Consider the following 72,089-nt stretch of genomic DNA (forward strand, 5'->3'; position numbering starts at 1 on the left):
AACTGATAATGTGCACTTCCATTTGCATGTTCCATGTCACCATATAACTTCTGGCCCGCTCAAGGAAGACATTTCTCGCGGTGCATACTGTAGTGTGATGATTCTGAGCTTGGTATGATGATGCTATCACATAGCATGTGCAATCGTGAAAATGGTGTACACTTGCATCAGGTAAAAAGGAGGATCACAGTCACAGATAGAACAACCTTTTCACAATAGACATTTTGTTATTCCTACATGTACGGTAGAGCTTATCTTATCCTTTTCTAATGTGAATTCTATTTCCATTGTGTTGAGCTACGTGCTTTTATGGAAGTTTATTTGTAAACTTATGCAAATGATTATTAAAATATAAAAATATATTTAAAAAAAAGTCTTTATCTAAATAAATACTTTTATTATTTCAAATATACTTGTGTCAGTGGTTTTAATACAGTCAAGACTCAAAACGACAAACAAGGGATATGGAGATGGTTGGAGAGGCATAGCTTACCTTTTGCTGAATTAGAAGGCAATACATGTAGGTAGACCGATAGATCATGGTTGTCTCAACAATAAACAACAATATAATAAGAACAAACAATAAAATAAACTATTATGTACATAACAAATTACAACTTTCAACTGTACATATTTAATAAACAAACAGTAACAAACAATAGAGAATATATTTTTTTTTTGGAAGAACATCGCAGGAATATATAAGTTCAAATATGTTCATCCTGCCAAAGCACAGATCCAGCTGAAGAAATGAAATATTCTGCAAATTGATCGCGCATGCGACTCACAGCAACTGTTGATCTTGGGCCAGTTTCTATGTGATCTCCTGGTGGATTTAATGACAGTGGCTCCGTAGGCAAAGGCTCTTTGGTCAGTACATAATTGTGCAACACAACACATGCTTTTATGACATCATCCACAGTATCTGTTTTCAATTGTATGGCACGAGTGAATATTCGCCATTTTGCAGTCAATATGCCAAAAGCACACTCGACCATTCTTCTTGCGCGAGTCAGTCTGTAATTGAACACTCTTTTGCGATAGTCTAGACCACGGCTGGCATATGGCTTCAGTAAATTTCCACACATTTGGAAAGCTTCATCTCCGACTAGAACAAATGGAAGAGCAGGGTTTGTAGTACCTGGTAAAGGCCGGGGCTCTGGTATACCAAAGCTTCCGGAGTACAGCCTTCTTCCCATATTAGAATTTTTAAAAACACGTGAGTCATTTGTTCGTCCAAAAGCTCCAATATCAACAGCCACAAATTTGTAATTTGCATCTACAATTGCCATTAAGATCACAGAAAAATACTTTTTATAGTTAAAAAAGGAGGATCCACTACGTGGGGGCTTCAAGACCCTCACATGCTTCCCATCCACTGCACCAATACAATTGGGAAACTGTGTCACCTCATAAAACTTGTCGGCTATGCTGATCCACTGTTGGCAAGTAGGATGGGGAAGAAATTCTTCACGCAGAAGATTCCAAATTGTCCGGCAGGTATCTTTAACAATGTAAGATATTGTAGATTTTCCTAGTCGAAACTGAAAATGAAGACTGAAAAAACTTTCACCACTAGCCAGAAAACTACAAAAAAATAAAAAAAAATTTAACATAATTGTTACACAAATACTATTCGCAAGAAAAAAACTGCAGCAAAACAACTTTTCGGATTGTCCCACAAGCATTAATTCAAGATCCTTCACAGCAAACAGATCAACATTACCTAACGGAAAATGGTATAAAATTTGGATGCATTTACCTATTTTAGGTAACTACTATATATAAAAAGTTGTCTCTTGAGATTAATCATATACTCACAATAATAATCAAAACAAAAAGGCCTCTGAAACACAGTAGAAGCAATAATGGAAAGTTGTACCATACATACCGCAGAGTGACCATGAGTCGTTCTTCTGGAGTTACACTTCGACGAAATTTCGTATCCTTCCGTCTCAATTGGCGACGTAAACGTTGGGAAAGGTCATCAAAGCTTGCGACACTTACACGGAGATATTCTGCAAATTTTACAGGGTGTTTTCTGAGTTCTTGATAAAGGGTCGAATAAACACCTCGTGTCATTCGGCATGATGTAATGGGATGCACCCAATATCGCCGTCTCCTTTTCATGGATGACATTCACATCTTTCGAAGTTTCCATATCATATAGTCCACAGAAAAAAGGACATGAGCGGGCAGCATTGTTCCTCTTCCAGCAATTGGATGTCACAATATAGCACCATTTTTATATAGCATGCAGATAGGGGAGGGACAACTGGAAAAAAAAAAACGGATCCGTTACCTGAGTAACTAAACGGATTGAACGGACATTTAACTGACATTTTTAATCTGTTTATTAACGTATCCGTTAGATGGTATCCGTTTAAAAACATAGCAAAATATGTCCGTTACGTTCCGTTATAAATGAATCCGTTTCAATTTTGAAACCGACGCAAGTCATAACGGAAAGCCGAACGGAGGACTGAACGCTGATGTGAACAAGCCCTAAGGTGACAAAAAAATGTTTTTTTTTTACACCATTTTTATTTTATTTATTTTTTACGGTGTTCACCTAAGGGGTTAGGTCATGTGATATTTTAATAGACCTGGTTGTTACAGACACAAAGATACCTAATATGTCTACTTTTTTATTTTTTCACTTTTAACACAATAAAAGCATTTTTGAAACAAAAAAATCATGTTTTAGTGTTTCCATATTCTGAGAGCCATAGTTTTTTTTTATTTTTTGCCCGATTGTTTTATGTAGGGGCTCATTTTTTGCGGGATGAGATGACGGTATAATTGGTCATATTTTTGGGGGCATATGCCTTTTTTTTAGCACAGTTTTTATTTTATTTTTTCTACGGCATTCAAGTGAGGGGGGTAAGTCATGCGATATTTTTAGAGCGAGTCAATACGAACGTGACAATACCCAATATGTCTGGTTTTCTTTTCTTTCAATTCTTTTTTTTACAATTTTATGTGTTTTGGGAAATTTTATTTTATTTTTTTACTTGAAACTTAATTTTTTTATGAAAAACACTTTTTCTTTTTTACTTTTTTATATGTTTTATTTTTGTCCCACTCTGGGACTTCAGCTTCTGGGGTCTGATCCCCTCTGCAATGCATCACAATAAATCATGTATTGTAATGCATTGACTGTGAGATTTTATGCTGACAGCCTGCCTGTGAGACCCAGCCTAAAGAGCTGTATCTCACAGGCTTCCGTAGAAGGCATCGGGCTACCTTCTCTGCTATCAGGTCCCCGTCACTGCAGCGCGGGGACCCGATGGAGATGAGGAGGGCACCTGTACCCTCCACAAACCCTCTGCATGCCATGATCAGCTTTGACAGTGGCATACAAGGGGTTAATACGCCGGTACATGTAGGGCGCTGGTCCTTAAGTCACATCCACCAGCGCCGTACATGTACGGCGAGGGTCCTCTTCAGGTTAAGGACCCGAGAGAGTACTTGAGTCAGGTTCTTTGGCACCAACTTGCCTTTCCCATCTGGGGAAGTGTGTTGATTTTTAAAAAATCTTTTCATGTCTTATTGAATTTTTGGTTGTCTAAGCGTAGCTGACTGTTCTTTGACTTTGTATTTAGCTGTTTTGAGGATTCTTGCTCTAGTCCATGCCTGAGAAACTTCAGGAGCTTTAGAGAATATGCGGCCATCTCACAGCATTGCAGGCTATATTCCTGACACCATGTAGTTTAACAGTTGTTCATTCTCTAATCTGATCAGTGGAGTATTCACGTGCCTGGTGTATAGGGTTGACAACTACCCATTTTATGGAGATATTATTAAGAATTTTGTACATGTATAGTAATTATAATGGGACACATTTTTTGAAGGTGGCACTAAAACCAGTTCTATCTTTACATCTCTACACCCCCACCCCCAATTTAATAATTGTCCCAAGGTGCTTTGGAATGCCCTTTGTGACATTATAAGTGTCTTCAATTCAGTTGTTTTTGGTTCTTTTAGCCATGAGTCACTTTTTTAATGGCTTTTAGAAAGTCATCATTCCTCAAAGAATATACCAGAGGATTAAACAATGGAACCAAAGTAACAAATATCACTGATAAAATAGTGTCTTGGGAATTTGCTTCAGAATATTGCATGTACAAGGCCATGGCTGGACCATAATACAGCACTACAATTGTTATATGTGATGTACAGCTTGAGAAAGTCTTCCATCGTCCAGTTGGGGATTGAATTTTTAGGATGGTCCTAATGATGCAGGCATAGGAAGTAAAAATGAGTAGAACGGGGATAGATCCAATGAACATTCCATCGACTACAATCAATTTCCTAAATAATGTGATGTCACTTGATGATACAATAAAAATGGCTTTAAGTTCACAGAAGAAGTTTTGAATTTCAACAAAATCAAAAAAATTCAAGCTACATACAAAATAAGTAAGAATGAAAGAATTCAAGGAGCCCATAAGCCATGTAGAGAATACCAATAATATACAAGCTTTTTTACTCATAATGAGAGAGTAATGTAGAGGAAAGCAAATTGCCACATACCGGTCAATGGCCATGGACACCAATAGGAAGCTCTCTGTATCGCCAAAAAACACATAGAGATATAACTGGGCAATACAAGCTATATAAGAAACAAAATGGTCGCCAGTGTAAGATATGTACAGTAGTTTGGGGAGTGTTGTAGAGACATATAAGATGTCCACTACTGACAGATTGGAAAGGAAAAAGTACATAGACCTATGAAGATGAGGGTTAAGGCATACCAATGAAATAATGAAAAGATTACCAGCCAGAATCAGCAAATAACCCAACAGAATTAAAATTATGAGTATGTTTATCCCATTTTCTGTCACAGAGAATGAAGATATATAGAATTTAGCTGATGTGTAATTTTTTAACTCTCCAAACATGTTATGGCCTGATGGAGGCAAGAAACCAATGCAGAATGGTTAAAATATTGTGTAACATACTAATTAGAGATAAGCGAATTTCGAAAAAGTTTGATTAGCCGGTTCGCCAATTTTTTGGGGGAAAATTTGGTTTGATCAGAATTTAATCACAGCGAATTCTGTTAAAAAACAGCTATTTCCTGCCTGCAGAGAGCCTTTATAGTGGTGTAGAACACTGTGCCTTGCAGTAACACGCATAGGGAGTCTGCAGTGGTAGTGAAACAATACTGTGAGTCAGTATGACATGCAGATGACAGGCGTCGCTCTTAGAATCACTGCACACCTTACTTATTTGGGCAGTCACGGGGCCAAAACTGACCAAATAACTCAAGTATGAATTCAGCCTTACAGGTTGATGTTAGCGCCAAGAAGAAGCACGTCACTCCTTTTACACCATCGTCAGCTGATTCCACATAGATGTCTACAGAACCTGTTCTATTAAACACTTATACAAGTAGAGCGACCCCCGACAGAGTGGAGAGGATGTCAGCAGTAAGGTTGGGTGTCAGCAGTAAGTTTGTGTTGACGTCACTGATTATTTTCCTCTGATCCGTCAGAACATAAAACCCACAAAAAACGTCTGTTGAGCATCTGCCTTCACTCGGTCAGCATTTGGTCAGTAATCCATCAGTATCTCTAATGCCCAAAAAAAAAACAGGAGTGGATCCAAAACAGAGATGATACGTGAACGTAATATTTGCATGTTTTCTGTGTTTTGTACCCACTCCTGCTTTTGGCTACCAAGGCAATTCTTTTTCTTTTCTTTTTTTATTGGGGAGAAAAAACAAGGTTTATTTAACAAATAGGACATTAATTTAAAACACCTAAAATACCACACAGAAGGGGCAAAACCACAAGATTTTGAGAAACGAGAGAAAAGAGAAATTGGGAAAAAAAGTGTCAGGGTGACCACGATGGTAATACATATTGATCACATATTGATCATGAAATATATGGGGTTATGGCTGAGAACTGGAGGACAGTCCAGCAAACGCGCCGACTCCAGGTAATTCCAACAGTGCAGGCTACGCAATCACAGCTGAAAGGTAACTGGTTGGTACAGGCAACACGCAAAAATCTTCAGAAATAAGCCTTAGTAAGTGCAGGTCTCACAGCCTCTGTAACAGAACGGTAATCCGCAGTATAACATGTATTAAGCACTGCAGGGATCATGTCTAAGACATGTAAGAGTCGTCCATGTGTTCAATATTGGATGTTATTGATGGCCAGCTCCGTGATGAATCCCAGCACTCAGATTAGGTAGTTCTTACTGAGGAACTTCACTTTTCCTTCACAAAAGCCGCTGATGCCACAGATGCCGTCATCTTGACGAACTGGGTTGCTGATAAGTGGATTCAAAAGTGTCTGAAGAACTGCTAGTAAAGACATTGGAATAAATTGTCCACTTCCTCCAATGTGAACTCGTCCTTTGATTTATATATATCATTCCATAAAGTCTTGAAGTCCTCTGTGTTGATGGCATAAGAAATGTCCATGCGAGGTTCAATGGGCACAGAGAAAACAAGCTCTGTGGCAGATAATGATCCAGACACGTCATACCCGGTCCACATCGCTGCTAGTCATGTAAGGTCCTGAGAAGTGATCACCAGCTACCGAAACAACAGTCAAAGTTTCTTTGGAACCACGTCCCTACGATAGCCGTGAGCGCCTCAGAGCTGTTATACAGGAAGAGTGGGAGGCAAGTAAATGTCTTTGGTAACACCTCCAATAGATCGTCCTCTGTGTACATCCCGCAGAACCAACCTGTCCACACAATCCAGTCCTCTGTGCTTGCCTTGGTGAGTGGAGGCTTCGATGAAATCTGTATGAGCCAGTGGATCCCTGTCCTTTCCTTTGAGTCCAGGTAAACAGGAAAATTTTGCTTATAGGTTAAGCTCTGAGACCACTTCAATGGCAAGACTTTTCTGCTTCTCGGCAGCTATGTGGGCAAACAGGTCCTTGGAATACTCTTTCATTCTGGTGTATAAGAAATTATACATCGGTGTCATGCTGTGCAGAGTCCATTGTTTTTGAAGGAGCAAAGCAGCCTGTGCCGGATCAAGAGTTTCCTACAAGGGGGTGCACTGCGGGATTTTTCTTTTAGACAAGCTTCGCAGTGCAGACCATCGACGTGCAGAGGTTTAAGCTTCCAGGAGGATACCTCGAGCTGTGAAAATGACTGCTCCCATCGGTTGTTGTTTGCATATCCTTGCGATAATGATGTTCCCGTTCACTGACTGTAAACAGAGATCTTCACAGACAAATGTATCAAACTCTGCAGCCATCCTTCTAGGTGCCACGTCCCCAGTCCGCTGACCAGCCAGATTTACCAGCATCTGTTCCAGGACATGAAGCAGTGGAATGATATTGTTCATCCCGTAGTCCCAGCGACTGACAAATAACTTGGCCTCCTCAAAGGGCCTGAGCAAACGGCAGGTGTCACGCATGAGCTGCCACTGGCTGACATCAAAGTTACACAGGGGAGTACTCCTGTCTGCTTGGATCATCAAGAAATCGTTTATGGACTTTCTCTGTTTGTATAGTCGGTACAACATATGGAGGGTGGAATTAAAACAAGTGGAAACATTGCATATCTCCCTGTGTTGGGGGATGCCGTTCTGCCGCTGCAGGTCAAGGAGGGTGTGTTTTGTGGTGTACGAGTGGCTGAAGTGCATGCACAGTTTCCTGGTCATTGTTAGGATGTCTTGCAGATGGGTCAAAGACTTCAGGAACCGCTTGACGACCAGATTAAACACATGTGCCATGCAGGGTGCTTGGCTCAGCCCTCCTTGATGCAGCACTGACACCATGTTCTTCCCGTTGTCGGTCACCATGGTTCCGATTTTCAGTTGTCGCGGGGATTCGATTTCTTGCTGAAGGACTCAGAGCAGTTCCTTCCCTGTGTGACTCAGTTCGACCAGGCAAACCAGGTACAGAATAGAATAAGAGTGATGAGAAGGGTCGTACATGGCTTGCATACACTACATGCATCCAACATAATTATTGGATCTCTACATGAAAATAATGTATTTGGTGTAAATCACGCGAGGGGCATAGTTGGAGACATTTACTTCACAAGGGATACAAAGCAGTGGAGTTTGCTTTGAAATTAAAAATTTTACCACTGCATAATTCAGCCCAAAACAGCAAAAGGAGGTGTACAGTCACCCATAAATTTTCTCCCAAAAAAGCCAGTTTCAAATAACAAATTTCATCACTACGTAATTTGGTCCATACCGCAAAAGGAGGTGTACAATCACCCATACATTTTCCAAAAAAAAGTCAGTGTCACTGGTGATGAGCGGCAGGGGCAATATTAGAATTTGCGATATTTCAAAAATATTTTGTAGAATATTCGTCATATATTCGTGAATTAGCGAATACGAGATCATATTCTTGATTACAAAAATAGGCAATGTGTTATTCGCGTAACATGCCCGTAATACCAGCGTGGGGTAGGCAACTTTTCTATTGGTTGCTAGGGATGTTGCTAAGCTGTGACAAAGCCTTCTCATTGGCCCACAAGCTAGAAGAAGGGAGTGATGATCACCTGATGTGTATAATGTGTTAAAAAAATAAATAAATAATATTTGTCATTATGAATATATGGCACTATATTCTAAATATTTGCGAATTCTCGAAGTGCCGATATTCACGATAAAAATTCGATTTTCGAATATGCACGCACATAAAAAATTTCACCAATAAGTATTTTGGTCCATACCGCAAAAAGAGGTGTACAATCATCCATACATTTTCCCAAAGAAAGCCTGTATCACATAAAGATTTTCACCACTAAGTAGTTCAGTCCATACCGCAAAAGGAGGTGTACAATCACCCATACATTTTCCCAAAGAAAGCCTGTATCACATAAAGATTTTCACCACTAAGTAGTTTGGTCCATACTGTAAAAAGAGGTGTACAATCACCCATATATTTTCCGAAAGAAAGCCAGTGTCAGATAAACAATTTCACCAATAAGTAATTTGGTCCATACCGAAAAAGGAGTTGTACAATCACCCATACATTTTCCGAAAAAAAGGCAGTCACATAAAAAATTTCACCAATAAGTAATTTGTTCCATACCGCAAAAGGAGTTGTACAATCACCCATAAATTTTCCGAAAAAAAGGCAGTCACATAAAAAATTTCACCAATAAGTAATTTGTTCCATACCGCAAAAGGAGTTGTACAATCACCCATAAATTTTCCGAAAGAAAGCCTGTATCACACAAAGAATTTCACCACTAAGTAGTTCGGTCCATACTGAAAAAGGAGTTGTACAATGACCCATACATTTTTCGAAAAAGAGCCAGAGTAACATAAAAATTTTCACCAATAAGTAATTCGTTCCATACCGCAAAACGAGTTGTACAATCACCCATAAATTTTCCCGAAAAAAGCCTGTGTCACTTAAAAAATTTCACCGCAAAAAGGGCTTTACCACATATAACGGCAAGTAGGCCCTTAATTTTTTCGACTTTTACACTACACAAGGCTTTTCAACATATAAGTGCAAAGCTGAACGACGAATATATTTTTCTTTTGCCTAAGGAGTCCTTTTGTTATAGTTTAGCACAGGGAGCAAGAATATTATGCACAATTCTGATGGAACTCCTGATCTTAAGAAACTGAACTTGGACTCCAAAGTAGAGGCTCTCCTGTTATGTCTTGTGTGCTGTGGAGATCGAATGCTGATGCAGCAGATAAAAAACACATGAATGTTTTCAACTTACTGAAGCTGCTTGATTTAATTGTGAATCGATGGTAAAGGCAAAGTCTGCTGGTGTGTTGTCATCAGCGTCTTCATTATGTTTACTGCTGGACCCACAATGATGTAATTCGGTCCATACAGCAAAAGGAGGTCTACAATCACCCATCAATTTCCTGAAGAAAACATGTTCGAAACAAAATTCACCAATGAAAGGATCATGGAATTTGGCTAATACAGAAGAAAGTCTACAATAACCCATCAATTTTCCCAAAAATAGCCAGTTTCACATAAAAAATTTCACCACTACGTAATTAGGTAAATGAATAAGGATCAACATCACTAAATCTGAAATGCGTAGACATGGACTGTCTTTTTGGTTTTTAATGCACTGAAATAATAAAGTTGCCATGATTGTTTGGAAGCTGGACTTTTCCTCTGCTTTATTTGGATGCTTAACTTCATATCACAGCCAGGTGAGCGTACGGCTCTTGCTTTTTTCTACGTAATTAGGTCCATAACGGAAAAAAGAGCTACACCACATATAAGTGCACCGCTGAACGGCAATTAGGCCCTAATTTCTTTCTATTTTTACACTACACAAAATACTTTTCATCAGATAAGTGCAGCGCTGGATGGCAAATATATTTTTATTTTACCACTAATACATGGCAAACTGGGCTGTAGAATACATCACCGCAGCACTGATCAGCAATTAGGCCCTCATTTTTTTTTCTATTTTTACACTACACAAAAGACTTTTCAACAGATAAGTGAAACGCTGGACGGAGAATATATTTTAATTTCGCCACTAATATATGGCAAACATGGCTATAGAATATATTACTGCACCACTGAACGGCAATTAGGCCCTAATATTTTTCTATCTTTACATACACAAAAGGCTTTTCAACAGATAAGTGCAACGCTGGACGGTAAATATATTTTTATTTTGCCACTATTACACGGCAAACTGGGCTGTAGAATACATCACTGCACCGCTGAACAGCAATAATGCCCTAATTTTTTTCTATTTTTACACTACACAAAAGGCTTTTCAACAAATAAGTGCAACGCTGGCCAGTGAATATATTTTTATCTCACCACTAATACACAGCAAACTTGGCTTTTGATTATATCACTGCACCACACAAGGGCAATTACACCCTAATTTTTTTCTACTTTTACACGACAAAAGTTTTTTAACAGAGAAGTGCAACGCTGGATGGCGAATATAATTTAATTTCGCCACTAATACATGGCAAACTGGGCTTTAGAGTATATCACTGCACCGCACAAATGCAATTAGGCCCAAATTTTTTTTCTACTTTTACACAACGCAAAAGGTTTTTTAACAGATAAGTGCAACGCTGGACGGCGAATATATTTTAATTTCTTCACTAATTCATGGCAAATAGGGCTTAAGAATATATCACTGCACCACTGAATGACAATTAGGCCCTAATTTTTTTTTTCTATTTTATACTACACAAAAGGCTTTTCAACAGATAAGTGCAACGCTGGACTGTGAATATATTTTTATTTTGCCACTAATACATGGCAAACAGGGCTTTAAAATATATCACTGTACTGCTGAACAGCAATTAGGCCCTAATCTTTTTCAATTTTTACACTACACAAAAGGCTTTTCAACAGATAAGTGCAACGCTGGATGGCAAATATATTTTAATTTCGCCACTAATACATGGCAAATTGGGCTTTTGAGTATATCACTGCTCCGCACAAGGGCAATTAGGCCGTATTTATTTCTTCTTTTACACAACACTAAAGGCTTTTCAACAGATAAGCGTAATGCTGGACAGTGAATGTATTTTTATTTCGCCACTAATACATGGCAAACAGGGCTTCAGAATATATCACTGTACCAATGAATGGCAATTAGGACCTAATTTGTTTCTACTTTTCCACTACACAAAAGGCTTTTCGACAGATAAGTGCAACACTGGACTGCAAATATATTTTTATTCTGCCACTAATACACGGCAAAAAGGGCTTAACATATAATTGCACGCACAAGGGCAAATAAGACGTACTGTAGAAATATTTCCTTGTAATAAACCGTGTTAATGGCTGTATCAAACAGCACTTGCACCCCAATAATAAGAACGGTTTGCTGGAATGACATAGCTGTTTAATGGTAATTTGGATCCCCAGTCAGTGCAGCAAGGTGTAATAGGATTGTTCCTATTACCCAGTCAGTATCCTCCCCTACTGAACACTGTTCTACATAAATGCTGTGGAATGATTCCTCTCTATGCTTTCCCTGCATTTTTTTCAAGTTTTATTTTACTTTATTCTTTGTCCCACTTTGGGACTTCAACTTTTGGGGGCCTGATCCTCCGGAGGGCAGCCCCGATGCCTAAGAAAGGCATCGCGCTGCCTTCCCTGGTAGTGGGTCCCCGTCACAGCAGCACGGGGACCCGAAGGCAGCTCCGATCCCCACCCGACATCGTACGCAGCGGCGCATCAAGAGTTAATGCGCTGGCATCAGTGATTTCACCGATGCCGGCGCATGCAGCAGGGGTCCGGCTATCAGTGACTGCCGGACCCATGCCGCTGATCGGGCAGGTGCAGCTCTTGCACTCGCCCGATCACCATGTGAAATACATGTCCGTCACGGGTCTTTAAAGAGGACTTTAACTAGTTTAAAAACGAAAAACTAACTATATCAGTGGGCAGAGCGGCGCCCAGGGGTCCCCCTGCACTTACTAGTATGTCTGGGTGCCGCTCCGTTCGCCCGGTATAGGCTCCGGTGTGTGAAGCTCCCTCTGTTGTACGGGGCGGAGATTTTGTATTAGGGTTGTCCCTTGCTGCAGCGCTGGCCAATCGTAGCGCACAGCTCATAGCCTGGGACAACCACTTATGTTTCAGGATGAGGACATTGGAAGACCACTGCAGCACTTCTCTGATGATGACAAAACACAAGTGCCAACTGCTGCGGCTTTCTGCAGTCTGCAGACCGACAAGAAGTGCAGGGGTAAAGAGTGGGTGGAAGATGATGTGGAGGATGATGAGATACTAGACCCCACATGGAATCAAAGACATGCGAGTGACCTGTCTAGTTCGGTGGAAGAGGCGGTGGTCGCACAGAGGTACCAGCACAGCAGAAGAGGGAGCAGGGTCCAAAAGCGTCTGTTACTTTCTTGGGTGACATTTTACACTCCCCTGTGCTGGGCCTCCTGGTGCTATTTACTTCAGGCTGGCTATTGGCAGAGTCACTTTTACCTCTCCAGCCAATGAAACTCCTTTAAGTGGCGACATTTCCTTCCTGCCTCCTATTCACTAATGAGTGCTTTACTTCACTGCAGAGGATGGCGCTCACTGGTTATTACCACCTCCTGCACCCCCAGATATACTGTAGGTGCCCTGCAATAACCAGTAAGCAATTTCCCTGAAGGCTCATGCACACGGCCATTGTTTTAGTCCGCATATGAGCCACATTTTTATTGTGGCTTGGATGTGGACCCAATCACTTCAACAGGGCCGCAAAAGATGCCGACAGCACTCCATGTGCGGTCTGCATCCGTTACTTCGTTCTGCAAAATTCAGAACACACATGGCTGGTGTCCTGCGGACCAAAAAAAATGGCACGGTCATGTGTATGAGGCCTTAATAGCCAGGAAAGCACTTATTGGTTAATCCTTTAATGACCAGGCCTGAAAGGGCCTTAATGACCAGTCAATTTTTTGTGATTTAGTACTCGTGGTTCAGACACTTCAAAATTTTATTTTTTGGACTACCAAAGTAACTTTTGCAGCTTTTTATTACATAACACAGGGATTTTTAATATATTTTTTTAGTTTTATTAGGGGGAAACTGTATAGTGGTGTAGAACACTGTGCATTGCAGAAACACGCATCGGGAGTCTACTGTGGTAGTGAAACAATACTGTGAGTCATTATGACAAGCACATGACAGGCGTTGCTCAGGACAGGCGTCGTGAGGTGAACGCATTGCACCCGCACTGAATCCAGACCCATTCACTTCAATGGGGTTGTGCAGATGAGCGGTGATTTTCACGCATCACTTGTGCGTTGCGTGAAAATCGCAGTATGTTCCATATCCTGCGTTTTTCACTCAACGCAGGCCCCATAGAAATGAATGGGTCTGCGTGAAAATCACAAGCATCCGCAAGCAAGTGCGGATGCGGTGCGATTTTCACGCATAGTTGCTAGGAGATGATGTAAGTAAATTGATAAAAGTCAATTTACTGTATTATTTTCCCTTATAACATCGTTATAATCGAAAATAATAGCATTCTTAATACAGAATGCTTACTAAAATGTGGCTTTAGGGGTTAAAAAATTAAAAAAAATTAACTCACCTCATCCTGTTGTTCGCGCAGCCGGCATCATCTTCTTTCTTCTTCTTTCAGGACCTGCCAAAGGACCTTTGATTACGTAATCGCACTCAGCACGTGGTGAGCACGGTGACGTCAGCGCAGGTCCTGCTGATTGAAGATAGAAGATTTCTAAGGGAAAATAATAAAATATACAGAACACCTAACCCGAACTTCAGTGAAGAAGTCCGGGTTCGGGTCTGGGTACCACAGTCAGATTTTTATCACGCGCGTGCAAAACGCATTGCACCCTCGCGATAAAAACTGAACATCGGAACGCAATTGCAGACAAAACTGACTGCAATTGCGTACCTACTCGCATGATTTTACCTGATCGCAGATGCAACGCATCTGGACCTAATCCGGACACGCTCGTTTGCAAGGGGCCTTAGAATCAGTCCACACTTCACTTATTTGGTCAGTTACTGACCAAATAACTGCAGTGTGAACTAAGCCTTACAGGTCAATGTTAGCGACTGGTATGAAGAACCATGCAGAGGTCTAAGATCCTACTGTAGCGTGAAAGAGCGCACTCCTTTTACACCGTCATCCGCTGATTCCACCACATAGACTTGTACAGAACCTGTTCTATTAAACGCTTATACAAGTAGAGCCCCTGACAGAGTGAAGAGGGTGTGAGCAGTAAGTTTGTGTTGACGTCACTGATTATTTTTCCCTTCCTCTGATCCGTCATAAGAACAACCCCCAAAAAACAGATCCTGTCTACTGAGCATCTGCCTTCACATGGACAGCATTTGGTCAGTAATCCATCAGTATTGCTAAGGCCAAAAAAAGTGGATCCAAAACCAGAGATTAAACGTGATTGGAAAGTTTGCATGTCTTTTGTGTTTTGTAACAACTCCTGCTTTTGGCTTCCAATTCATGGGCATATCCTGATGCAAAATAGTGACTGTGTGAAACAGGCCTTACGGTTGCTCCAAAGACAGGATCCGTCCTTCTGACAGATCAGAAGAAGGGTAAAATAAATGGTGATGTCAACAAGGCCAAACAGGGACAACAGTGGCCCAGTCATAGAGTGGGTAGGATGGAAACCGCATGAGGAGTCAACACAGTGGCCCAGTGACAAAGCGGTGAGATGGCAACAGCATGAGGAGTCAACGGTGGTCAGTCACAGAGTGGTGAGGGTGGGAATCGCATGAGGAGTCAACACAGTGGCCAGTCACAGAGTGGGCCATGCTGATCATCCTTCGGCGGCTTGATGAAAAATTCCCACACCGCTGAGTGGCATTTTCCCCCCACCACTCCGTGCTGACTGCCTGTTACCGCTGCCTTCATGAACCAGTGCACCGCTACTTCTTTACGGACATGTAGGCTCCTGTGTATTTTTTTTTATGTTTCTTTTTACGCTTCCATACAAATTGACATATTATTCACTCCATAAGACACACTTTTTTTTACCACAAAAGAGAATACTAATGAGTGTTTCCATTATGGATCTGCAAAAAAAGGGGGTTAGTCAGCACATACCAATGCGCAGGTGCACGCTGCCATGGCTAGAAACATAAAGAAAAAAGACAATGCAACAGCACTCTGCAAACCAGATAAAGTATAATAATGCCATAGTCACAAAAAACATTCAAGTGCTAATGCTACACTTATTTATAAAGTGAGATTGCTTGTCAAATGCATTTTGTACAAAACCATTTGAGCCTGTCTGCCAAACGTCAAGGCGATCTCTGTAAGACATCAACCTAACACTAAATACTACCTGTTATGCGCCATAATGGCCGCCATAAAGTTCAGAAGTTCATGAACTTTATGGCATTATTGTTTTTTTATCTGGTTTATGTTTCCATAATGGAAGCGCTCATTAGTACACAGTAGGACAGGGAAGCAGTGACACTGAGACGACAGGTAACAGTGCAGAAGTGCAAGAAAGGTGTGCTTGATCTCCTGAGTGGCGGCGCCTTCCAGAGCAGGAGAGGTACATTCTTTTATTTATTTTACGTTCTGAGTAGTGATGATCGAGCATGCTCGGCCGAACACCTGTTCGGCTCGAGGATCTCGATGCTCGGCACATGGCGGTACTCGGCCGAGTACCGCATATGATCGCGCGCTATGCTCAAGTCTCCACCCCTCATGTTTCTTGGCTGCTACGCAGCCAATAAACATGCAGGGAGGTACTGGCACGCACTGTAATGCCGTAGCCATGTTGGCTACTGGCATTACATTGATTGGCTGGCCGGAACGCGTCATCGGGGAAGCTGAGCATAGGAAGGGAAAGACAGTGTAGGGAGTGTTATTGGAAGATTTTTATTACAAAAACTTTTCAGAGACCCAAAAGTCCTTTTAAGGACTATTGTGTGTGACAGCAGCAATATATGTTTGTAGCGCAACCTGCGCTAAATTGCTCAGTCTTAGGGAGAGCTGTGCATAGGAAGGGACAGAGTGTAGAGAGTGTTATTGGAAGATTTTTATTAGAAAAACTTTTCAGAGACCCAAAAATCCTTTTTAAGGACTATTGTGTGTGACAGCAGCAATATATATTCTTAGCGCATCCTGCGCTAAATAGCGTCTAATAGGCTGCTGCAGACAGTTAAATTATCCGTGCCACATCTCCTGTGTAAAGTGTGCGCATCCCTAAAATATCGGTGACCTCCAGTGCACTTTTTCCGTAGATGGTGTCCCATGCGGACAGTTAAATTTTCCGTGTCACATCTCCTGTGTAAAGTGTGCTCATCCAAAAATATCTGTGACATCCAGTGTACTTTTTCAATAGACAGTGTCCGCTGCAGACAGTGAGATTAGCTGCGCCACATCTCCAGTGTAAAGTGTGCACATCCAAAAAATATCTGACATCCAGTGTACTATTTCAATAGACAGTGTCCGCTGCAGACAGTGAGATTAGCTGCGCCACATCTCCAGTGTAAAGTGTGCGCATCCAAAAAATATCTGACATCCAGTGTACTATTTCAATAGACGGTGTCCGCTGCGGACAGTGAGATTACCGTAGCTGTGCCACATCTCCTGTGTAAAGTGTGCGCATCCCTAAAGTATCAAGGACATCCAGTGTACTTTTTGCATAGACGGTGACCTCTGCGGACAGTTAATTATCCGTGCAATATCTCCTGTGTAAAGTGTGCGCATCCAAAAAATATCTGTGACATCCAGGGTACTTTTTCTATAGACAGTGTCCACTGCGATAGTAAGATTAGCTGCGCCACATCTCCAGTGTAAAGTGTGCGCATCCAAAAAACATCTGTGACAATTCTGGCGTACTTTTTCAATAGACGGTGTCCAGTGCCACATCTCCACCTGTGCGCCTAAAATTGTTATCTGTGACATACAGTGTACTTTTTACGTAGATGCTTTGGACAGTGACATTACCAGTGGTACGTCTCCTGTATAACGTTTCCTCATCCCAAATACCTGTGACATTCCCTGTAATTTTTTAATAGCCACTGGTGACAGCATTGGCATTATCTGCGGGATATCTCCTGTGTGACTTTCCACATTCCAAATAATATTTTTTTTTTAAAATTGCGCATACTTTTCAAAATCCTATGCTACTGTATGTGTGACATACTTTCCAGCATATATCACATTTAAAATGAAGAAGGCGAGCAGTCAAGGGACGGGGAAGTGGCCGTGATGCTGATGGTGCATGCAGAGGCCGTGGCCCTGGGCGCGTTGAAACTGTGCCTGCTGCCAGAGAACAAGAAAAACAGTTATCCACGATACCAAGCTTCATGTCCCAGTTTGCAGGGTGGCACAGGACATCACTCTTGAAGTCAGACCAGTGAGACCAGATGGTCGGTTAGATTGCAGCAGATAATGCTTCCAGTCGATTAAGCACCACCCTGTCTTCCACCAAGTCCAGTCTTGATACTCCTTCCTACCACCATGGAGAGTCTGGCCAAACATGTGATCCAACACTCGGAAATTCCGAGGACCTCTTTTCCTCGCCATTCCTTGATTTGGCCCTCTTACCAAGCACGTATGAAGAGGGACAGATTTTGTGCCCTGATTCCCAAACTCTTGAGCATCTACAGTCACAAGAACATGATGGTGGGAAATGGTAATTACTGTTTAATGAGGTGGATGATGATGAGACACATTTCGAATAACCCAACAGCAATTGCTGTCTCAAGAGGTTGAGGAAGAGGATGAGACACAGTTGTCAATCACTGAGGTTGCGGTTAGGTCAACAAGTCAGGAGGATGATCAGAGTGAGGAAGTGGAAGAGGAGGTGGTGGACGATAAAGTGACTGAGCCAACCTAAGAAGGTGGAAAGCCGAGCAAGGACAAAGGGGGAGGGATCTGCAGCACCGCAACAGGCTGGAAGAGGCAGTGGGGTGGCAAAAGGGAGAAGGCGGACCACACCAAACAGGCCCGCCACTTTTTCACGGAGCACCCCCTTGCAGAAATCTCCCTTGCCATGGGGTAGGTGTTCCACAGTCTGACGCTTTTTTGAGGAAAGTGCAGACGACAAAAGAATTGTAATTTGCAACCATACATATACCATACAAAAATGAGCAGGGGCGTGAACACTAGCAAGCTCACCACCACCAGCATGATCTGCCACATGGCATCAAAGCATCGTAATAGGTGTGCTGAACGCCTGGGTCCACAATCTGTGTCTGCGGGCCACACCACTGCCTCCTCTTCCCCTGTGTTACATGCTGGCCTATCGCCTGTCCAAGACACAGGCCCGGATGCCTCCCGCCCTGCACCTGGACCTTCGCAAGCACCATCAGCGACCACATCCACTTCCGTGTCCCAGGACAGTGTACAAATGTCCTTACCCCAGGCATTTAAAAGCATCCAGGGTGTCAGTGCATCCTAGAGCTTCAGGAACAGCGGCTGAGTAATCACCATCCAAGACAGATCCTGTCCAGAGGAAAAGGAATTGTTTTTTCTCGAAGGCTGATAGGAGCTGAGGAACGGAGAACTCCATCACCTGCAGTACCTCATGGTTGCTGAAAGGACTAGTCGTTCAGTTGGAAGGCGTCATCGGACACAGATCAAGACACGGGTCAGTAATATCGTGCACGCACTGCCTAGTCATGTTTGGCGCCTAAAGATTAGGCCTGTAGTTAGTCAGTCAGGGTCATTGCACTGTACCAGGCCAAAAGTGTTGCTACCGTTAGTACAAGGACTCTGCTACTTAACCCCTTAGGGACCCATGACGTATCAGTACGGCATGGTTCCCGAGTCCTTAAGGACCCATGACGTACCGGTACATCATGTGTTGATCCGATCACCGCCGCCCGGAGGGCGGTGATCGGAACAAGGTGCCTGCTCAAATCATTGAGCAGGCACCTCGGCTAAATGCGCGGGGGGGTCCCGTGACCCCCGTGTTGACGATTGCCGCAAACCAAAGGTCAATTCAGACCTGCGGTTTGCGGCTTTTACCTGGAGCGGCGGCGGTGGTCGGCGGTGCCATCGGGTCCCCATGCGGCTTTAGGGGGGACCCGATGGCATGGAAGGCAGCGCGATGCCTAAGTAAGGCATCTCGCTGCCTTCCGGTGAAGAGCCCGTGAGATCCAGCCCCCTGGATCTCACAGGCCGGAAGCTATATAAGTAATACATACTGTATTACTCATACAGCCAATGCATTCCAATACAGAAGTATTGAAACACTAAAAGATGATTTTATTTGCTTCAAAAAATAAATCATTGTGTAAAACTTACATAAATAAAAAAAAATTATACATATTAGGTATCTTCGCATCCGTGACAATCTGGTGTATAAAAATACCACATGATCTAACCTGTCAGATGAATGTTGTAAATAACAAAAAATAAAAACGGTGCCAAAGCAGCTATTTCTTGTTATTTTGCCTCACAAAAAGTGTAATATAGAGCAACCAAAAATCATATGTACCCTAAACTAGTACCAACAATACTGCCACCCTATCCCGTAGTTTATAAAATGGGGCCACTTTTTTGGAGTTTCTACTCTAGGGGTGCATCAGGAGGGCTTCAAATGGGACATGGTGTTAAAAAAACAGTCCAGCAAAATCTGCCTTACAAAAACCGTATGGCGTTCCTTTCCTTATGCGCCCTGCCGCGTGCCCGTGCAGCTGTTTACGACCACATATGGGGTGTTTCTGTAAACTACAGAATCAGGGCCATAAATATTGAGTTTTGTTTGGCTGTTAACCCTTGCTTTTTTACTGGATAAAAATTATTAAAATGGAAAATCTGCCAAAAAAGTGAAATTGCGCAGCCTTCCGGTGAAGAGCCTGTGAGATCCAGCCCCCTGGATCTCACAGGCCGAAAGCTGTATGAGTAATACACACTGTATTACTCATACAGCCAATGCATTCCAATACAGAAGTATTGGAATGCATTGTAAAGGATTAGACCCCCAAAAGGAAAAAAAAAAGTATACATATTGGGGGGAGAAAGGAAAGTATACATATTAGGTATCGCTGCATCCGTATCGACTGGCTCTACAAACCTATCACATGACCTAACCTCTCAGATGAAAACCGTAAAAAATAAAAAATAAAAACTGTGCTAAATAAAAAAGAAATTGTCACCTTACATCACAAAAAGTACAACAGCAAGCGATTAAAAAGGCGTTTGCTCACGAAAATAGTACCAATCTAACCGTCACCTCATCCTGCAAAAAATGAGCCCCTACCTGAGACAAGCGCCCAAAAAAAAAAAAAACTATGGCTCAGAATATGGAGACACTAAAACATCATTTTTCTTTGTTTTAAAAAAGCTGTTATTGTGTAAAACTTACATAAATAAAAAAAAGTATACATATTAGGTATCGCCGTGTCTGTATCGACCGGCTCTATAAAAATATCACATGACCTAACCCCTCAGATAAACACCGTAAAAAATGAAAAATAAAAACTGTGCTAAATAAACAATTGTTTTTCACCTTACATCACAAAAAGTGTAATAGCAAGCGATCAAAAAGTCATATGCACCCCAAAATAGTGCCAATCAAACCGTCATCTCATCCCGCAAAAAATAAGACCCTACCTAAGATAATCGCCCAAAAATTTAAAAAACTATGGGTCTCAGAATATGGAGACACTAACACATGATTTTTTTTTTGTTTCAAAAATGATATTATTGTGTAAAACTTATATAAATAAAAAAAGTATACATATTAGGAATCGCCGCGTCCATATCGACCAGCTCTATAAAAATATCACATGACCTAACCCCTCAGATGAACACTGTAAAAAATTTTAAATAAAAACTGTGCTAAATAAACAATTTTTTTTCATCTTACATTACAAAAAGTGTAATAGCAAGCGATCAAAAAGTCACACGCACCACAAAATAGTGCCAATAAAACCGTCATCTCATCCCGCAAAAATCATACCCTACCTAAGGTAACAGCTCTACTACAGTTGAGTATAAACCTTAGACCTTTTACTTGTATAGATGCATATACAGCTCTGCTACATCTGTCTTCCCTGAATCTCTTCTCTTACAGCTCTGCTACATCTATATTGCTCTCCAATATCAGCACTTTGTTGGAATAACTTTATTTATAGCTCTGCTACATCTGTCTATTTATCTCTCCCCCCGGCACTGTGGCAAAACTGCCTCATATACAGGTTTTTTTCTCCCAGGCTGTGAGCTCTGCGCTGCGATTGGCCAGCGCTACAGCCTAGGAGAAGGAGACGCCCGCAGAACAAGGGCAGACTCCGCTTACTATAACCAAGTCCCCGAACATACCGGAGGACATAACGGGAGAACGGAGCGGCGCCCAGGGATAATAGTAAGTGCAGTGAGATCCCTGGGCGCCGCTGTATATGTCATGATACTTAGTTCACAATGTCAGGATCAGTGAAAGGTCCTCTTTAAGGAGATTAAATATATAATTTAATCTTGTGCTATCTTGTATCTTGATCACAAATCCCCACGTCCATGTTTCGGCCTAGTTATAAGCTACCGCGGGTTGGTTTCTCACCCTGTAAAAACCCGTTATCCCGGGCTTATATCAAACGAGAAGCTGGTGGCAGTATACCCGGGCTGAGAAGGCTCTCAGCTCGTTGCCTCTGTGTGCCTGTGTGGACAGGAGGAGTCTGTGTAAACTGTATCCAAGCTGACCTTACCTGCTCTGGAGGGCGTAACGTCACGCTGTGGTAACCTGTGACCATACGGCGTCTCGTGAGCTCGACGTAGGTGATGTCAAGCGGGCATGAGGTCTGGTATTCGTCACATATTGGTGGCAGCAAAGTGGGATCAAGATACTAGTGTGTGTGAGACCCATACTCCCGCTTGCATGGTAAATGTTTTATTGTCCTGATGAAGGGGGCTGTTCGCCCCTGAAACGCGTAGACCCGGAATAAAGAATTGTTACTGTTTTACCAATACCCTTCTTGTCCCACGTCTTCTGCATCAGCGCCGTGAAAAGGTCCTGTGTTTCTTCCTTTTTACTACTGTTTCTCGTTCCTGAAAACCAATGCAGCGGTAAGGGCAAAGACCTTGGCAGCAGAGCAGATTCCCCGCAAGCTGGATGGGAAAATACCAGCAAGGCAAAATAAAGGTGTTGTGACTCATCACAACATCATATGGTAAGCGCAATTTATTATCTATTGCGATCTTGTGGCAAACGAAAATTCACACGAGGCGCTGCCTCCTGTCTCTCTTTCTCTCATATACAGCTCTGCTACATCTGTCTTCCCCTCCTCCACTAGCACTGTGGCTAAACTGCTTCACATACAGCCCTGCTGCATCTGTCTATTTCTCTCTCCCGCCAGCACTGTGGCTGAACCACCTCATATATAGCTCTGCTACACCTGTCTTCCCTGAACCTCTTCTTTTACAGCTCTGCTACATCTGTCTTGCTCTCCATTACCAGCACTGTGTTGGAATCATTTTATATACAGCTCTGCTACATCTGTCTTTCTCTCCACTAACAGAACTGTGTTTGAATCACTTCATATACAGCTCTGCTACATCTGTCTTTCTCTCCCCCACTAGCAATGCGGCTGAACTGCTTTAGATACAGCTCTGCTAAATCTGTCTATTTCTCTCTCCCACCACCACTGTGCCTGAACCTTCTCCTATACAGCTCTGCTACACCGGTCTTCCCTGAACCGCATTATATACAGCACTGCTACATCTGTCTCTCTCCACTACCAGCACTGTGTTTGAATCACTTCATATACAACTCTGCTACATCTGTCTTCCTGTCCACTACCAGCCCTGTGTTGTAATCACTTCATATACAGCTCTGCTACATCTGTCTATTTATCTCTCCCCCCAGCGCTGTGGCTGAACTGCCTCATATACAGCTCTGCTACATCTGTCTTCCCCTCCCCCACTAGCACTGTGAATGAACTGCTTCACATACAGCTCTGCTACATCTGTCTATTTATCTCTCCCGCCAGCACTGTGGCTGAACCGCACCATATACAGCTTTACTACACCTGTCTTCCCTGAACCTCTTCTTTTACAGCTCTGCTACATCTGTCTTGCTCTCCACTACCAGCACTTGGTTGTAATCACTTCATATACAGCTCTGCTACATCTGTCTATTTATCTTCCCCCCCAGCATTGTGGCTGAACCACCTCATATACAGCTCTGCTACATCTGTCTTCCCCTCCCCCAATAGCACTGTGAATGAACTGCTTCACATACAGCTCTGCTACATCTGTCTATTTCTCTCTCCCGCCAGCACTGTGCCGTAACCGCCTCATATATAGCTCTGCTACACCTGTCTTCCCTGAACCTCTTCTTTTACAGCTCTGCTACATCTGTCTTGCTCTCCACTACCAGCACTTGGTTGTAATCACTTCATATACAGCTCTGCTACATCTGTCTATTTATCTTCCCCCCCAGCATTGTGGCTGAACCACCTCATATACAGCTCTGCTACATCTGTCTTCCCCTCCCCCAATAGCACTGTGAATGAACTGCTTCACATACAGCTCTGCTACATCTGTCTATTTCTCTCTCCCGCCAGCACTGTGCCGTAACCGCCTCATATATAGCTCTGCTACACCTGTCTTCCCTGAACCTTTTCTTTTACAGCTCTGCTACATCTGTCTTGCTCTCCATTACCAGCACTGTGTTGGAATCGCTATATATACATCTCTGCTACATCTGTCTTTCTCTCCACTAACAGCACTGTGTTGCTGACATCTGTCTTTCTCTCCCCACTAGCAATGCGGCTGAACTGCTTCAGATACAGCTCTGCTACATCTGTCTATTTCTCTCTCCCACCACCACTGTGCCTGAACCTTCTCCTATACAGCTCTGCTACACCTGTCTTCCCTGAACCTTTTCTTTTACAGCTAAAATCATTGGTGGATTAGTGGATGATGTTATCCTGCCAGTTACTTGCTGTAGCAGGGCACGTCCTCTGTACTGCCACTCGCTCGTATAGGCACGTCCTCTCTCCTCCGGTTGCTTGGATGTCCGCGCTGCATGCAGAGCATGCTCGGCTCTGTATCAGACGCGTCGGGGAAGAAACCAGATGATCGCATGCTAGCGTGCTCGTTCCTGTGTGAATGACCGGCCGCCTGGGTGAAAAGTAAGTGCGGTCTGCGCGAGCGCGGCCCATAGGTGCGGCCGTGGAGCGGTGGCCGTATCTATGGGTTGCCACATGACAACAATGGGGTAAGAGGGAGGGGAATTTTTCAAAATAGGAGCATTATAAATAACAAAAGCAAATTGTAAAAGGTATCTATGCCATTAGTGTAAATTTCCCAACTATGATATTGAAGATGGGAATACCCCTTTAAGGAAGTAACATTTGAACATGTGTTATCATACTGGTTATGTAAAGGAGAGGGGGAATATATTGCATAGAAGTGATAAGTTTGTAAGCTGCTGTGCTGTACCGCAGATGACCCCGAACTAAGCATACATACAATAATTTGCGTTCTGCAAAGGGTAATAACAGGTACGGTGGGACAGTTCTAGTTGTGTCCGCCAATTGGCAAATTACGGAAAACTGCCTCGGTATCCACCAGGAGACATCTTGCTGTGCAGCACAGGGGTTCTCAGCTGCGGCTGGGTGCATGTAACCTGATTCTTTGTTCATTCTTTGTTCATTTTGGGGTTTTGTTTAATACCTCGTTACAGTAAAAAGAAATCTGATTCACAAAAGCTGGTGTCAATGTTGCTTTCCTCATTCGCTGTATCCTGGAGACCCCACCCCGGTACATGGCTTACACTGCGGCCCGCAAATTGCATCCCGCAATGCACGAACACCAACCGTTTCACATCTCCAGAATGAATCCGCATCCGTGATGCGGAATGTACACGGAACGGTGCCCGTGTATTGCGGATCCGCAAATGCGGTCCACAATACGGCAACAGGACACCTACAGCCTTAAGTTTATTTTATTGGGATTTTATGTGAACACAAAGTAGTGAATATGTGTGAAGTAAAAGAAAATCATAAATGGTTTTCAAAATTTTTAATAAATAAAAATATGAAAAGTGTGGCATACATCTGTATTAAGCTCCATGTACTCTGATACCCCAAAATAAAATCCAGTGTGACCAATTGCCTTCAGAAGTCACCTAATTAGTAAATAGACTCCACTTGTGTGTATTTTATTATCTGTATAACTGCAGTTGTGGAGAAGTGTAAAGCAGGATTAGGTTATAAAGAAATATCCCAAGCTAACATCTCAGGGAGCACTGTTCAATCCATCATCCAAAAATGGAAGGAGTATGGCACAGCTGAAAACCTGCCAAGACATGGCCGTCCACCTAAACTGACAACACCCAGTCAAGGAGAGCACTAATTAGAGAAGCAGCCAAGAGGCCAATGATCAATCTGGAGGAGCTGCAGAGATCCACAGCTCAGGTGGGAGAATAATAAAGCCAATTTGAAAGCAATCCATAAGAAGTCCCTTTTGTCACAAGCCATGTAGTGGACAAAGCAAATGTGGAAGAAGGTGCTTTGGTCAGATGAGACCAAAGTTGAACTTTTTGGCCTAAATGTAAAACACTATGTGTAGTGGAGTGTGGTGGAAAACTAACACTGCACATCATCCTGAACACAACATCCCCACCGTTAATGCTGTGGGGATGCTTTTCTTCAGCAGGGGCAGGGAAGCTGGTCAGAGTTGATGGGAAGATGGATGGAGCTAAATACAGGGCAATCCTGGAGGAAAACCTGGTAGAAGCTGCACAAGACTTGAGATTGGGGTGGAGATTCACCTACCAGCAGGCAGCGACCCTAAACATACAGCCAGAGCTACAATTAAATGGTTTACATCAAAGCATTATTCATGTATTAGAATGGCCCAGTCAAAGAGTTACAGCCCAGACCTAAATCCCATTGAGAATATGTGGCAAAACTTGAAAATTTTTGTGCACAGAATCCAATCTGACTGAGCTGGTGCTATTTTGCAAAGAAGAATGGGCAAAAATTTCTACCTCTACATAAATCTGGAAGAGACATACCCCAAAAAACTTGTATCTATAATTGCAGCGAAATGTGGTCCTACAAAGTATTGTCTCTGGGCTGAATACAAATGCATGAAAACCATGTATCATTTTCTTTTCACTTGGCACATACTTGCTACTTTGTGTTTGTCTAGCACATACAATCCCAATAAAATACATTTAAGTTTGTGGGTGTAACGTGAAAAAATGTGGAAAAGTTCAAGGGGTATGAATACTTTCTCACCTGTACCTGTATTCTGTGCTGCCTAATGTGTAGTTATTGAAATAAAGAGCAGGGCTCCTCTATACCTGGTACCTTGTGGTAGTGAAGAACGTCCTATTACCAGTGAGGATTGCTTTTATCATGTTCTGGATCATCTGGGAGTTTATGGTAAATGACCTGATGTAACATCACTTTATCACTCAGGAACTGGTGATCACATATTACAAATGATCCAATACACAGAGGAAAGACACATCCTGCAATTGGACATATTGCAACTGTTGGTCTATTTAGTGATGTATCCACAAAAATGGTCAGTTACTTTCTGTGGATGGCTTGGGCACCAAACTATTGCTACATCAACAGGAATAATATAAAAAAAAAAGATATGGTTCCCTGTAAAAGCAAATTTCTTCGGTTAATAATTTTAAAACTAGGTCCGATCCTGAAGTGGTTAAAGAGTAACTAAACATTTATTCAAGTTTTTTTTAATAATGTCCCAAATGATTTAAAAATTGATTTACTTTATTTATTGATTTAGATTTTTTACTAAAGATATTTTCCCTTAAAGCCATGATTTCTAGCCTGCTTATGACACATTTAAGCTTCAAGCTTTTAGCTTAGCAATAGTGATGAGTGAGCATGCTCGGCCGAGTACCAGTTCAGCTCAAGCATCGCTATGCTCGGCAGATCCGAGCACTCGGCCGAGTACCACATGTGCTCGAGCGTCATGCTCGAGTCTCCTCCCCGCACATTTGGCGCCTTCTAAGCAGCCAATAAACATGCTGGTAAGTATTGCCATCACTGTAATGCCATTAGCCATGTTTTCTACTGGCATTACAGTGATTGGCTGGCCGGAACACGTCATTGTGTGCTATATAGCCCCCGGCCAAGCGGGTTCGGCTCACTGTGAGTCAGGGAGAGCTGCTGTTAGGAAGGGACAGACAGTGTAGGGATATTGTGATAGCAAATTACTCCTTCTCAAGATGTTTCAAAGACCCAAAAGTCCTTTTAACCCCTTAAGGACTCAGCCCTATTTCACCTTAAGGACTTGGCCATTTTTTGCAAATCTGACCAGTGAGACTTTAAGTGCTGATAACTTTAAAACGCTTTGCCTTATACAGGCCATTCTGAGATTGTTTTTTTGTCTCAAAATGTGTAAAAAAATAGCAAATTTCCAAGTTTCAGTTTCTCTACTTCTACAGTATAATACATAGTAATACCTCCAAAATAGTTATTACTTTATATTCCCCATATGTCTAAATCATGTTTGGATTATTTTGGGAATTATATTTTATTTTTTGGGGATGTTACAAGGCTTAGAAGCAAATCTTGAAATTTTTCGGAAATTTTCAAAAACCCAATTTTTAGGGACCAGTTCAGGTCTGAAGTCACTTTGCGAGGCTTACATAATAGAAACCATACAAAAATAACCCCATTCTATAAACTACACCCCTCAAGGTATTCAAAACTGATTTTTACAAACTTTGTTAACCCTTTAGGGTGTTCCACAAGAATTAATGGAAAATAGATATACAATTTAAAAATTTCAATTTTTTGGCAGATTTTCATTTTTAATATTTTTTTTCCAGTTACAAAGCAAGGGTTAACAGCCAAACCAAACTCAATATTTATGGCCCTGATTCTGTAGTTTACAGAAACACCCCATATGTGGTCGTAAACTGCTGTATGGGCACACGGCAGGGCGCAGAAGGAAAGGAATGCCATACGGTTTTTGGAAGGCAGGTTTTGCTGGACTGTTTTTTTTTACACCATGTCCCATTTGAAGCCCCCCTGATGCACCCCTAGAGTAGAAACTCCATAAAAGTGACCCCATCTAAGAAACTACACCCCTCAAGGTATTCAAAACTGATTTTACAAACGTCGTTAACCCTTTAGGTGTTCCACAAGAATTAATGAAATATAGAGATACAATTTCAAAATATCACTTTTTTGGCAGATTTTCCATTTTAATAATTTTTTTCCAGTTACAAAGCAAGAGTTAACAGCCAAACCAAACTCAGTATTTATGGCCCTGATTCAGTAGTTTACAGAAACACCCCATATGTGGTCGTAAACCACTGTACGGGCACACGGCAGGGCGCAGAAGGAAAGTAATGCCATACGGTTTTTGGAAGGCAGATTTTGCTGGACTGTTTCTTTTGACACCATGTCCCATTTGAAGCCCCCCTGATGAACCCCTAGAGTAGAAACTCCATAAAAGTGACCCCATCTAACAAACTACACCCCTCAAGGTATTCAAAACTGATTTTATAAACGTCGTTAACCCTTTAGGTGTTCCACAAGGATTAATGGAAAATAGAGATACAAATTCAAAATTTCACTTTTTGAGCAGATTTTCCATTTTAATAATTTTTTTCCAGTTACAAAGCAAGGGTTAACAGCCAAACCAAACTCAATATTTATGGCCCAGATTCTGTAGTTTACAGAAACACCCCATATGTGGTCGTAAACCGCTGTACGGGCACACGGCAGGGCACAGAAGGAAAGGAATGCCATACGTTTTTTGGATGGCAGGTTTTGCTGGACAGTTTTTTTTTACACCATGTCCCATTTGAAGCCACCCTGATGCACCCCTAGAGTAGAAACTCCATAAAAGTGACCCCATCTAACAAACTACACCCCTCAAGGTATTAAAAACAGATTTTACAAACATCGTTAACCCTTTAGGTGTTCCACAAGAGTTATTGGCAAATAGAGATGAAATTTCAGAATTTCTATTTTTTGGAAAATTTTCCATTTTAATCCATTTTTCCCAGTAACAAAGCAAGGGTTAACAGCCAAACAAAACTCCATATTTATGGCCCTGATTCTGTAGTTTACAAAAACACCCCATATGTGGTTGTAAACTGCTGTACGGGCACACGGCAGGGCGCAGAAGGAAAGTAATGCCATACGGTTTTTGGAAGGCAGATTTTGCTGGACTGTTTTTTTTTGACACCATGTACCATTTGAAGCCCCTTTGATGCACCCCTAGAGTAGAAACTCCATAAAAGTGACCACATCTAAGAAACTACACCCCTGAAGGTATTCAAAACTGATTTTATAAACGTCGTTAACCCTTTAGGTGTTCCACAAGAATTAATGGAAAATAGAGATACAAATTAAAAATTTCACTTTTTTGGCAGATTTTCCATTTTAATATTTTTTTTCCAGTTACAAAGCAAGAGTTAACAGCCAAACCAAACTCAATATTTATGGCCCTGATTCTGTAGTTTACAGAAACACCCCATATGTGGTCGTAAACCGCTGTACGGGCACACAGCAGGGCGCAGAAGGAAAGGAATGCCATACGGTTTTTGGAAGGCAGGTTTTGCTGGACTGTTATTTTGACACCATGTCCCATTTGAAGCCCCCCTGATGCACCCCTAGAGTAGAAACTCCATAAAAGTGACCCCATCTAACAAACTACACCCCTCAAGGTATTCAAAACTGATTTTTCAAACATTGTTAACCCCTTAGGTGTTCCACAAGAGTTATTGGCAAATGGAGATGGAATTTCAGAATTCCAATTTTTTGGAAAATCTTTCATTTTAATCAATTTTTCCCAGTAACAAAGCAAGGGTTAACAGCCAAACAAAACTCCATATTTATGGCCCTGATTCTGTAGTTTACAGAAACACCCCATATGTGGTCGTAAACTGCTGTACGGGCACACGGCAGGGCGCAGAAGGAAAGGAATGCCATACGGTTTTTGGAAGGCAGATTTTGCTGGACTGTTTTTTTTGACACCATGAACCATTTGAGCCCTCCTGATGCACTCCAAAAAAGTGACTCCATTTTAAAAACTGCAGAATAGGGTGGCAGTTTTGTTGGTACTAGTTTAGGGTACATATGATTTTTGGTTGCTCTGTATTACACTTTTTGTGAGGCAAGGTAACAAGAAATAGCTGTTTTGGCACCGTTTTTATTTTTTGTTATTTACAACATTCATCTAACAGGTTATATCATGTGATATTTTTATAGACCAGGTTGTCACGGATGCGACGATACCTAATATGTATACTTTTACACAATGAACCAACAAAAAAATCATGTATTAGTGTAACCATAGTCTAAAAGCCATAATGTTTTCAGTTTTTTGGGCGATTACCTTGGGTAAATTATGATTTTTGCGGGATGAGATGACAGTTTTATTGGCACTATTTTGGGGTGCGTGTGACTTTTTGATTGCTTGCTATTACACTTTTTGTGATGTAAGGTGACAAAAAAAATTTTTTTTACACTGTTTTATTTTTATTTTTTTACGGTATTCACCTGAGGGGTTAGGTCATGTGATATTTTTATAGAGCAAGTTATTACGGACGTTGATATACCTAATATGTATACTTTTTTTTGATGTGATGATTTTTGCGGGATATTTTGTGGTGCATAGTGCTTAGTTTTAGTGTCTCCATATTCTGAGAGCCATAGTTTTTTCAGTTTTTGGGCGATTATCTTAGCTAGGGTCTCATTTTTTGCGGGATGAGATGACGGTTTGATTGGCACTATTTTGGGGTGCATATGACTTTTTGATCGCTTGCTATTACACTTTTTGTGATGTAAGGTGACAAAAAATGGTTTATTTAGCACAGTTTTTATTTTTTATTTTTTACGGTGTTTATCTGAGGGGTTAGGTCATGTGATATTTTTATAGAGCCGGTCGATATGGACGCGGCGATACCTAATATGTATACTTTTTTTTATTTATGTAAATTTTACACAATAATATTATTTTTGAAACAAAAAAAATGATGTTTTAGAGTCTTCATATTCTGAGCCATAGTTTTTTTTTTTTTTTTGAGCGATTGTCTCAGGTAGGGGCTCATTAGGTCATTTGATATGTTTATAGAGCCGGTCGATACGGACGTGGAGATACCTAATATGTCAACTTTTTTTTTCCCTATATTTTACCAATTTTTTTTTACTTTATTTGGGGAAAGTGACGTTTTTGTTTATTTTTACTTGAAACTTTTAATTTTTTGGGGGGAAAACGAAAACATTTTTTTCAACTTTTTTTTACTTTATTTTTTGTCCCACTTTGGGACTTCAACTTTTGGGGGTCTAATCCCTTTTACAATGCATTCCAATACTTCTGTATTGGAATGCATTGGCTGTATGAGTAATACAGTGTGTATTACTCATACAGTTTCCGGCCTGTGAGATCCAGGGGGCTGGATCTCACAGGCTCTTCACCGGAAGGCATCGCGATGCCTTCCTTAGACATCGCGCTGCCTTCCATGCCATTGGGTCCCCCCTACAGCCGCATGGGGACCAGATGGCACCTCGGATCACCGCCGCCGCATAAGGTAAAAGCCGCAAACCGCAGGTCTGAATTGACCTGTGGTTTGCGGCGATCGCCGACACGGGGGGGGTCATGGGACAGGACGTTGTGACAGTATGCCCGCTGAATGACTTCAGCGCACATCCTGTTCCGATTAACCCCCGTAGCGCTGCAATCTAGTTTTAAACTTAGGACGTACCGGTACGCCCTGGGTCCTTAAGGACTCGGCAAACATGGCGTACCGGTACGTCCTAAGTCCTTAAGGGGTTAACTACTATTGTGTTTGTTGGCAGCAATTGAAAGTGCAGATTTGCACTTTTCTTTTTTTTTTTCTTATCGCTTCATTGGCTGTAGTTTTTAAATCAATTTTTTTATTAATTTTGTAATTATATTATACACATATTGATTTGTATTCATTTATTTATTTATATACACTTATATTTGTGTATATATATATATATATATATATATATATATATACACTGCTCAAAAAAATAAAGGGAACACTTAAACAACACAATGTAACTCCAAGTCAATCACACTTCTGTGAAATCAAACTGTCCACTTAGGAAGCAACACTGAGTGACAATCAATTTCACATGCTGTTGTGCAAATGGGATAGACAACAGGTGGAAATTATAGGCAATTAGCAAGACACCCCCAATAAAGGAGTGGTTCTGCAGGTGGTGACCACAGACACTTCTCAGTTCCTATGCTTCCTGGCTGATGTTTTGGTCACTTTTGAATGCTGGCGGTGCTTTCACTCTAGTGGTAGCATGAGACGGAGTCTACAACCCACACAAGTGGCTCAGGTAGTGCAGCTTATCCAGGATGGCACATCAATGCGAGCTGTGGCAAGAAGGTTTGCTGTGTCTGTCAGCGTAGTGTCCAGAGCATGGAAGCGCTACCAGGAGACAGGCCAGTACATCATGAGACATGGACGAGGCCGTAGGAGGGCAACAACCCAGCAGCAGGACCGCTACCTCCGCCTTTGTGCAAGGAGGAACAGGAGGAGCACTGCCAGAGCCCTGCAAAATGACCTCCAGCAGGCCACAAATGTGCATGTGTCTGCTCAAACGGTCAGAAACAGACTCCATGAGGGTGATATGAGGGCCCGACGTCCACAGGTGGGGGTTGGGCTTACAGCCCAACACCGTGCAGGACGTTTGGCATTTGTCAGAGAACACCAAGATTGGCAAATTCGCCACTGGCGCCCTGTGCTCTTCACAGATGAAAGCAGGTTCACACTGAGCACGTGACAGACGTGACAGAGTCTGGAGACGCCGTGGAGAACGTTCTGCTGCCTGCAACATCCTCCAGCATGACCGGTTTGGCATTGGGTCAGTAATGGTGTGGGGTGGCATTTCTTTGGAGGGCCGCACAGCCCTCCATGTGCTCGCCAGAGGTAGCCTGACTGCCATTAGGTACCGAGATGAGATCCTCAGACCCCTTGTGAGACCATATGCTGGTGCGGTTGGCCATGGGTTCCTCCAAATGCAAGACAATGCTAGACCTCATGTGGCTGGAGTGTGTCAGCAGTTCCTGCAAGACGAAGGCATTGATGCTATGGACTGGCCCGCCCGTTCCCCAGACCTGAATCCAATTGAGCACATCTGGGACATCATGTCTCGCTCTATCCACCAACGTCACGTTGCACCACAGACTGTCCAGGAGTTGGCAGATGCTTTAGTCCAGGTCTGGGAGGAGATCCCTCAGGAGACCGTCCGCCACCTCATCAGGAGCATGCACAGGCGTTGAGGGAGGTCATACAGGCACGTGGAGGCCACACACACTACTGAGCCTCATTTTGACTTGTTTTAAGGACATTACATCAAAGTTGGATCAGCCTGTAGTGTGTTTTTCCACTTTAATTTTGAGTGTGACTCCAAATCCAGACCTCCATGGGTTTAAAAAATTGATTTCCATTTTTTAATTTTTGTGTGATTTTGTTGTCAGCACATTCAACTATGTAAAGAACAAAGTATTTCAGAAGAATATTTAATTAATTCAGATCTAGGATGTGTTATTTTTGTGTTCCCTTTATTTTTTTGAGCAGTGTATATATATTTGAATTTTTTTCACGTATTATTGATTATATCACAGGGTTTTGTGCTCCATGCCTAATCTTGGAGCAGTTATGGGTGATGTGATTTTTCACATCCTTTTATTTATTTATCACATTTATCACTTACTGTATGTATTATTATGCACTATATTATTATTCATCACATATATGGTATTGGATATGGATGGGAGATGTGATGTTTCGTGTCTCTCATCATTCATTACATGTATCTTGTATCTTGTATCTTGTTTATTATGAACTGTTCTCACCTCCTTTTTTGGCACTTATTTATTAATTACCATTTACTGTATATATACATGAGTTGATTATGTAGCTATCTATTTATTTATTATTATTTTTTCAATACATGTTGGAATATCCGCATCTATGTATAGCGGTAGCCAATTTACGCCCCTTAATAATATACCATCGGGTTTGAGGAGGTTCTTGATACAGGAGTATTCCTTATACTATAATTTCAAGAACCTTCCTGATATGTGACCGCCGCGTCATAGGGCGGACCCGCGTGCGCTGCCGCCTGACCGCCCATCGATTCTCCGGTGAGGCTACGTCACTTTCGGCAGACAAATTGATCTGCGAACTCAACCTAATGAGGTACAGGTGAGCTAGGCATTTTAAATATGGACACATGTGAAGGACTAGCCACATCCCCCAGAAGAAGGCATTGTAGCCGAAACGCGCGTCGGGGTACGTGGCTCTCCTGAGTTGGACAGATTTCTATCCTCATGGGTTACTCTTTGTGCGAGGCTACCTTTTGTTGCAATTATCACCTTTTTTTGTGGCACAATCACAATCAGCTACCTTATGTAAGCTGCGGGGGGTTGATCTCTGGGATCCCTGTTTCCACTTTGTGGATGCGGGCATCTGGGTGATTCATCCCTGCTACCTCTTTTTTATATATGGCTCTATTGCAAGTATTGGCAACAGCCTTATTTGCCGTATGATACCAACGTGCATGCTTTCGCATACATATAGAGTCTGATTCTCTACCCATGAGACAGATGACACTATGTGTATGGGTATGGGACCACTTAAGTGATTGATTGTCATTCATATGTGTGACCACCAAGGTTATTGATTGCTATGTGCATATGTGTCTTCAGGTGGGATTTTGTTATAGGGCACAGGCAGTTTTTATCCATGTGGAGACATATAGGTACATATTAGTACTGTCTTGATACTTGTGACCTTTATAGATGCATTGGATAGGTCTTCCTTTTGCATATGTATGCTTGGAGATCTATATCTATATTGTCTTTTTTGACCTTTATGACAAATAGATGTGATATCCTTATGTTTAAGGGTGTTCTATATGTGTCTTTAATTTAACTTTTTGGTTGCCTCTCCTATTTTTGTGTGACTACGTTATGTCCCCTCAGGTGTAGTCCACCTTCTTTATCTGATGTATTGCATTAATTAATTATTTTTATGTATCACTTAATAAAGTATATTTATATTTTGCTACCATACCCGTTTTATTCTCAGTTTATCTTCTGTTCGTGTATGTTTATGTACACTGAGTGGGTACGTTATTTTAGGGTACTCTTTATCACATAGTATCACTATTAGTGAACGCAAATCTATGTGTATTCTGTGACTGTTGTATTCTAATCTCTGCACACCAAAAGAGTATAGGTTAAATACATACATCTTTATTAGGAACCCATTTAAAAACGATAAAAAAAATAGAAAACTTGAGATCTTCAACAAATAAATAAGTAGGATCTCCACCTACAGCACAATTCATGATAAGAACAATCACAAAGGATACATGATGTTACAAATTAACTATAAGGCATATCTGGAATATTCACCATGATTAGTCTACTTTCACACTTGCGTTTTGGCTTTCCGTTTGTAAGATTTGTTCAGGGCTCTCACATGTGGTCAAAAACGGATCAGTTTGAATTCTAATGCATTCTGAATGGAAAAGGAACCACTCAGAATGCATCAGTGTGCATCAGTTCAGTCTCCATTCCGCTTTGGAGACGGACACCAAAACTCTGCTTGAAACTGAGTCAAATGGATCCGTCCTGGCACACAATGTAAGTCAATTGAGACGGATCCGTTTTCACTGACACAATCTGGCCCAATAGAAAACGGATCCGTCCTCTATTGACTTTCAATGGTGTTCAAGACGGATCCGTCTTAGCTATGTTAAAGATAATACAAACTGATACATTCTGAACGGATGTAAACGGTCGTATAATCTGAACGGATCCGTCATGGACAAAACCCGAGTGTGAAAGTAGCCTTAATTGTAAGACCGCATAACAGGTTTAGAAACACAACATAATTCACAAAAAAAATCACGTGCAAAATCTAGAATAAAGTGCTAGTGCATAAACCAATAAAAGGTGCAAAAATACTTTAGACAAAGTATATAAAAATACTATGACCTGCATGGTAAAGGGTTAGTCATGGAACTAGCGAGGGTGCTGTGTGGTAAGAAACGCCATGTATATTGCCACCATTAGTCTGGGCAGCTTCATCAGGGGTAAACTTGTATATAGGCGTGGTTCCTTATATCAAATTCATAATCAGTTATAGTATCTACATTTGTAAATCAATAATTAATTGTGTATAATATAAATGGCTTTGGCGTGTGGAAGTGAATAACCGCTCATGGAGAAAGACCCATCCAAATAAAACCATTAAATACCGCTGTTACATTTTTGGCCTTCAAATTCCCATTTTTCGGTGTAAAGTACCTCTGAGGCCTGCACATGTGACAGGCAGGCACATAAATTTAGCAAATCCATCTGTTCCATTGTAGGGGTGACATATCCACCATTTTTTCTATTAGAAAACCCCTGTGCTTCCTTTGTGAGAGTGAAATATAATCTCTGTTAAATCCATCTGTTTCATTTAGGGTTAAAAAAAAACTTTTTGAGGGGCAATAAAGTACCTTTGCTGCCTGCACTGCATAGCAGACCGGGCAATAAGTTTAAAAAATTTGTCTGTTCCATTGTTGGGTGACATTAACCCATTTTTCCCATCATAAAAACCCTGCTCTGCCTAGGTGACAGGGAACTAAATTTCTAAAATTCATCTGTTCCATTGTTGGGTGATGTTAACCCATATTGGCCGTCAAAAAACCCCTGCTCTGCATTGTTCACAAGGAACTTAATTTAGTAAAAACGTCTGTTACTTCGATGGGTGACCACAAAAAATGAGGAGAGCGTCGAACAAGGGACTTGGCCCTGGTCGTGGTGCTGCTGGTGTTGGTGGAGCTCCTGTTGCAGGGAGAGGATGTGGTCAATCTGTTCCAGCTACACACTCAAGTAAAAAACCTTCCTCAGGTGCGAGTATGCCACAGAACCTTCAGCGTTATTTGGTAGGGCCAAATGCGGCTCTATGAATGGTGAGACCAGAACAAGTACAGGCAATAGTAGATTGGGTGGCTGACAGTGCCTCCAGTTCCTTCACATTGTCTCCCCCCTAGTCCCCTGCTGAAAGATCAGAGTTGGCACCTACAGCCCATGGCCATCAGTATTTCACCTCACCCTCTTGCAAATTAGCCAAGCAGTCTGAGCCCCGTCATGTAGCAGTCTCTTCTGCTTTTTGATGACTCTGATGGCAGGGTTTCCGTGGGCCATCCACATAGGTCTGCCCCAGAAGTGGAAGATATTGAGTGCACCGATGTCCAACCACTTATGTTTCAGGATGAGTACATGGGAGGATCACCGCAGCACGTCTCAGATGATGACAAAACACAGGTGCCAACTGCTGCAGCTTTCTGCAGTGTGCAGAACGACAAGGAGGGCAGGGGTGAAGACTGGGTGTAAGATGATGTGGAGGATGATGAGGTCCTCGACCCCACATGGAATCAAGGTCATGAAAAGTGACCTGTGTAATTCGGAGGAAGAGGCGGTGGTCGCACAAAGGTACCAGCACAGCAAAAGTGGGAGCAGGGTACAAAAGCAGAGCAGCCGTCCCCTAGACAGTACGTATGCTACTGCCCACTGCACCAAGGGACCGAGCACACCAAAGCCAGCTCCAAGAAGTTCCCTGGCATGGCAGTTCTTCAGACAATGTGCTGACGACAAGACACAAATGGTTTACACGCTGTGCAATCAGAGCCTGAAGCGAGGCATAAACGTTCTCAACCTGAGCACAACCTGCATGACCAGGCATCTAAGTGCACAAGCTGCAGAGGAGTAGACACCTCAAAAACCAAGAAAGGTTGCTGGCTCCTCCTGCTTCCTCTTCTGCTGCAGTCTCGGCCTCTTTATCCCTCTATGGAGTGACAGTGCCACCTGCCATCCCGCAAACAGAGGATGTGGCAGCAACGCCACCACCTCGGTCACCAAGCATCTCCACAATGTCCCATGGAAGCGTTTTCCCAAAGACTGGAGCGAAAGAGGAAGTACCCCCCTACCCAACCGCGATCCCTGGCCCTTAATGCCAGCATTTCCAAATTCCTGGCCTTTGAAATGCTGTCATTCCGTCTGGTGGACACGGACAGTTTTAAGAATCTGATGGCGGTGGCTGTCCCACAGTACATTGTGCCTAGCCACCACTACTTTTCCAGGCGAGCGAACCCTTCCCTGCACAACCAAGTGGGGGACAAAATCAGGTGTGCACTGCGCAACGCCATCTGTGGCAAGATCCACATAACTACGGATACGTGGACCGGTAAGCGCGGTCAGGGACGTTATGTCTCCCTAACAGCACACTGGGTAAATGCTGTGGCTGCAGGGACTGAGGCGGATAGCAGTTTGGCGCATGTCCTTCCACCACCGTGGATGGGCATAGAACAACAGACCGATGAGTGGTTGGTGCAAGTGAGCCCCGAGCCCGGCCTGGTGGTGTGCGATAATGGGTGAAATCTCGTAGCAGCTCTGGGCCTAGCCGTTTTGACGCACATCCCTTGCCTGGAGCATGTGCTGAATTTGGTGGTGCAGAAATTCCAGAAAAATTACTTCAATATGTCAGAGCTGCTGCAGAAAGTGCATGGTCAGTGCCGATGATGCCGTTCTCAGCGTTACTATCCCACTTCTATGTCTCCTTGAAAAAACGCTTCGGGTGGTGATGGAAGAGGATGTGGCACAGGAGGAGGAGGAAGAGGGATCATTTACAAGGGTTTCAGGCCAGTCATTCACAAGTGGCTCAGAGGGTGGGTTCCTGCACCCACAAACTGTAGGTACACAATTTTTCCAGCCAGGGCACAGTTCTGGAGGATGACGAGGTGGAGGATGAGGATGAACCGTGTTCACAGCAGGGTGGCACCCAAACCAGCTCATGGCCATCACTGGTGCGTGGCTGGGGGATACAGAGGACACAGACGATACACCTCTCACAGAGGACAGCTTGTCGTTGCCTCTGGGCAGCCTGGCACACATGAGCGATAACATGCTGCAGTGTCTCTGCAACGACCGCCGAGTTGGCCACATTCTAACTTGTGCTGATTACTGGGTGGCCACACTGCTGGATCCCCGTTACAAGGACAACGTACTGTCCTTAATTCCGTCACTGGAGAAGCTGGTAGATGCGCTGCTGATGGCATTCCCACCTGACAACGAGCACAGTGGAATCACAAGGCGAAGGCTGAGGAGGAGGAAAAGGTCGGCAATGAAGCTGGGGCACCACCAGCACTTCAGAAGGCACGGTTAGCATGGCCGAAATGTGGAAAAGCTTTGTCAGCATGCCACAACAACCAGCACCACCAGCTGATAGGGGACGTCTTAGCAGGAGGCAGCATTTCACCAACATGGTGGAGCATTATGTGTGCACACGCTTACACGTACTGACTGATTGGTCTGCCCCCTTCAACTTCTGGGTCTCCAAGTTGGGCACATGGCCTGAGCTTGCCCTTTATGCGTTGGAGGTGCTGGCCTGCCCTGCAGCCAGTGTATTGTCTGAACGTGTGTTTAGCACGGCAGGGGGCGTAATCACAGACAAGCGCAGCCGTCTGTCCACAGCCAATGTGGACAAGCTCACGTTCATTAAAATGAACCAGGCATGGATCCCACAGGACTTGTCCGTACCTTGTGCAGAATAGACATGTATACTGGCCTCACCCAGCCAATGTTTTGGGGTGTACCCTAAAAAAAAAAAAAAACAGGGTTGGCTACCTCCTCCTCCACTGCCGCTTCCACCTACACCACCACGTCCATCACCTCCTCAACCTCCTACTCCATATGGACCTCCACCTCCTAGATCAAGATTATTATTTTTAATTTTTACGTATTTTATGTTATTTTAACCACCTCCGGACCGCCTAACGCAGGATCGCGTTCCGGAGGTGGCAGCCCTGCGCAGAGTCACGCATATATGCGTCATCTCGCGATGGGCGAGATTTCCTGTGAACGCGCGCACACAGGCGCGCGCGCTCACAGGAACGGAAGGTAAGAGAGTTGATCTCCAGCCTGCCAGCGGCGATCGTTCGCTGGCAGGCTGGAGATGTGTTTTTTTTAACCCCTAACAGGTATATTAGACGCTGTTTTGATAACAGCGTCTAATATACCTGCTACCTGGTCCTCTGGTGGTCCCATTTGTTTGGATCGACCACCAGAGGACACAGGTAGCTCAGTAAAGTCCCACCAAGCACCACTACACTACACTACCCCCCCCCCCCCGTCACTTATTAACCCCTTATTAGCCCCTGATCACCCCTGATCACCCCATATAGACTCCCTGATCACCCCCCTGTCATTGATCACCCCCCTGTCATTGATTACCCCCCTGTAAAGCTCCATTCAGATGTCCGCATGATTTTTACGGATCCACTGATAGATGGATCGGATCCGCAAAACGCATCCGGACGTCTGAATGAAGCCTTACAGGGGCGTGATCAATGACTGTGGTTATCACCCCATATAGACTCCCTGATCACCCCCCCTGTCATTGATTACACCCCTGTCATTGATCAACCCCCTGTAAAGCTCCATTCAGACGTCCGCATGATTTTTACGGATCCACTGATGGATAGATCGGATCCGCAAAACGCATCCGTACGTCTGAATGAAGCCTTACAGGGGCGTGATCAATGACTGTGGTGATCACCCCATATAGACTCCCTGATCACCCCCCTGTAAAGCTCCATTCAGATGTCCGCATGATTTTTACGGATGCACTGATAGATGGATCCGATCCGCAAAACGCATCCGGACGTCTGAATGAAGCCTTACAGGGGCATGATCAATGACTGTGGTGATCACCCCATATAGACTCCCTGATCACCCCCCTGTAAAGCTCCATTCAGATGTCCGCATGATTTTTACGGATGCACTGATAGATGGATCCGATCCGCAAAACGCATCCGGACGTCTGAATGAAGCCTTACAGGGGCATGATCAATGACTGTGGTGATCACCCCATATAGACTCCCTGATCACCCCCCTGTCATTGATCACCCCCCTGTAAAGCTCCATTCAGATGTCCGCATGATTTTTACGGATGCACTGATAGATGGATCCGATCCGCAAAACGCATCCGGACGTCTGAATGAAGCCTTACAGGGGCATGATCAATGACTGTGGTGATCACCCCATATAGACTCCCTGATCACCCCCCTGTCATTGATCACCCCCCTGTAAGGCTTCATTCAGATGTCCGCATGATTTTTACGGATGCACTGATAGATGGATCCGATCCGCAAAACGCATCCGGACGTCTGAATGAAGCCTTACAGGGGCATGATCAATGACTGTGGTGATCACCCCATATAGACTCCCTGATCACCCCCCTGTCATTGATTACCCCCCTGTAAAGCTCCATTCAGATGTCCGCATGATTTTTACGGATGCACTGATAGATGGATCGGATCCGCAAAACGCATCCGGACGTCTGAATGAAGCCTTACAGGGGAGTGATCAATGACTGTGGTGATCACCCCATATAGACTCCCTGATCACCCCCCTGTCATTGATTACCCCCCTGTAAAGCTCCATTCAGATGTCCGCATGATTTTTACGGATGCACTGATAGATGGATCGGATCCGCAAAACGCATCCGGACGTCTGAATGAAGCCTTACAGGGGCGTGATCAATGACTGTGGTGATCACCCCATATAGACTCCCTGATCAACCCCCCTGTCATTGATCAACCCCCCTGTCATTGATCAACCCCCCTGTCATTGATCAACCCCCCTGTCATTGATCAACCCCCCTGTCATTGATCAACCCCCCTGTCATTGATCAACCCCTGTCATTGATCACCCCTCTGTAAGGCTCCATTCAGATATTTTTTTGGCCCAAGTTAGCAGAATTATTATTTTTTTTTCTTACAAAGTCTCATATTCCACTAACTTGTGTCAAAAAATAAAATCTCACATGAACTCACCATACCCCTCACGGAATCCAAATGCGTAAAATTTTTTAGACATTTATATTCCAGACTTCTTCTCACGCTTTAGGGCCCCTAGAATGCCAGGGCAGTATAAATACCCCACATGTGACCCCATTTCGGAAAGAAGACACCCCCAGGTATTCCGTGAGGGGCATATTGAGTCCATGAAAGATTGAAATTTTTGTCCCAAGTTAGCGGAACGGGAGACTTTGTGAGAAAAAAATTAAAAATATCAATTTCCGCTAACTTGTGCCAAAAAAAAAAAAATTTCTATGAACTCGCCATGCCCCTCATTGAATACCTTGGGGTGTCTTCTTTCCAAAATGGGGTCACATGTGGGGTATTTATACTGCTCTGGCATTCTAGGGGCCCCAAAGCGTGAGAAGAAGTCTGGTATCCAAATGTCTAAAAATGCCCTCCTAAAAGGAATTTGGGCACCTTTGCGCATCTAGGCTGCAAAAAAGTGTCACACATCTGGTATCGCCGTACTCAGGAGAAGTTGGGGAATGTGTTTTGGGGTGTCATTTTACATATACCCATGCTGGGTGAGAGAAATATCTTGGTCAAATGCCAACTTTGTATAAAAAAATGGGAAAAGTTGTCTTTTGCCAAGATATTTCTCTCACCCAGCATGGGTATATGTAAAATGACACCACAAAACACATTCCCCAACTTCTCCTGAATACGGCGATACCACATGTGTGACACTTTTTTGCAGCCTAGGTGGGCAAAGGGGCCCATATTCCAAAGAGCACCTTTAGGATTTCACAGGTCATTTACCTACTTACCACACATTAGGGCCCCTGGAAAATGCCAGGGCAGTATAACTACCCCACAAGTGACCCCATTTTGGAAAGAAGACACCCCAAGGTATTCCGTGAGGGGCATGGCGAGTTCCTAGAATTTTTTATTTTTTGTCACAAGTTAGTGGAAAATGCTTATTTTTTTTTTTTTTTTTTTCATACAAAGTCTCATATTCCACTAACTTGTGACAAAAAATAAAAAGTTCCATGAACTCACTATGCCCATCAGCGAATACCTTGTGGTCTCTTCTTTCCAAAATGGGGTCACTTGTGGGGTAGTTATACTGCCCTGGCATTCTAGGGGCCCAAATGTGTGGTAAGGAGTTTGAAATCAAATTCTGTAAAAAATGACCTGTGAAATCCGAAAGGTGCTCTTTTGAATATGGGCCCCTTTGCCCACCTAGGCTGCAAAAAAGTGTCACACATCTGGTATCTCCGTAATCGGGAGAAGTTGGGGAATGTGTTTTGGGGTGTCATTTTACATATACCCATGCTGGGTGAGAGAAATATCTTGGCAAAAGACAACTTTTCCCATTTTTTTATACAAAGTTGGCATTTGACCAAGATATTTATCTCACCCAGCATGGGTATATGTAAAAAGACACCCCAAAACACATTCCTCAACTTCTCCTGAATACATAGATACCAGATGTGTGACACTTTTTTGCAGCCTAGGTGGGCAAAGGGGCCCACATTCCAAAGAGCACCTTTCGGATTTCACAGGTCATTTACCTACTTACCACACATTTGGGCCCCTAGAATGCCAGGGCAGTATAACTACCCCACAAGTGACCCCATTTTGGAAAGAAGAGACCCCAAGGTATTCGCTGATGGGCATAGTGAGTTCATGGAAGTTTTTATTTTTTGTCACAAGTTTGTGGAATATGAGACTTTGTATGAAAAAAAAAATAAAAAAGAAAATCATCATTTTCCACTAACTTGTGACAAAAAATAAAAAATTCTAGGAACTCGCCATGCACCTCACGGAATATCTTGGGGTGTCTTCTTTCCAAAATGGGGTCACTTGTGGGGTAGTTATACTGCCCTGGTATTCTAGGGGCCCAAATGTGTGGTAAGGAGTTTGAAATCAAATTCAGGAAAAAATGAGGAGTGAAATCCGAAAGGTGCTCTTTGGAATATGGGCCCCTTTGCCCACCTAGGCTGCAAAAAAGTGTCACACATCTGGTATCCCCGTACTCAGGAGAAGTTGAGGAATGTGTTTTGGGGTGTCTTTTTACATATACCCATGCTGGGTGAGATAAATATCTTGGTCAAATGACAACTTTGTATAAAAAAATGGGAAAAGTTGTCTTTTGCCAAGATATTTCTCTCACCCAGCATGGGTATATATAAAATGACACCCCAAAACACATTCCCCACCTTCTCCTGAGTACGGAGATACCAGATGTGTGACACTTTTTTGCAGCCTAGGTGGGCAAAGGGGCCCATATTCCAAAGAGCACCTTTCGGATTTCACAGGTCATTTTTTACAGAATTTGATTTCAAACTCCTTACCACACATTTGGGCCCCTAGAATGCCAGGGCAGTATAACTACCCCACAAGTGACCCCATTTTGGAAAGAAGAGACCCCAAGGTATTCGCTGATGGGCATAGTGAGTTCATAGAACGTTTTATTTTTTGTCACAAGTTAGTGGAATATGAGACTTTGTAAGAAAAAAAAAAAAAAAAATCATAATTTTCCGCTAACTTGTGACAAAAAATAAAAAGTTCTATGAACTCACTATGCCCATCAGCGAATACCTTAGGGTGTGTACTTTCAGAAATGGGGTCATTTGTGGGGTATTTGTACTGTCTGGGCATTGTAGAACCTCAGGAAACATGACAGGTGCTCAGAAAGTCAGAGCTGCTTCAAAAAGCGGAAATTCACATTTTTGTACCATAGTTTGTAAACGCTATAACTTTTACCCAAACCATTTTTTTTTTACCCAAACATTTTTTTTTTATCAAAGACATGTAGAACTATAAATTTAGAGCAAAATTTCTATATGGATGTCGTTTTTTTTGCAAAATTTTACAACTGAAAGTGAAAAAATGTCATTTTTTTGCAAAAAAATCGTTAAATTTCGATTAATAACAAAAAAAGTAAAAATGTCAGCAGCAATGAAATACCACCAAATGAAAGCTCTATTAGTGAGAAGAAAAGGAGGTAAAATTCATTTGGGTGGTAAGTTGCATGACCGAGCAATAAACGGTGAAAGTAGTGTAGGTCAGAAGTGTAAAAAGTGGCCTGGTCTTTCAGGGTGTTTAAGCACTGGGGGCTGAGGTGGTTAAGCCATTTGTTTCCCTATCCACATTTGTTTGCTGAGCACATTTTGTTGCCTTTTGCAGTAAAATATAATCAGTAAATACAACTTGGAAGTTCTGAAGAGCAAAAAGAAGCATGGGGAAATTACTCCACGCCGTATCATCATGGAAGAGGACTGACAGATACGTCTAGTTGAAACCCTACAAACCTGCAAATAAGCAGGCACTCCAACAACACAATCTAGACCTCATATGGTCTTGTTCATGTGAATGCGTTCCGACAGGTTTTCCCTCATATGTCATGCTCATTTATCAGCTCACAGATACAGTAGATCCCTATCTGGTGAGGTGTTATGAGCTTGAAGTGGTTCGCGGGTTTGCGCTTTGTTGTTGGAAACGTTGGGCTCTATTTTTAGGAGGTTTGGGGTTCCGTTGGCAGAAGGTAAGACGGTGGGGCCGGTGACGGAATTGAGTTTCCTGGGCATAGTGATTGATTCGGTGTGGATGGAGTGTCGGTTGACGGAGGATAAGCTGGAGGATCTGAAAAGTTTGGTGGCAAGGGCGATTCGGGTGAAGAAGTTGCAGTTGAGGGAGATTCAATCGCTTTTAGGGAAGCTTAATTTCGCTTGTCGGATAATGCCCATGGGTCGTGTGTTCTGTAGGCGGTTAGCGCAGGCGACTGCGGGGGTGGTAGTTCCGCATCATTTTATCCGGTTAGGAAGGGAGCAGTGGGCGGACTTACGGGTTTGGAATTCCTTTCTGGACCAGTACAACGGTCGCTCGCTGTTTATGGGGGGAGTGGTGGAGGCTTTTGATTTTGAATTATTCACTGATGCGGCGGGGGGGATCAGGTTTTGGGGCTTTCTGTGGCGGGCAGTGGTGTGCTGGAGTTTGGCCGGCGGCTTGGGTTGAACGGGGTTGGGTGCGGAATTTGGCTCTGTTAGAATTGTTCCCCATTGTGTTAGCGGTTTTGTTGTGGGGGGAGCGTTTCCGGGACCGGAAGGTGCGTTTTCACTGTGACAATATGGGGGTGGTTCAGGCGATTAATGGCCTGTCGGCGTCATCGCCGTTGGTGGTGCGGCTGCTGCAGCGGTTGGTGTTGGAGTGCTTGTCGCTTAATGCCTGGGTTGTGGCGGTGCATGTGCCTGGGGTGGAGAATTGTATCGCTGACGCCCTTTCTCGTTCACAGTGGACTCGTTTTCGGCAGTTGGTTCCGGAGGCGGACGCGGTTGGTCTGGAGTGTCCGGGTTGCCTGTGGGAGCTGTTGGAGGAACGTTAATGGGGCTTGTTCGGGCGTCCTTAGCTCTGGGTACGTGGGATCTGTATATGAGGGCTTGGAGGGCCTGGGAGGATTGGTGTTCAGTGTTGGGAGAGGGAACTGAGGAGCCGGAGTTGGTGTTGTTAATGTTTTTGGGTCATGGTAGGGAGCAGGGTTGGTCGGTCAGCAAGGTTAATGGTTACATGGCGGGGTTGGCTTTCGGTTTTAAGGCTCGGAAGATGGTGGATGTCACGAAAGCGTTTCTCGTGGTGCAGGCGCTGAAAGGGTGGCGGAGAATGGGTGCGGGGGTGGATGGGAGACGGCCGGTTTCGTTTGGGTTGTTGATTCAGTTGGGGGGTCAGTTGAGGGGTGTTTGTCGGTCAGAGGGGGAAGCACGGTTGTTTCGGTTGGCTTTCTCGCTGGCGTTCTTTGGGGCGATGCGGGTGGGGGAGTTAGTCTGTCCTTCGGTGAGTCGAGCGGGGGGTTTGTTAGGAGGGGATGTGGAGTTGTTTGTGGACAGAGTGGAGTTTGTCATCCGGCGGTCAAAAAACGGATACGATGGGGAGGGGTCGGAAGGTGGTGCTTTTTCAGATTGACGGTTGCGATATGTGCCCGGTTCGCTGTTTACGGGAGTATGGGTTGGGGGCCGGGGGGGTGGCGTCCCCCTTGTTGGTCCATGCGGATGGCTCCTTTTTGTCTCGGTTTCAGTTCTCGGCGATTTTTTCTAAATGTTTGATCCGGGCGGGGGTGGATAGGGAGGGTTTTTCTAGCCACTCCTTTAGGATTGGTGCGGCGACGGAGGCTGCTAGGTGGGGCCTGGGTGAGGATGTTATTAAGCGGATTGGGCGTTGGGAGTCGGCAAGGTTTAAGTCCTATGTTCGTTTGGATCAATTATAGTCGGGTGTGCTGGGTTGGTGTGTCAGTGTAAGGTTGTGGTATTGTTCTTTTGTTTTCTTTCGTTGCAGGTGCGGCGCCCGCTCTGGTGTGGATTCTGGGGCATTCGTATGTCTTCTAGGGGGCCGTCCGGGCAGCGGTTCGGCCGGACGGTCAGCAGCTTGGCTTTGATAGAGAGTCTGCGGTGGTAAGGTGGATTGGGAGGCGAGGTATGGTGTGGAAGGGGGTGTTGCCTGAGGTTCACAGGTTTGTGAGGATGGATAGGGCGCCGGATGTGTTGGTGGTCCATGCGGGGGGCAATGATTTGGCGGCAAAACCGATCCGGGAGCTGATTAAGGAGGTTAAATGGGATTTTTTGCGGTTATGGTAATTGTTCCCGGGTATGGTGACTGTTTGGTCGGACATTGTTCCTCGGCAGGTGTGGAGGGAGGCGCGGTCTGTGGATGCGGTGAATAAGGCAAGGGTGAAGGTAAATAGGGCGGTAGGGCGTTTCATGGCTAGGAATGGGGCCGTGGTAGTTAGGCACAGGGAGTTGGAGGCTGGAGTGGGGGCCTATTGTAGGTCGGATGGTGTGCATTTGAATGCTGTGGGCTTGGACTTGTGGAGTTTGGCGCTGCAGGAGGGCATTGAGGTGGCCTTGAGTTTGTGGAGGAACGCCCGGAGTTGAGGTGGTCAAGTCCGGGCGTTGGTGGCGGTGGGGGGGGTCCTTGGAGTTGGTCATGGTAGAAGCTGAGGACAATTGGGGGGGCCCCACGGTTGGGGCTGGACTCCCAGGTGGACCGAGAGGTTGTGGTGAATCGAGGGGGGGTCATTCGGTGGTGCTTTCGAGCTGGGCGTTACGGCTGGTTCGGCAGCTCGATGTTTTTGGGGCTTCAAGGACCTCCCCCCATTGGGGGGTTTTACAGTATTATGTATGTTATGTTGTATTTGTTATTTAACCACCTCAGCCCCCATAGCTTAAACACCCTGAAAGACCAGGCCACTTTTTACACTTCTGACCTACACTACTTTCACCGTTTATTGCTCGGTCATGCAACTTACCACCCAAATGAATTTTACCTCCTTTTCTTCTCACTAATAGAGCTTTCATTTAGTGGTATTTCATTGCTGCTGACATTTTTACTTTTTTTGTTACTAATCGAAATTTAACGATTTTTTTGCAAAAAAATGACATTTTTCACTTTCAGTTGTAAAATTTTGCAAAAAAAAACGAGATCCATATAAAAATTTTGCTCTAAATTTATTGTTCTACATGTCTTTGATAAAAAAAAATGTTTGGGTAAAAAAAAAAAAATGGTTTGGGTAAAAGTTATAGCGTTTACAAACTATGGTACAAAAATGTGAATTTCCGCTTTTTGAAGCAGCTCTGACTTTCTGAGCACCTGTCATGTTTCCTGAGGTTCTACAATGCCCAGACAGTACAAACACCCCACAAATGACCCCATTTCGGAAAGTAGACACCCTAAGGTATTCGCTGATGGGCATAGTGAGTCCATAGAACTTTTTATTTTTTGTCACAAGTTAGCGGAAAATGATGATTTTTTTTTAATTTTTTTTTTTCTTACAAAGTCTCTTATTCCACTAACTTGTGACAAAAAATAAAAACTTCCATGAACTCACTATGCCCATCAGCGAATACCTTGGGGTGTCTTATTTCCAAAATGGGGTCACTTGTAGGGTAGTTATACTGCCCTGGCATTCTAGGGGCCCAAGTGTGTGGTAAGGAGTTTGAAATCAAATTCTGTAAAAAATGGCTGGTGAAATCCGAAAGGTGCTCTTTGGAATGTGGGCCCCTTTGCCCACCTAGGCTGCAAAAAAGTGTCACACATGTGGTATCTCCGTATTCAGGAGAAGTTGGGGAATGTGTTTTGGGGTGTCATTTTACATATACCCATGCTGGGTGAGAGAAATATCTTGGCAAAAGACAACTTTGTATAAAAAAATGGGAAAAGTTGTCTTTTGCCAAGATATTTCTCTCACCCAGCATGGGTATATGTAAAATGACACCCCAAAACACATTCCCCAACTTCTCCTGAATACGGAGATACCACATGTGTGACAATTTTTTGCAGCCTAGGTGGGCAAAGGGGCCCACATTCCAAAGAGCACCTTTCGGATTTCACCAGCCATTTTTTACAGAATTTGATTTCAAACTCCTTACCATTTTGGAAAGAAGACACTCCAAGGTATTCGCTGATGGGCATAGTGAGTTCATGGAAGTTTTTATTTTTTGTCACAAGTTAGTGGAATATGAGACTTTGTAAGAAAAAAAAAAAAAATCATCATTTTCCACTAACTTGTGACAAAAAATAAAAAATTCTAGGAACTCGCCATGCCCCTCACGGAATACCTTGGGGTGTCTTCTTTCCAAAATGGGGTCACTTGTGGGGTAGTTATACTGCCCTGGCATTCTAGGGGCCCAAATGTGTGGTAAGGAGTTTGAAATAAAATTCTGTAAAAAATGGCCGGTGAAATCCGAAAGGTGATCTTTGGAATTTGGGCCCCTTTGCCCACCTAAGCTGCAAAAAAGTGTCACACATCTGGTATCTCCGTATTCAGGAGAAGTTGGGCAATGTGTTTTGGGGTGTCATTTTACATTTACCCATGCTGGGTGAGAGAAATATCTTGGCAAAAGACAACTTTTCCCATTTTTTTATACAAAGTTGTCTTTTGCCAAGATATTTCTCTCACCCAGCATGGGTATATGTAAAATGACACCCCAAAACACATTCCCCAACTTCTCCTGAATACGGAGATACCACATGTGTGACACTTTTTTGCAGCCTAGGTGGGAAAAGGGGCCCACATTCCAAAGAGCACCTTTCGGATTTCACCAGCCATTTTTTACAGAATTTGATTTCAAACTCCTTACCACACATTTGGGCCCCTAGAATGCCAGGGCAGTATAACTTCCCCACAAGTGACCCCATTTTGGAAATAAGACACCCCAAGGTATTCGCTGATGGGCATAGTGAGTTCATGGAAGTTTTTATTTTTTGTCACAAGTTAGTGGAATATGAGACTATGTAAGAAAAAAAAAAAAAAAATCATCATTTTCCACTAACTTGTGACAAAAAATAAAAAATTCGAGGAACTCGCCATGCCCCTCACGGAATACCTTGGGGTGTCTCTTTCCAAAATGGGGTCACTTGTGGGGTAGTTATACTGCCCTGGCATTTTCCAGGGTCCCTAATGTGTGGTAAGTAGGTAAATGACCTGTGAAATCCTAAAAGTGCTCTTTGGAATGTGGGCCCCTTTGCCCACCTAGGCTGCAAAAAAGTGTCACACATGTGGTATCTCCGTATTCAGGAGAAGTTGGGGAATGTGTTTTGGGGTGTCATTTTACATATACCCATGCTGGGTGAGAGAAATATCTTGGCAAAAGACAACTTTTCCCATTTTTTTATACAAAGTTGGCATTTGACCAAGATATTTCTCTCACCCAGCATGGGTATATGTAAAATGACACCCCAAAACACATTCCCCAACTTCTCCTGAGTACGGCGATACCAGATGTGTGACACTTTTTTGCAGCCTAGATGCGCAAAGGTGCCCAAATTCCTTTTAGGAGGGCATTTTTAGACATTTGGATACCAGACTTCTTCTCACGCTTTGGGGCCCCTAAAATGCCAGGGCAGTATAAATACCCCACATGTGACCCCATTTTGGAAAGAAGACACCCCAAGGTATTCAATGAGGGGCATGGCGAGTTCATAGAAATTTTTTTTTTTGACACAAGTTAGCGGAAATTGTTATTTTTTTATTTTTTTCTCACAAAGTCTCCCTTTCCGCTAACTTGGGACAAAAATTTCAATCTTTCATGGACTCAATATGCCCCTCACGGAATACCTTGGGGTGTCTTCTTTCCTAAATGGGGTCACATGTGGGGTATTTATACTGCCCTGGCATTCTAGGGGCCCTTTAGCGTTAGAAGAAGTCTGGAATATAAATGTCTAAAAAATTTTACGCATTTGGATTCCGTGAGGGGTATGGTGAGTTCATGTGAGATTTTATTTTTTGACACAAGTTAGTGGAATATGAGACTTTGTAAGAAAAAAAAAAAACATTTCCGCTAACTTGGGCCAAAAAAATGTCTGAATGGAGCCTTACAGGGGGGTGATCAATGACAGGGGGGTGATCAATGACAGGGGGGTGATCAGGGAGTCTATATGGGGTGATCACCCCCCTGTCATTAATCACCCCCCTGTCATTGATCACCCCCCTATAAGGCTCCATTCAGATGTCCGTATGTGTTTTGCGGATCCGATCCATGTATCAGTGGATCCGTAAAAATCATACGGACATCTGAATGCAGCCTGACAGGGGGGTGATCAATGACAGGGGGGTGATCAATGACAGGGGGGGGATCAGGGAGTCTATATGGGGTGATCACCCCCCTGTCATTGATCACCCCCCTGTAAGGCTCCATTCAGATGTCCGTATGTGTTTTGCGGATCCGATCCATGTATCAGTGGATCCGTAAAAATCATACGGACATCTGAATGTAGCCTTACAGGGGGGTGATCAATGACAGGGGGGTGATCAGGGAGTCTATATGGGGTGATCACCTCCGTCATTGATCACTCCTCTGTAAGGCTCCATTCAAACGTCTGTATGTGTTTTGCGGATCCGATCCATCTATCAGTGGATCCGTAAAATTCATACGGACGTCTGAATGCAGCCTTACAGGGGGGTGATCACCCCCCTGTCATTGATCACCCCCCTGTCATTGATTACCCCCCTATAAGGCTCCATTCAGATGTCCTTATGTGTTTTGCGGATCCGATCCATGTATCAGTGGATCCGTAAAAATCATACGGACATCTGAATGCAGCCTGACAGGGGGGTGATCAATGACAGGGGGGTGATCAATGACAGGGGGGTGATCAGGGAGTCTATATGGGGTGATCACCCCCCTGTCATTGATCACCCCCCTATAAGGCTCCATTCAGATGTCCGTGTTTTGCGGATCCGATCCATGTATCAGTGGATCCGTAAAAATCATACGGACATCTGAATGCAGCCTGACAGGGGGGTGATCAATGACAGGGGGGTGATCAATGACAGGGGCGTGATCAGGGAGTCTATATGGGGTGATCACCCCCCTGTCATTGATCACCCCCCTATAAGTCTCCATTCAGACGTCCGTATGTGTTTTGCGGATCCGATCCATCTATCAGTGGATCCGTAAAATTTATACGGACCTCTGAATGTAGCCTTACAGTGGGTTATCAATGACAGGGGGGTGATCAATGACAGGGGGGTGATCAGGGAGTCTATATGGGGTGATCACCTCCGTCATTGATCACTCCCCTGTAAGGCTCCATTCAGACGTCCGTATGTGTTTTGCGGATTCGATCCATCTATCAGTGGATCCGTAAAATTCAGACGGACCTCTGAATGTAGCCTTACAGGGGGTTATCAATGACAGGGGGGTGATCAATGACAGGGGGGTGATCAGGGAGTCTATATGGGGTGATCACCTCCGTCATTGATCACTCCCCTGTAAGGCTCCATTCAGACGTCCGTATGTGTTTTGCGGATCCGATCCATCTATCAGTGGATCCGTAAAATTCATACGGACCTCTGAATGGAGCCTTACAGGGGGGTATCAATGACAGGGGGGTGATCAATGACAGGGGGGTGATCAGGGAGTCTATATGGGATGATCTGGGGTGATCTGGGGTGATCAGGGGTGAATAAGGGGTTAATAAGTGACGGGGGGGGGGGTGTAGTGTAGTGTAGTGGTGGTTGGTGCTACTTTTCTGAGCTACCTGTGTCCTCTGGTGGTCGATCCAAACAAAGGGGACCACCAGAGGACCAGGTAGCAGGTATATTAGACGCTGTTATCATAACAGCGTCTAATATACCTGTTAGGGGTTAAAAAAATCACATCTCCAGCCTGCCAGCGAACGATCGCCGCTGGCAGGCTGGAGATCCACTCTCTTACCTTCCGTTCCTGTGAGCGTGCGCGCCTGTGTGCGCGCGTTCACAGGAAATCTCGCGTCTCGCGAGATGACGCACGGATGCGTCCAGGAGGAATGAATCAACCACCTTCCGGACGCATCCGTGCGTTAGGCGGTCGGGAGGTGGTTAATAAACGGCTGCTGTGGCCATTACATTTCCAGTCGGTGGTCCGTGTTTTATTGGTTATGGGGCTCAATGGTGGGGAAGTGTAATGGTGGAAAAGGGGTTGTTAGAAGTGGGCTATTAAAGTGAATAAGAGGTGGCGAACGGGAATTAACCAATACCCTCGTCAAGCAATGGCCGGACTGAGGGGGGGCGGAGCCCCCTTTAGGGGAGGCCTACATGACTAGGGTTTGGTTTAGTGAGCTGGAGGGGAGGGTGGGTCAGAATAAGGGTAGTGGGAGGGCTATAGGTAGGGATGGAGGTTAGGATAGGTAGTTTGAGCTGGGGGGGTGGAGTTAAGGGGTTAAATAGGGTGAGAGGAGGAAGACAGGGGGCCATTTTAGGTTGAGAGAAGAAGCTCCCGCCCACCCGTCCCTTTTGTTTGGAGTATTTCGGGGATCGGGGTTTGGTTCGGGGGAAGGGTCTTGTGAGGTGGGTCATGTCACGGCGGCTTGTGGCGGTGGGGGGGGTCCTTGGAGTTGGTCATGGTAGAAGCTGAGGACAATTGGGGGGGCCCCACGGTTGGGGTTGGACTCCCAGGTGGACCGAGAGGTTGTGGTGAATCGAGGGGGGGTCATTCGGTGGTGCTTTCGAGCTGGGCGTTACTGCTGGAGGCAAGAATGGCTCACCCTGGTTCGGCAGCTCGATGTTTTTGGGGCTTCAAGGACCTCCCCCCATTGGGGGGTTTTACAGTATTATGTATGTTATGTTGTATTTGTTATTTAATAAACGGCTGCTGTGGCCATTACATTTCCAGTCGGTGGTCCGTGTTTTATTGGTTATGGGGCTCAATGGTGGGGAAGTGTAATGGTGGAAAAGGGGTTGTTAGAAGTGGGCTATTAAAGTGAATAAGAGGTGGCGAACGGGAATTAACCAATACCTTCGTCATGTCCAGATGGAATGCAAAACGGAAGCCTTTAAGAAGCATTCCGTTTTGATCCGTCCTAATAGAAGTCTATCAGCAAGAATAACTGATCTGTCTGGTTTTAATTATGCAGGACAGAAAAAAAAGTCCTGTCAACAGGCTTCCGTTTTGCATTCCATTATATTCAGTTATAAACGGAACCTATATCGGAATGCCATAACGCTAGTGTGAACCCACCCTTAGACTGCGAAGCAGACAACATGGCGCACAGTGAGGGAGCATTTTCCCCACACTGCAGCAGAAGCTCCAGGAAGCAATTCGGAGATCACCACATCTCTCTAAATTTAATAGACTGAGTATTACAAGGGGGTCAATGGCCAAAGGCACCCCACTCAACACTACCAGTACTGCCAGAAAGTCCAGTACCCAGCCTGAAACCTGAGATTAGCACAGCAGAAAAAGAATTAGCGTTGAAGATCACCTGCCAGTTTACTCAAACCCTGCTGGAGCCAAGGAAGAAAGAAACCACTGTTTCTGATATTGAATTTTATTGAAGTAAAAATGTTAACTTGCCACAAGTCTGGACTCTACTTATTCCACCAACTCCAACTTTTTTGTTCCTATGGAGCCTAACCCAAGAGAGCAACTTTATATAATAGGAGTACCGTGACACAGACATTACAGCCACATCACCACTTGGCATCATTAACACTGGGACCTGAATGCCCTGAGGGGTAGCACGTTACACATCCTCTGCACTCGCTTCTCAGGGCTCGCATTCTTTATTTTAAAAGTTTCTGCACTAACAACCTCAGTGTTAAATGCCTTGAAAAAGTCTTCATACTCCTTCAACTTTTCCAAATTTTTTTCACGTTACAACCACAGACTTAGGCCTCTTGCACATGAACGTGTGCGCCCCGTGGCCGTGCTGCTGTGAGATTGTGAGACAGCTCTCATTGTTCACTCTTTGTGTATAATTGTCATTCTGAGTTTAGCCGCTGTTTCTCCACACTGCTAACAGACTGCAAGCTTTTGCATATTCTTAGGAGGTGGAACTGAGCTGGAGAAGCAAGAAACAGGAATCAGGAGAGCATACATCTTGCAAGAGTCTGTGTGTAAACCAAATCTGCAGGGTGTCAGTGCATCCTAGAGCTTCAGGAACAGCGGCTGAGTAATCACCGTCTAAGACAGATCCTGTCCGGAGGAAAAGGAATTGTTTTTTCACGAAGGCTGATAGGAGCTGAGGAACGGAGAGCTCCATCACCTGCAGTACCTCATGGTTGCTGAAAGAACTAGTCGTTCAGTTGGAAGGCATCATCGGACACAGATCAAGACCCGGGTCAGTAATATCGTGCACGCACCGCCTAATCATGTTTGGTGCCTAAAGATTAGGCCTGTAGTTAGTCAGTCAGGGTCATTGCAGTGTACCAGGCCAAAAGTGTTGCTACCGTTAGTACAAGGACTCTGCTAGTTAACCCCTTAGGGACCCATGACGTATCGGTACGGCATGGTTCCCGAGTCCTTAAGGACCCATGACGTACCGTTACGTCATTTGATGTTCCGATCACCGCCGCCCGGCGGGCGGTAATCAGAACTAGGTGCCTGCTCAAATCATTGAGCAGGCACCTCGGCTAAATGCGCGGGGGGGTCCCGTGACCCCCCCGTGTTGGCGATCACCGCAAACCGCAGGTCAATTCAGACCTGCGGTTTGCAGCTTTTACCTGGTGCGGCGGCGGTGGTCGGCGGTGCCTTCAGGTCCCCATGCGGCTGTAGGGGGGACCCGATGGCATGGAAGGCAGCGCGATGCCTAAGGAAGGCATCGCGCTGCCTTCCGGTGAAGAGCCTGTGAGATCCAGCACCATGGATCTCAAAGGCCGAAAGCTGTATGAGTAATACACACTGTATTACTCATACAGCCAATGCATTCCAATACAGAAGCATTGGAATGCATTCTAAAGGATTAGACACCCAAAAGGAAAAAAAAAGTATACATATTAGGGGGGGGGGGTAAGTATACATATTAGGTATCGCCGCGTCCGTATCGACTGGCTCTATAAACCTATCACATGACCTAACCCCTCAGATGAACACCGTAAAAAATAAAAACTGTGCTAAATAAACAATTTTTTTGTCACCTTACATCACAAAAAGTACAACAGCAAGCGATCAAAAAGGCGTTTGCCCACCAAAATAGTACGAATCTAACCATCACCTCATCCCGCAAAAAATGAGCCCCTACCTGAGACAATCGCCCAAAAAATAAAAAAACTATGGCTCAGAATATGGAGACACTAAAACATAATTTTTCTTTGTTTTAAAAAAGCTGTTATTGTGTAAAACTTAAATAAATAAAAAAAAGTATACATATTAGGTATCGCCGCGTCCATATCGACCGGCTCTATAAAAATATCACATGACCTAACCCCTCAGATGAACACCGTAAAAAATGTAAAATAAAAACTGTGCTAAATAAACAATTTTTGTCACCTTACATCACAAAAAGTGTAATAACAAGCGAGTCTTATGCACCCCAAAATAGTGCCAATCAAACCGTCATCTCATCCCGCAAAAAATAAGACCCTACCTAAGATAATCGCCCAAAAACTGAAAAAACTATGGCTCTCAGACTATGGAAACATTAAAACATGATTTTTTTTTTCTTCACAAAAGAAATCATTGTGTAAAACTTGCATAAATAAAAAAATTTATTCATATTAGGTATCTTCGCATCCGTGACAACCTGGTCTATAAAAATATCACATGATCTAACCTTTCAGATAAATGTTGTAAATAACAAAAAATAAAAACGGTGCCAAAACAGCTATTTCTTGTTATCTTGCCTCAAAAAAAGTGTAATATAGAGCAACCAAAAATCATATGTACCCTAAACTAGTACCAACAATACTGCCACTCTATCCCGTAGTTTCTAAAATGGGGCCACTTTTTGGAGTTTCTACTCTAGGGGTGCATCAGGAGGGCTTCAAATGGGACATGGTGTCAAAAAAACAGTCCAGCAAAATCTGCCTTCCAAAAACTGTATGGCATTCCTTTACTTCTATGCCCTGCCGTGTGCCCGTACAGCTGTTTACGACCACATGTTGGGGTGTTTCTGTAAACTACAGACTCAGGGCCATAAATATTGAGTTTTGTTTAGCTGTTAACCCTTGCTTTGTTACTAGGAAAAATGGATTAAAATGGAAAATTTTCCCAAAAATTTAAATTCTGAAATTTCATCTCCATTTGCCAATAACTCTTGTGGAACACCTAAAGGGTTAACGATGTTTGTAAAATCAGTTTTGAATACCTTGAGGGGTGTAGTTTCTTAGATGAGGTCACTGTTATGGAGTTTCTACTCTAGGGATGCATCAGGGGGGCTTCAAATGGGACATGGTGTAAAAAAAAAAACAGTCCAGCAAAATCTGCCTTCCAAAAACCGTATAGCATTCCTTTCCTTCTGCGCCCTGCCGTGTGCCCGTACAGTAGTTTACGACCACATATGGGGTGTTTCTGTAAACTACAGAATCAGGGCCATAAATATTGAGTTTTGTTTGGCTGTTAATCCTTGCTTTGTAACTGGAGAAAAATTATTAAAATGGAAAATCTGCCAAAAAAGTGAAATTTAGAAATTGTATCTCTATTTTCCATTAATTCTTGTGGAACACCTAAAGGGTTAACAAAGTTTGTAAAATCTGTTTTGAATACCTTGAGGGGTTTAGTTTATAGAAAGGGGTCATTTTTGGGTGGTTTCTATTATGTAAGCCTCGCAAAGTGACTTCAGACCTGAACTGGTCGCTAAAAATTGAGTTTTTGAAAATTTCTGGAAAATTTCAAGATTTGCTTCTAAACTTCTAAGCATTGTAACATCCCCAAAAAATAAAATATCATTCCCAAAATGATTCAAACATGAAGTAGACATATGGGGAATGTAAAGTAATAACTATTTTTGGAGGTATTACTATGTATTATAGAAGTAGAGAAATTGAAACTTGGAAATTTGCAATTTTTTACAAATTTTTGGTAAATTTGGTATTGTTTTATAAATAAAAAAGATTTTTTTTTTTACTTCATTTTACCAGTGTCATGAAGTACAATATGTGACGAAAAAACTATCTCAGAATGGCCTGGATAAGTCAAAGCGTTTTAAAGTTATCAGCACTTAAAGTGACACTGGTCAGATTTGCAAAAAATGGCCAAGTTCTTAAGAGGAAATAGGGCTGAGTCCTTAAGGGGTTAAAGAGACATTGCATACTGAGAGCAATCTTCCATGACTACAAACCTGTTTAGTGTCTTCATTAAAGGGGTATTCCCATCTTGCTATTTCATCCTCACCTGCAGCCAACTCTGCTGTTCACTTCCTGGTTTTCTTCTTCTAAGACTGGGCGGGCTTAGGAAGTTTGAGTGAAGGCTGGCAACGTCTCTTTATGACATCACACTGAGAACTCAGTCCTTGCGTTCTCATTCATGTGGATAGGATGAGTCATCAGTCTGGCAGCCTGAAGTGTCTGTGAGGCACCTCCCCCCTGCTGGGGAATCATCACTCAGAGAGCAGTGGTCAGTAACCTCAGTAGACAGTAACATGTTCTGTCCTGCAGTCTAATACAGTTTTACACACAGAACCTGTCTTATCTTTTACAAACCCATTTTGTGCATCAAAACAATAATTCACTACTATACATTGGCCCACAAGCATGTTAACCAGTAGCCATATGATCTGTGCTTTTGACTCCCATAAAACATGATTATCCCCCACTGACCAGCACCGATGCAGATTTTTTTCAAATACAACTCTACTACAGTTGAGTATAAACCTTAGACCTTTTACTTGTATAGATGCATATACAGCTCTGCTACATCTGTCTTCCCAGAATCTCTTCTCTTACAGCCCTGCTATATCTATATCGCTCTCCAATATCAGCACTTTGTTGGAATCACTTTATTTATAGCTCTACTACATCTGTCTATTTATCTCTCCCCCCAGCACTGTGGCAGAACTGCCTCACATACAGCTCTAAAACAGTAGTAAAAAGGAAGAAACACAGGACCTTTTCACGGCGCTGATGCAGAAGACGTGGGACCAGAAGGGTATCGGTAAAACAGTAACAATTCTTTATTCCGGGTCTACGTGTTTCAGGGGCGAACAGCCCCCTTTCATCAGGACAATAAAAAAATTTACCTGGTAAATATATTCTCTGTGTATATTGTGTTACATCTAGTGTGCCCTTAAAGAGGGCCTTTCACCGATCCTGCCATTGTGAACTAAGTATCATGACATATACAGCGGCGCCCAGGGATCTCACTGCACTTACTATTATCCCTGGGCACCGCTCCGTTCTCCTGTTATGTCCTCCGGTATGTTCGGGGACTTGATTATAGTAGGCGGAGTCTGCCCTTGTTCTGCTGGGCGTCTCCTTCTCCTAGGCTGTAGCGCTGGGCCAATCGCAGCGCAGAGCTCACAGCCTGGGAGAAAAAAACCTCCCAAGCTGTGAGCTCTGCCCTGCGATTGGCCAGCGCTACAGCCTAGGAGAAGGAGACGCCCGCAGAGCAAGGGCAGACTCCGCCTACTATAACCAAGTCCCCGAACATACCGGAGGACATAACGGGAGAACGGAGCGGCGCCCAGGGATAATAGTAAGTGCAGTGAGATCCCTGGGCACCGCTGTATATGTCATGATACTTAGTTCACAATGTCAGGATCGGTGAAAGGTCCTCTTTAACCACCTCCAGACCGCTGTACGCAGATTCGCGTTCCGGAGGTGGCAGCGCTGCGCACAATCACGCATATACGCGTCATCTCGCGAGACGCGAGATTTCGCTCCAAGCCGGCCCGCGCAGGCGCATCGCGGGCCGGCAAAATTCAAAGAAGAAGTTCGTCACCAGCCTGCCAGCAACGATCATTGGCTGGCAGGCTGGCGATTTTTAAAAAATCCAATCAAAAGTCATATAACAGATCATATTAGTAAATATGATCTGTTATATGGCTTCTCTGCTCCTCTGCTGGTCCTTTTCGTCGGTTGGATCCAGCAGAGAAGCAGACTGAACTGTAAGTACACCAAACACTTCACTGTAGCCCCTGATCACCCCCCTGCACCCCAATTAACCCTTTGATCACCCTTTTGATCGCCTTTGTCAATCACCAGTGAAAGGAATAAAAGTGATCAGTGTAAACTGTCACTTTTTTTTTTTCACTAGTATTGGCTGTTAGGTTTTAGGGATAGTTTAGGCCCCTTGGTTAGGTAGTTAGCGTCAGTTAGCGCCCACCCCACCGCACCGCAGTCACTTTTATTCGCTGAATAGCGTATCGCTAATCAGCATTTGTACTTTTATAGTATCTGTAAGTGATCAAAACTGATCACGGTCAGATCTATAATAGTATTAGTGTCACTTTAGTTCGCCCTCCACCCAAAACGCAGTGTTTGCCCGATCAGGCCTGATCGGTCGCCCACACGTGCGTTCACCCACGCCCGCCCCACCGCAGTGACAAAAAATATATATTTTTTGATCACTGCACATCCATTTTACATGCACTGCGGCGATAAAAAAATCAGTTTTGATATTTTTTATCAACCGCAGCGGCCTCCGGTACTTCGCTAGCCTCCCCTTTGTAAGACAGGCTTGCTTTTTTTCTTGGGTAGTCTCAGGGAATACCCCTAAATTTAGTAGTCCAAAATGTCAAACAGGGGGTATTCTTCTGAAGAGGCCTACAGGATTCTGACCCAGTCGGATGAGGAGTGGGAACCCTCATCTGATGAATCTAGCGGGTCAGAATATGAACCTGTGGAAAGCAGTGGCTCTCTGACCCAAAGTTCGGACGAGGAGGTGGAGGTCCCTGGCAGCACCAGGCGTACCCGGCCCCGTGTCGCTAGACCACAGGTTATGCAGGATCCGCTTCAAGAGCAGCAGAGTGGGGCTGTCGCTGCCGGATCACGTGGTGAGGCATACACCAGCAGCACGGCCCTCCCTGGACCTAGTACCAGCACTGCCGTACAACATGGTGACGTGGCGAGCACCAGAAGGGCAGTTGAAGCTGGTACGGTGGCACATGCACTAGTTACCCCGTCGCAGCCACCGCACAGACAGGCCCGTAGAGCCCCTAGAATCCCTGAGGTGCTGGCAAACCCTGATTGGCAGTCACCAACTTCAGCCGCACCTGTAGTTCCCCCTTTCACCGCCCAGTCTGGAGTTCGGGTTGAGACGGCTCAAATCGGTTCGGCCCTGGGATTTTTTGAGCTGTTCTTGACTGCGGAGCTCTTGGACTTAGTCGTGGCAGAGACCAACCAGTATGCCACACAATTTATATCCGCCAACCCGGGAAGCTTTTATGCCCAGCCTTTCCGGTGGAAACCAGTCCAAGTTTCCGAACTTAAAATTTTTTTGGGCCTTCTCCTCAACATGGGCCTGACAAAAAAGCATGAATTGCGGTCATATTGGTCAACGCACCCGATTCATCACATGCCCATGTTCTCTGCTGCTATGTCCAGGGCACGATTTGAGGCCATCCTCCGTTTCCTGCATTTTAGCGACAACACTAACTCCCGTCCCAGAGGCCACCCAGCTTTTGACCGGCTCCACAAAATTCAGCCCCTCATAGACCATTTCAACCAGAAATTTGCAGATTTGTATACCCCCGAGCAAAACATCTGCGTAGACGAGTCCCTAATACATTTTACCGGGCGCCTTGGCTTCAAACAATACATCCCAAGCAAGCGTGCCCGGTATGGGGTCAAATTGTATAAGCTCTGTCAAAGGGCCACAGGCTATACCCACAAATTTCGGATCTATGAGGGAAAAGATCAGACCCTGGAGCCGGTCGGTTGCCCTGACTACCTGGGGAGCAGTGGGAAGACAGTCTGGGACTTGGTGTCACTCTTATTCGGCAAGGGGTACCATCTTTATGTGGACAATTTTTACACAAGTGTGGCCCTCTTTAGGCATTTGTTTCTAGAACGGATTTGCGCCTGTGGCACCGCGCGAACTAGTCGCGTGGGCTTCCCCCAACGGCTTGTAACCACCCGTCTTGCAAGGGGGGAGAGGGCTGCCTTGTGTAACGAAGAACTGCTCGCGGTGAAATGGAGAGACAAGCGTGACGTTTACATGCTCTCCTCCATTCACGCAGACACGACAATCCAAATTGAGCGAGCAACCCGTGTCATTGAAAAGCCCCTCTGTGTCCACGACTATAATGCGCTCATGGGAGTGGTGGACTTCAATGACCAGATGTTGTCTCCGTATTTAGTTTCCCGCAGAACCAGACGCTGGTATAAGCAGGTGTCTGTATATTTAATTCAATTGGCGCTGTACAATAGTTTTGTTCTCTACAGTAAGGCTGGGAGAACACGATCTTTCCTCAAATTCCAGGAAGAGATCATCGAGAACCTCCTTTACCCAGGAGGTTCCGTGGCCCCATCCACCAGTGTAGTTAGCCGTCTACACGAGCGACATTTCCCCAGTGTCGTTCCTGGTACCTCAACCCAACCGTCACCCCGAAAAAGATGTCGTGTCTGTAGCAGGAGTGGAATAAGGCGTGACACCAGCTATTTCTGTCCTGACTGTCCTGACCACCCTGCCCTATGCTTTGGTGAGTGTTTCCGGAAGTACCACACACAGGTACACCTAGCATAGGGATTGCATCTCACAGGACAGGTACACAGGGCTATTAGGGCCCTTTTACTCTCAGCTGCTGCAAACCTCTCCTTTCACCTGGGATAAAGTGCATAACGTACTTCGCCACATCTTTGGGCGATTTGCGCTTTGCACATTGTCCCATGGGGAAGGAGAGGTTTGTTCTATAAAGGTAAAAAAAACTAAACAAAAAAAAATTACCGGTAAGTAAAAAAGTTAAAAAGTTAAAAAAAAGTTAATATGTTCTGTTCTAAAGTTAATAAAGTTATTGCTTTGCGGCCTGGTTTTTTCTTTTTTGTTTTGTTTTTTTTACCTTCCAGGTGGACCAACCGATCGACCAGCTGCAGCACTGATGTGCATTCGGACAGAAGCATTGCGCTGCTGTCAGATTGCAGGCAAGTCGGTGTATGAGGCGCTGCAAGACGAGATTTCTCCTCTGCAGTAAAAGATATGTTTGCCGAGGCATATGAGCTGAGGAGGTGGCGGTGTTCATATACTTTGGCAAACACTTTGTATATATATAAAAAAAAAAATCCCGGCAATGATTTATTCATCCACATCGATTGATGTGAATGGAGAAATCTGGTTTGCCAGGGCATACGAGCTGAAGTGGGTATGGATGTTGGGCGGAGCTCCTATGTCCTGGCAGACGCCTTTCCCCTCCTTTTTCTTTTTTTGGCAGAGATTTTTTCATCCACATTGATCGATGCGAATGAAGAAAGCTGTGCCGTTCATTTTTTTCTTTCAGCCCAGAGGCTGAATGAAAAAAAAAAATCTCATTACCCGTATGGTCAATATAAGGAGAATAGCAGAAACTCCTAATGCTGGGCATACATGTAATGATTGCGGAGACCCTCAAATGCCAGGGCAGTACAAACACCCCACAAATAACACCATTTTGGAAAGAAGACACCCCAAGGTATTCGCTGAGGGGCATATTGAGTCCATGAAAGATTGAAATTTTTGTCCCAAGTTAGCGGAAAGGGAGACTTTGTGAGAACAAAATCAAAAAAATCTATTTCCGCTAACTTGTGCCAAATTATTATTTTTTCAATGAACTCGCCATGCCCCTCATTGAATACCTTGGGGTGTCTTCTTTCCAAAATGGGGTCACATGTGGGGTATTTATACTGCCCTGGCATTTTAGGGGCCCCAAAGCGTGAGAAGAAGTCTGGTATCCAAATGTCTAAAAATGCCCTCCTAAAAGGAATTTGGGCCCCTTTGCCCACCTAGGCTGCAAAAAAGTGTCACACATCTGGTATCTCTGTATTCAGGAGAAGTTGAGGAATGTGTTTTGGGGTGTCTTTTTACATATACCCATGCTAAGTGAGATAAATATCTTGGTCAAATGCCAACTTTGTATAAAAAAATGGGAAAAGTTGTCTTTTGCCAAGATATTTCTCTCACCCAGCATGGGTATATGTAAAATGACACCCCAAAACACATTCCCCAACTTCTCCTGAGTACGGAGATACCAGATGTGTGACACTTTTTTGCAGCCTAGGTGGGCAAAGGGGCCCATATTCCAAAGAGCACCTTTCGGATTTCACTGGTCATTTTTTACAGAATTTGATTTCAAACTCCTTACCACACATTTGGGCCCCTAGAATGCCAGGGCAGTATAACTACCCCACAAGTGACCCCATTTTGGAAAGAAGACACCCCAATGTATTCGCTGATGGGCATAGTGAGTTCATGGAAGTTTTTATTTTTTGTCACAAGTTAGTGGAATATGAGACTTTGTAAGAAAAAAATAAATAAATAAAAAATCATCATTTTCCACTAACTTGTGACAAAAAATAAAAAATTCTAGGAACTCGCCATGCCCCTCAGCGAATACCTTGGGGTCTCTTCTTTCCAAAATGGGGTCACTTGTGGGGTAGTTATACTGCCCTGGCATTCTAGGGGCCCAAATGTGTGGTAAGGAGTTGAAATCAAATTCTGTAAAAATGACCTGTGAAATCCGAAAGGTGCTCTTTGGAATATGGGCCCCTTTGCCCATCTAGGCTGCAAAAAAGTGTCACACATCTGGTATCTCCGTACTCAGGAGAAGGTGGGGAATGTGTTTTGGGGTGTCATTTTACATATACCCATGCTGGGTGAGAGAAATATCTTGGCAAAAGACAACTTTTCCCATTTTTTTATACAAAGTTGGCATTTGACCAAGATATTTATCTCACCCAGCATGGGTATATGTAAAAAGACACCCCAAAACACATTCCTCAACTTCTCCTGAGTACAGAGATACCAGATGTGTGACACTTTTTTGCAGCCTAGGTGGGCAAAGGGGCCCACATTCCAAAGAGCACCTTTCGGATTTCACAGGTCATTTTGTACAGAATTTGATTTCAAACTCCTTACCACACATTTGGGCCCCTAGAATGCCAGGGCAGTATAACTACCCCACAAGTGACCCCATTTTGGAAAGAAGACACCCCAAGGTATTTCGTGATGGGCATAGTAAGTTCATGGAAGTTTTTATTTTTTGTCACAAGTTAGTGGAATATGAGACTTTGTAAGAAAAAAATAAATAAATAAAAAATCATCATTTTCCACTAACTTGTGACAAAAAATAAAAAATTCTAGGAACTCGCCATGCCCCTTACGGAATACCTTGGGGTGTCTTCTTTCCAAAATGGGGTCACTTGTGGGGTAGTTATACTGCCCTGGCATTTTCCAGGGGCCCTAATGTGTGGTAAGTAGGTAAATGACCTGTGAAATCCGAAAGGTGCTCTTTGGAATGTGGGCCCCTTTGCCCACCTAGGCTGCAAAAAAGTGTCACACATGTGGTATCTCCGTACTCGGGAGAAGTTGGGGAATGTGTTTTGGGGTGTCATTTTACATATATTCATGCTGGGTGAGAGAAATATCTTGGTCAAATGCCAACTTTGTATAAAAAAATGGGAAAAGTTGTCTTTTGCCAAGATATTTCTCTCACCCAGCATGGGTATATGTAAAATGACACCCCAAAACACATTTCCCAACTTCTCCTGAGTACGGCGATACCAGATGTGTGACACTTTTTTGCAGCCTAAATGCGCAAAGGGGCCCACATTCCTTTTATGAGGGCATTTTTAGACATTTGGATCCCAGACTTCTTCTCACGCTTTAGGGCCCCTAGAATGCCAGGGCAGTATAAATACCCCACATGTGACCCCATTATGGAAAGAAGACACCCCAAGGTATTCAATGAGGGGCATGGCGAGTTCATAGAATTTTTTTTTTTTTTGGCACAAGTTAGCGGAAATTGATTTTATTTATTTTTTTCTCACAAAGTCTCCCTTTCCGCTAACTTGGGATAAAAATTTCAATCTTTCATGGACTCAATATGCCCCTCACGGAATACCTGGGGGTGTCTTCTTTCCGAAATGGGGTCACATGTGGGGTATTTATACTGCCCTGGCATTCTAGGGGCCCTTTAGCGTTAGAAGAAGTCTGGAATATAAATGTCTAAAAAATTTTACGCATTTGGATTCAGTGAGGGGTATGGTGAGTTTATGTGAGATTTAATTTTTTGACACAATTTAGTGGAATATGAGACTTTGTACGAAAAAAAAAAAAATTTCCGCTAACTTGGGCCAAAAAAATGTCTGAATGGAGCCTTACAGAGGGGTGATCAATGACAGGGGGGTGATCAATGACAGGGGGGTGATCAGGGAGTCTATATGGGGTGATCACCACAGTCATTGATCACGCCCCTGTAAGGCTACATTCAGACGTCCGTGTGCGTTTTGCGGATCCGATCCATCTATCAGTGGATCCGTAAAAATCATGCGGACATCTGAATGGAGCTTTACAGGGGGTTGATCAATGACAGGGGGGTAATCAATGACAGGGGGGTGATGAGGGAGTCTATATGGGGTGATCACCACAGTCATTGATCATGTTCCTGTAAGGCTCCATTCAGACGTCCGTGTGCGTTTTGCGGATCCGATCCATCTATCAGTGGATCCGTAAAAATCATGCGGACGTCTGAATTGAGCTTTACAGGGGGTTGATCAATGACAGGGGGGTAATCAATGACAGGGGGGTGATCAGGGAGTCTATATGGGGTGATCACCACAGTCATTTATCACTCCCCTGTAAGGTTCCATTCAGACGTCCGTATGCGTTTTGCGGATCTGATCCATCTATCAGTGTATCCGTAAAAATCAAGCGGACATCTGAATGGAGCTTTACAGGGGGGTGATCAATGACAGGGGGGTAATCAATGACAGGGGGGTGATCAGGGAGTCTATATGGGGTGATCACCACAGTCATTGATCATGCCCCTGTAAGGCTCCATTCAGACGTCCGTGTGCGTTTTGCGGATCCGATCCATCTATCAGTGGATCCGTAAAAATCATGCGGACGTCTGAATGGAGCTTTACAGGGGGTTGATCAATGACAGGGGGGTAATCAATGACAGGGGGGTGATCAGGGAGTCTATATGGGGTGATCACCACAGTCATTGATCACTCCCCTGTAAGGTTCCATTCAGACGTCCGTATGCGTTTTGCGGATCTGATCCATCTATCAGTGGATCCGTAAAAATCATGCGGACATCTGAATGGAGCTTTACAGGGGGGTGATCAATGACAGGGGGGTAATCAATGACAGGGGGGTGATGAGGGAGTCTATATGGGGTGATCACCACAGTCATTGATCATGCCCCTGTAAGGCTCCATTCAGACGTCCGTGTGCGTTTTGCGGATCCGATCCATCTATCAGTGGATCCGTAAAAATCATGCGGACGTCTGAATGGAGCTTTACAGGGGTGTGATCAATGACAGGGGGGTAATCAATGACAGGGGGGTGATCAGGGAGTCTATATGGGGTGATCAGGGGTGAACAAGGGTGAATAAGGGGTTAATAAGTGACGGGGGGGGGGTGTAGTGTAGTGTGGTGCTTGGTGCAACATATTACTGAGCTACCTGTGTCCTCTGGTGGTCGATCCAAACAAAGGGGACCACCAGAGGACCAGGTAGCAGGTATATTAGACGCTGTTATCATGACAGCGTCTAATATACCTGTTAGGGATTAAAAAAATCACATCTCCAGCCTGCCAGCGAACGATCGCCGCTGGCAGGCTGGAGATCCACTTTCTTACCTTCCGTTCCTGTGAGCGCGCGCGCCTGTGTGCGCGCGTTCACAGGAAATCTCGGCCATCGCGAGAGGACGCGCCGGCGCGTCCACTCGGAATGAATCAACCACCTCCAGGACGCGTCTGTGCGTACAGCGGTCCGGAGGTGGTTAAAGAGGGCCTTTCACCGATCCTGCCATTGTGAACTAAGTATCATGACATATACAGTGGCGCCCAGGGATCTCACTGCACTTACTATTATCCCTGGGCACCGCTCCGTTCTCCTGTTATGTCCTCCGGTATGTTCGGGGACTTGATTATAGTAGGCGGAGTCTGCCCTTGTTCTGCTGGGCGTCTCCTTCTCCTAGGCTGTAGCGCTGGGCCAATCGCAGCGCAGAGCTCACAGCCTGGGAGAAAAAAACCTCCCAAGCTGTGAGCTCTGCGCTGCGATTGGCCAGCGCTACAGCCTAGGAGAAGGAGCCGCCCGCAGAGCAAGGACAGACTCCGCCTACTATAACCAAGTCCCCGAACATACCGGAGGACATAACGGGAGAACGGAGCGGCGCCCAGGGATAATAGTAAGTGCAGTGAGATCCCTGGGCGCCGCTTTATATGTCATGATACTTAGTTCACAATGTCAGGATCGGTGAAAGGTCCTCTTTAAGGAGATTAAATATATAATTTAATCTTGTGCTATCTTGTATCTTGATCACGATGTCACGACCGCTATCCCAGCAGCAGTCGTTTCGCACCAGACGGAGGGGAAAGGGGACCCTTATCTACGGATGGGATTAGTATGGCCACCCCTGACTAACCCTAAGCTGGCACCTGTCTGCCCTGATACCCTAGACGGGGTGTGAACCCGTGCGGCGAGCAGGATGCCTAAACCCTCAGTCACCCTAAAGCCTAGAGTGGGGAAAGGCCGATGGGAGCACTAGTCACCATCACTCATGTCTAGGAGAACAGCAGGGGAAGACAGCAACAAACAAACTATATTAGAGATAGACTTATCCAGTCACGAGCAGAGAAGGCGATCCCAATCACGACAGTCCACGCCGGACAAGAGCTCCACAGCAACACCATCAAACGATCTCCTTCAAAGGTCAGAATAGAACTGGAAGTAAGGACTATATCTGGCAATGACTGCAAGTGAAAGTGAAACTAATATAGTAGCTGGGAGTGGCAGACAGGACTCACCTGAGAAGGATGCCTACAAACTCCCAGTCAGGACAAAAAGGTTCACAAGGCAAAACCCAGATGACATACCCTGAACCACGGAGCAAACTCACAAGCTATCGCGAGTAGCAAGTCGCTGCTACCTTCTCCTCCCAGACCTGTCTGGATCAGTCACAGTCGTGACAGTACCCCCCTTTCTACGAGGGGCCCCTGGACCCTCAAGACCAGGCCTCTCCGGATGGGAGCTATGAAAAGCCCGAATGAGTCTGTCCGCTTTTATCTCTGATGCTGGAACCCACATTCTCTCTTCGGAACCATAACCTTTCCAGTGCACCAGGTACTGAAGAGAGCGGCGAACATATCGTGAATTAACAATCTTTTCTACCTAAAACTCAAGACTGCCATCAACAACCACCGGAGGAGGCAGTAGTGGCAATGGTTCAGGAGGTTCTACATATCTCTTATGCAGAGATCTGTGGAAGACATTATGGATCCTTAGAGTCTGAGTTAGCTCCAGACGAAAAGCCACCGGGTTAATGATCTTAATTACCCTATAAGGACCAATAAATCTCGGACCTAATTTCCACGAGGGAACCTTCAACTTGATATTTCTGGTAGACAACCACACCAAGTCATTCACCCCAAGGTCCGGACCTTCAGAGCGCTTCCTATCAGCCGCACGTTTGTATCTACCACCAATTATCTTCAAACTTTCTTGCACACCCTGCCACACTGAAGAAAGTGAAGACGCAAATCGTTCCTCCTCGGGAATCCCAGACGGCCCCCCCTCACTAAACGTACAAAACTGAGGATGGAAACCATACGCACCAAAAAATGGTGACTTATCGGTGGATTCTTGACGACGATTATTAATGGCAAACTCGGCTAACGGTAAATAAGATGACCATTCCTCCTGATTTTCGGAAACAAAGCATCTCAAATATGTCTCTAGGTTTTGATTGGTACGTTCAGTCTGACCGTTGGACTGTGGATGGAAAGATGAAGAAAACGACAGATGAACCCCTAAACGAGAACAAAAAGCTTTCCAAAATTTAGAAACGAATTGGGTACCACGATCCGAAACAATATCGGAAGGGACCCAGTGAAGCTTTACGATGTAGTCAATAAAAACCTGAGCCAGTGTGTTAGCATTAGGCAATGCGGCAAGAGCAATAAAGTGCACCACTTTACTGAATCTGTCAACAACTACAAGAATAACAGTCTTCCCCGCTGATACTGGTAGATCCGTAATGAAATCCATTGACAGGTGCGTCCAAGGCCTGTTGGGGATGGCCAGAGGTAAAAGACGCCCTGCCGGACGAGTATGATCTACCTTAGAACGAGCACAAGTAGCACATGCAGACACAAAATTCAACACCTCCTGGTGCCATTTAGGCCACCAGAACAGACGAGACACTAACTCAGAGGTTGCCCTACTACCTGGGTGTCCTGCCAGTGTGGAGTTATGGTGTTCTTTTAGTATCTCCAGTCGTAAATTTTCTGTCACAAACAGTTTACCCGAGGGGCAGGAGCTTCCATCACCCTCCCCTCCAAACCTGAGTGTAATGCAGAGACCATCACCCCCTTTTGCAAAATGGGCTCTGGTACCTCAACATCACCCCCTCCAGGAAAACTTCGAGACAATGCATCCGCCTTAGTATTTTTTGCCCCCGGGCGATAGGTTATTACAAAATTAAACCTAGTAAAAAATAACGACCACCGAGCCTGTCTAGGGGTGAGACGTTTAGCAGACTCCAGATATAATAAGTTTTTGTGATCAGTAATCACCGTGACGGGATGAACCGCCCCCTCCAAAAAATGACGCCACTCCTCAAAAGCCAACTTAATAGCCAAAAGTTCCCTGTTGCCAATATCATAGTTCCTTTCTGCAGTAGACAATTTCTTCGAAAAGAAAGCACACGGACGCCATTCACCAGGGGACGGGCCCTGAGATAGTACTGCTCCCACCCCCACCTCTGATGCGTCAACCTCTACAATAAAAGGAAGTGAGACATCTGGCTGTACGAGAATAGGGGCCGAGGTGAATCTCTCCTTCAGGGATGCAAAGGCAGTTTTGGCTGCATGTGACCATTTGGAGAAATCGGATCCCTTTCGGGTCATGTCCGTCAGTGGTTTGACCATCAAGGAATAGTTCTTTATAAACTTTCTATAAAAATTGGCAAACCCCAGGAAGCGTTGCAATGCCTTCAGGTTCTCAGGCAGATCCCAGTCTATAATCGCCCGGACTTTCTCTGGATCCATGCGGAAACCTGAATCTGACAACACATACCCCAGAAATGGCAGTTCTTTTACGGCGAACACACATTTTTCTAACTTAGCAAACAATTTGTTGGCCCTTAATATCTGCAGCACTTGTCTCACATGCATCTTATGTGTATCCAGATCCGTGGAATAGACTAGGATGTCATCAAGATATATCACAACAAATCTCCTGATAAGGTGACTAAAAATATCGTTGACAAAATGTTGGAATACCGCAGGCGCATTAGTAAGACCAAATGGCATGACCAGATTTTCATAATGCTTTTCCGGAGTATTAAAAGCCGTCTTCCACTCATCCCCCTCTTAGATGCGAACCAGGTTATAGGCTCCTCTGAGATCCATTTTGGAGAACCATTTAGCACCAGCAACCTGATTAAAGAGGTCGGGAATGAGAGGAAGAGGATAGGGATCTCGGATAGTTATCCGGTTTAATTCCCGGAAATCCAGGCAAGGACATAGGCCCCCATCTTTCTTTTTAGCGAA

The 72,089-nt window shown here is 44.2% G+C and overlaps 1 protein-coding gene and 1 pseudogene across 1 annotated transcript; both read right to left on the reverse strand.

The window, feature by feature from the left end:
* Positions 1 to 707: 707 nt before the first annotated feature.
* On the reverse strand, positions 708 to 2,082 carry LOC120987931 (protein ALP1-like). Its single transcript, XM_040415918.1, has 2 exons — positions 1,892 to 2,082; positions 708 to 1,587 (listed from the first exon to the last, which is right to left on the reverse strand). Exons 1-2 carry the CDS (start codon positions 2,080 to 2,082, stop codon positions 708 to 710), a joined length of 1,071 nt encoding a protein of 356 aa, XP_040271852.1.
* A 4,064-nt stretch (positions 2,083 to 6,146) lies between these two features.
* On the reverse strand, positions 6,147 to 7,148 carry LOC120987947 (annotated as a pseudogene).
* Between the last annotated feature and the right edge of the window lie 64,941 nt (positions 7,149 to 72,089).

Source organism: Bufo bufo, chromosome 1, assembly GCF_905171765.1.
Source record: "Bufo bufo chromosome 1, aBufBuf1.1, whole genome shotgun sequence".
In the NCBI taxonomy this organism is placed as follows: domain Eukaryota; kingdom Metazoa; phylum Chordata; class Amphibia; order Anura; family Bufonidae; genus Bufo; species Bufo bufo.

Coding starts and splice junctions, on each gene's coding strand:
- LOC120987931 (XM_040415918.1), bottom strand. CDS start 2,082: ATGACACGAGGTGTTTATTCGACCCTTTATCAAGAACTCAGAAAACAC. Junction 1,588..1,891: donor CGACTCATGGTCACTCTGCG/GTATGTATGGTA, acceptor ATTTTTTTGTAG/TTTTCTGGCTAGTGGTGAAA.